General features: G+C 35.2%; 4 protein-coding genes and 1 long non-coding RNA gene across 7 annotated transcripts in view; 1 reads left to right on the plus strand and 4 right to left on the minus strand.

The window, feature by feature from the left end:
* Nucleotides 1–11,060, minus strand: part of LOC136820438 (solute carrier family 35 member D2-like protein) — a 13,447-nt gene extending 2,387 nt beyond the window's left edge. For both annotated transcript variants that reach the window (XM_067076621.1, XM_067076622.1), the window contains exons 1-11: nucleotides 10,790–11,060; nucleotides 9,781–9,915; nucleotides 8,929–8,962; nucleotides 7,874–7,960; nucleotides 7,023–7,090; nucleotides 6,412–6,483; nucleotides 5,195–5,263; nucleotides 3,020–3,090; nucleotides 1,542–1,666; nucleotides 907–974; nucleotides 259–337 (exon numbers count right to left, since the gene is read on the minus strand). In XM_067076621.1, the coding sequence (XP_066932722.1) occupies nucleotides 259–337; nucleotides 907–974; nucleotides 1,542–1,666; nucleotides 3,020–3,090; nucleotides 5,195–5,263; nucleotides 6,412–6,483; nucleotides 7,023–7,090; nucleotides 7,874–7,960; nucleotides 8,929–8,962; nucleotides 9,781–9,881 (774 nt within the window). In that variant the 5' untranslated portion in view covers nucleotides 9,882–9,915; nucleotides 10,790–11,060. The remainder of the gene's footprint in view (nucleotides 1–258; nucleotides 338–906; nucleotides 975–1,541; nucleotides 1,667–3,019; nucleotides 3,091–5,194; nucleotides 5,264–6,411; nucleotides 6,484–7,022; nucleotides 7,091–7,873; nucleotides 7,961–8,928; nucleotides 8,963–9,780; nucleotides 9,916–10,789) is intronic.
* A 1,277-nt stretch (nucleotides 11,061–12,337) lies between these two features.
* LOC136820412 (uncharacterized) lies at nucleotides 12,338–17,803 on the minus strand. Of its 2 annotated transcripts, none has more exons than XM_067076596.1 (5): nucleotides 17,619–17,803; nucleotides 16,938–17,050; nucleotides 16,070–16,252; nucleotides 14,110–14,229; nucleotides 12,338–13,554 (listed from the first exon to the last, which is right to left on the minus strand). In XM_067076596.1, exons 2-5 carry the CDS (start codon nucleotides 16,950–16,952, stop codon nucleotides 12,688–12,690), a joined length of 1,185 nt encoding a protein of 394 aa, XP_066932697.1. In that variant the 5' UTR covers nucleotides 16,953–17,050; nucleotides 17,619–17,803; the 3' UTR covers nucleotides 12,338–12,687. The 2 variants fall into 2 exon arrangements, with proteins under 2 accessions (XP_066932697.1, XP_066932696.1); XM_067076595.1 differs by having other exon boundaries at nucleotides 16,938–17,363.
* A 2,363-nt stretch (nucleotides 17,804–20,166) lies between these two features.
* On the minus strand, nucleotides 20,167–22,263 carry LOC136820418 (uncharacterized). The gene is made up of 2 exons (XM_067076602.1): nucleotides 21,915–22,263; nucleotides 20,167–21,516 (listed from the first exon to the last, which is right to left on the minus strand). The coding sequence occupies exons 1-2, from the start codon at nucleotides 22,191–22,193 to the stop codon at nucleotides 20,254–20,256; spliced, it is 1,542 nt and encodes a 513-aa protein (XP_066932703.1). The 5' UTR covers nucleotides 22,194–22,263; the 3' UTR covers nucleotides 20,167–20,253.
* Nucleotides 22,264–24,074: 1,811 nt separating this feature from the next.
* On the minus strand, nucleotides 24,075–27,170 carry LOC136820414 (uncharacterized). Its single transcript, XM_067076597.1, has 2 exons — nucleotides 26,760–27,170; nucleotides 24,075–25,872 (listed from the first exon to the last, which is right to left on the minus strand). Exons 1-2 carry the CDS (start codon nucleotides 27,099–27,101, stop codon nucleotides 24,298–24,300), a joined length of 1,917 nt encoding a protein of 638 aa, XP_066932698.1. The 5' UTR covers nucleotides 27,102–27,170; the 3' UTR covers nucleotides 24,075–24,297.
* A 3,527-nt stretch (nucleotides 27,171–30,697) lies between these two features.
* LOC136820431 (uncharacterized) lies at nucleotides 30,698–54,334 on the plus strand. Its single transcript, XR_010848580.1, has 2 exons — nucleotides 30,698–30,972; nucleotides 53,454–54,334. It is a non-coding gene; the product is annotated as an uncharacterized lncRNA (long non-coding RNA).
* Nucleotides 54,335–64,625: the final 10,291 nt, after the last annotated feature.

Below are 64,625 nucleotides of genomic sequence, written 5' to 3' on the forward strand. Positions count from 1 at the left end.
CGGGGGGTAAATTTGGGTTGTCTGGGGGGTCTGTTTATGTTTCTTTTCTTTAAAGTTGATGTAAAGTATGTAAACAATCGTAAACAATGTGTACTTAGCTCGAGGCTTATCAATATCAAGTGATGCTTGTCCGGAGGGGTAAAACCCGTTGTCCGGGAGGCCTAAAATCACTTTGTCCGGGGGTAAATCACTGAAAATTGTCATATTTTCCATGCCCCCCCCCCATATTCAAATTTTTTCTGGAAAAGCCCAATGTACCTTTAAACATCCAACAATAGTTGTAGTTAATGCGGAGTTAGCTTGCGTGCATAGTACTGTTGCATAGTTCAACACGAACCTGTGACGACGAAGTGCAAAAAAAAAGAAAAAGTCAATAAACATTACTATTTTCCTTAAAAAAATCCAGTCCAACAAAAAGACATATTTGGGGAAGCCAGTTGGTCATTTCAGATGTTTTTGGCCGTTTTAGGGCTACTTCAAAGGGCTCTTTTTATCTAAGAAAGATACGTAAAAACCTAAACATAAATTTGAAATAAGCAAGTTTTAAATTAAGACAGTAAAAAAATTCTTCACTTTTTATCTTCTAAAAATATTTTATCCTTTAGATTATTCTTCTTTGAAATATCTTTCCAATAGCTTTTTAATACATCATTAATCCATGCTGAGAAAATGTCAAAAAAATAAAGTGTCCACATACATTTGAGAAAGACTTTAATACCTGATATGCACCATTGCAATGTCTTCCATTCCACCCAATAGCTGATTGGTTGAAAGTGGCGTATTGACTGATTTTACGTCACTTAGAAACAATCAACTATTGGGTCCGTGATGTAATGTCGGAAGACATTGCAGTGGTGCATATCATGAATAGGGTTTAAATAGAAATCCTGAAACACGCTCTCTTACCCCATGGTGCATGACATGAACAATTGAACAAGGAACGTCGGGTTATTCCAACCATCAAAATTACGCAACTTGAAAAAATTAAACACGAATAATCCATATATTTATGTGAGTTTTGGAAATTTTTATTCAAAATGTAACACAGCCCCGGTGTAACTTTTTTTCTCAGTGGGGATAAGAATTTCTATTGAAATCCCAATTCTATATTTCCAAGGTTAAAAAAGTGCAGTGGGAATGGTTTGGGAGCGCTATTTAGGTTTTTTTAAGTAATTAAATGGCAGGCGCGACTGTTCGCTGAATGTTCGTGCGACTACGGTCGAACAGATCCAGACATGTCCCTGGTCAGAATTGTAAATAAAAAGATCAGGCAATCTCATCATATATTACACGTTTTTTTATAAGAACAAACTATATAAGAACATAAGGCTTTGATGGCCAATATGTTATGAACAAATTAAGAATTTTTAAAGGCTTTGCAGACTCTAAAATGGTCATATTTCTTAAGAAAATGGACAATAATAATCACAAAATGGTGAAAATAAGAACATGTAAGAACATTTTTAGGCATAAAGCTCAAAAAGTTAAGAACATCCTAAGGCTTTAAAAAAATTGTATAATGGGTGAATTCAACCTGATACCTTAGCAACTTCACCGTTCAGTCCAGCCATTGTAAGAGCTACAGGGAGCATGAACAAACTGTTATAAAACAGTAAGCCGTATTTTCCAAGTTCTTTAGAGTTCAACTTCTTCTTAACGTAAACCCCTGTGTAGAAAAATAAAATAAAATGGGCAAGTCATCAAGGCAGAAATTATAATCTGTCAATCAAAACAAAAGTCATCTTTTAAAAGAACAAAACATTGCTTGCGAAAACGATAGTAACACACGGACAGACAAACAAACAAAGTGACATACAGACTACGTTCCATTAAAAAAACCACACAAGGGGGAGGACGAACTATTTCAAGTCAAAAATAATCATTGAAAATATGGGGATACTCCCTGGAAAATGGCAAAGTTGGGAAAATTATCCTTGGAAAAAATAATTCGTTTCATACCTGTAAATGAGGGTGGAAGAACTAGATTTAGTCTTTTACCCCCTGGAAATTTTAGAATAACTTTTTAACCTCTTGGAAAAAAAAAAATACCCCCTAAAAATTTTTCCCGAATTACCCTGGATTACCCTCTGGAAATGTTCGTCCGCCCCCCCCCCCTGTATGGATAAAAAATGGAATGACCCAATGAGGTTTGCGTTTGACTGAAGAAAATGAGTTTTTAAAGTTGATTTTAGATCATGTTCGCACGTGACGGTTCTGTTTCGCTCCGAAACGAAATGAAGCCATTCTATTGATTTCATTCATGGCGTTCTAAATCTACAAGCCGAAAAATCCGAGGGGCCTATTTTTGAAGTCGTTGCATTGTGACGTAAAGAGAAGAGAGAAAAAAAAGTTTTAGAACGCCATGGTATCATTCAATTTTTACGTCAATTTTAACCAAATGAAGCGGAGCGAAACGGAACAGTCACGTGCGAACATAGTCTCATACTCAAAATTTCATGCCATGCAGGATAGCCTGGGGTTAAATCGAGTTCACATGTTTTTAAATATGAGACTCGAGTCTTGAAGTCAAATTATTTTTACTATCTCGTAGAAAGAAAATTTTAGATAATGTAACCATTTCTAAACAACAGCCCCACGTTTTTTATAAGAACAAACTACATAAGAACATAAAAAGCTTCGATAGCCTAAATATTAAGTTAAGAACATTTTAAGGCTTTGGGGACTTTAAAACACCCAATTTCTTAGACCATGTTCGCACGTGACGCTTCCATTTCGCTCCGAAACGAAATGAAGCTATTCTATTGGTTACATTCAAGTTTTACATCGCTTCTAACCATTTACTGGTTTCATTCCATTTCGGAGCGAAACAGAACCGTCACGTGAGAGAACATGGTCTTAGGAATTTGAATAAGAAGGAATTGGAATAATTTTTTAGTTTTTCTATTTGGATTCCCAGCTGGCACAAAACGTTGTTTTAACGTTTTCCTAACGTTCACAACGTCCATATAACGTTAGATAAACGTTGAAACAACGTTGTGTGCCAGCTGGATTAGCATACCATTCGCAGCAGTCATAACATTATTCCCCATGATCAATGCGTAACCATACCAATCGAATACCAAATCCGAACTAAAAACAAATCAATCATTTTGAAATATTGACGAAGACTGAGAGAATACATTATCGAGGTAAAAAGTCGGCGACCGTAGCATTAAGGTAGAGCATCCAGCTACGGTGCGCAAAGTTTTGGGTTCGGTCCCCAGCCGGGTCATACTAAAGATTTCCAAAATGGTACTTCGTACCCCTCTGCTTGATGCTCAGCAACTAAAGAGAGGGATCAAGGGTAAGTGGAGAAATGCCCACCCCTACCGGCGGGTAGAGAGCTATACGAAAAGGGAGCCTTCGGGTCGCCCTCGACTGCGGTCGCAAACTTACTACTACTTAAAAAGTCGGGGGAAAGTGACGAAGTTTTTTCCCCGACGGAAATATTACCCAACTTCATATTTCCGGCCATATAGTTTGCAGAAGCTTTAAGCTGTACTGTGAAAAAGTTTCTTCAGAGAAATACTCCTACAATGCGGAGTGGATGGGTTGGAGGATAGGGTTTGTAAAATATTTCTGAGGGGAGGGTAAATTAACAATTTCAAAATGCAATATTTCATATTGTACCGTACAAATACAAGACCGCGTTCAAAAAAGAGGTCTAGTAAGCAAGAGATCATATTCTGTACAATTTTATGATTAGAAAGGTTTTCTCTTCGCTTCCAATAAACCCATTGTCAAAAATTTCATGCCCGGTAGATAACTCCTAAAAATTGTTATATCCACCGCTGCACAAGTTCCGTAATTGGCGAGTGAAAAGGAAACACAAATAATTTTCTGTAAAATAAGACATCAAGTTAAAGTAATTGATGATAATAGACATTTTCATAAATTACTTAACGGACATCACTTGCCCCGTATTCAAACAATTAACATGGTGATTATGTCTCCTGAGACATTAAATGATTTTTTTATGAATAGGAAGTAAATTTAATAAAATCCACTGGGGAGTTAATCACCATGGCAATAATTTCAAAACGAGGCAAGTGATGTTCGTAACGTAATTTATGAAAAGGTATAATTTTCTGTAAAATAAGACATCAAGTTAAGGACATGTTTTTTTTCGACTGTACCAAAATGCCGATTTTCAACCAACCCGGTTCAAATCGGCACTAACAGAGACAGCTGAACCCTTTCTTATCGTTATTCAAAAATAAGAAAATAGATTAGTAGCTCTGTCCGATACTTTTTGTCCGATCTTAATAGCTTTTATGGAACTTAAGATATCGCTTGTTGAATCCGGAGTATTTCAGGATGAAAAAAATCATAGTCTATTTCGGATTTATAAAGTCGGCTCTATATTTGGCCTTTGTCGTGTCCAATTTATATACGAAACTTATATCAGGGTGTAGCTAAAGGATTGATTTTTCACATCGACCTCTTTTTTTTGGAAAAAACCGGGGGGAAATGGGATCAAATTGATCATTTTTGAAATCTAGGTGCTAATTCTAATCGTATATATTTTCCTGACAAGTCTATCTATCGGGGAAGTGATTTGAGATTTTTGTTTAGTTGATAAGAAAGGAACGAACTAAAGAAAACGGGAATTGTTAAAATGAGTGAAAAATGATTAAAAAAGTCCTTTGTTTGTTTTGATCATAAATCACTCCGGCCTGTAAAAAATTACTCCTCAGGCTATTTTATGATTTTAGGCTACCTCAGGAATGCATAGAAACCTCCTCAGGACCGAATAATGAGTCATGGAGTGAGATATGATCCAAAACACTCCATGATTAATTAATCCTGAAATACTCCGAATTTTGAAATTTCAAATGGTTCATTTTAAAGCCCTTCCCAAATTTCAATACATATCAAAATTTTGGGAAAATTAATCATGCGAATGACGAAATAATTAAAATAAAGTGATTTTCACGATTTTCGAAAACCTGATTTTGGTACAGTCAAAAAAAAACATGTCCTTAAGTAATTGATGATAATAGACATTTTCATAAATTACTTAACGAACATCACTTGCCTCGTATTCAAACCATTAACATGGTGATTATGTCTCTTGAGACATATGAATATTAATATTAATAAAATCCGCTGGGAGTTAATCACCATGGCAATAATTTCAAAACGAGGCAAGTGATGTTTGTAACGCAATTTATGAAAAGGTCTATTGCTATACCTTGCAGCTATCAGAGCACCAAAGATCATGGTGTAGACGGATGACTGCACTCGACAACTTGCAGATTTCCTGTGAAGAGAAAATAGAAGAAATAGAGAAAATATAAATCAAATAAAACCGTATTACCTTCCCATCAATTGAATAGTTTAAAGGTTTTATTTTTATATAAGTGTTTCCGTTTCACATCAGACACATATTTCATATCAGGGCAGTGCTTGCCTATTGTTATGTTATGCTGATATAAGCGAAAATGTTTTTCTTTTCCTCTTTCTGGTCAATCTTGTTCCACATCCGTGTCAATCAAATGTGAAAAAGCTTTTAAATTAAGATTGATGAGTAAGCAAACGATGTCACTCTTATTTAAAAACAAAACCTTTAAGCTGACGACCACAAACTAAGTTTATGATTTTTGCCTGTTGTTGATCTTTTTTTACTCGGTTTATTGTATTAACTTCAATTATCGTCATCAATTCTCTGGTGGAAGTATACAGTCAACTCTCTCTAATTCGATCTTCCAGGAACGAAGACTTTTCTTCGAATTGGAGAATTACGGGTAGTATTTTACACAACTTTCCAGCTAAGAGGACCAACGTTCGAATTACAGAAAGATTCTAGTTCGAACGAGGGAGATTCCACTGTAAATTCAATTCCAAAAAGCAGCAGTATCCTACAAGAAAACTTTAAGTATTTGCTTGGTACAAAAGGCCCCCCAGCTGACCTTCAATTCACGTGATCACGCAATTTGTTTCTCAAATCTACGCATTCACGCAATGTTTTTTCTCTATTTTTATTCACGCAAAGCTTTCCGATTCACGCATTCACGTAGCGAGCACGTCACGAAAAACCGACATTTTTCATTCCGTTTCTTGGTGAGTTCCACTATAATTTTGATGATTTTTGAAAAATAGAAGCCTTTCAAGTGCTTTGACGCAAATTCGATTTTTTCGCTACTGCAGTAGCTTCGAAAATTAAAAGTGACTTCAAAAAATCGAATGTTTGGAGGCCAAAATCTGAGCTCAAAACATTCGAAAAAGTCGCAAAGTGGAATAGACGTTGATTGCGTACAAAAAACACGGGTGACGTCTAGTATAGGTTAGCATTCACGCAATTTTCTTTAAATTTCCACGCATTTACGTAAATGAAAAAACCCATTCACGCAAACCACTGGGGACCGTACAAGAACAGTACGTGAAAGACTTAGAATAATAATTTTATACCTCAGTAAAACATATTCAGCCAACATGGTGAAAAGGATCGAAAATCTTCTCAAAACTGTAAACATTGGTAGACTGAAATAAAAAACGTAAAATGCAACGTGACTCAAAAACTCGGACATTTAGTGACCCTTTAGGACACAAAATTAATATTAGTGATTTACCAGCGAACATTTTTACAGGATTTTCCAGAATTGCTGCAAAGCGGATGAACTATCCGACCACAAAAGTGTACAGTGAGACATGCAAAATATATAAACTAGCCGTTCCGGCCATAACTTTTTGATTTTTTTTGATTTTTTTTCAGATTTGTTCTTTTCTATAAAAAGATTTTGCTTTGTTTTGAAAAGGATTCGAATGTCGTTTTAATTATCAAATAAGGTCGTCAATTACATTCGAAAACATAAAACAAAAGAAAAGAGAGAAAAAAAAAAGAAAAACATATAGGCGGGCAAGTCAAGGCAGAAATTATAATCTGTCAATCAAAACAAAAGTCATCTTTTAAAAGAACAAAACATTGCTTGCGAAAACGATAGTAACACACGGACAGACAAACAAACAAAGTGACATACAGACTACGGCTATTAATTTATAGCTGATGACAGTTTACATACTTCAAAGTTTTTGTACTTCCAAGCCCACATACCAAGTTCAGGAAGAATATCAGTGGTAACGGGAAAATCTGTGAGAATAAAAACAGCAGTTTAAGGCTAGAGTGGTTAAGTTTAATAATCTTCCCAAAAACAAAAGGACCACCTGAACAAACGCCCCACTTTAAAGAAAACATATTCAAATTAACGCCCTCTTCGATTAAACGCCTCCCCTCTAGGAGAAGCGTTCATTTTAAACAAGAAGTCGTAAGGAATTTCAATGAAGGAATGTTTAAACAAATGTTGATAATATTGTATTCTTTTAGGATTCCATAAACGAATTATCCAAAGTAATACATTTTTTTTATAAAAACAATTTTATGAGAACAATGAGGCTCAAAATCACCAAAAAATTAGGAACAATTTAAGAACAATGCTGAGCCCAAAATTACTCTAATTCAAGCAAATTAGGGGTCAAAGTGTCAAAAAAATAAGAACAATTTAAGAGCAATGCTGATAGGGGTCAAAGTAGTAAAAATTGGGTATAACGCCTAAACTACCTCAATTACACCCTATAAATAAGAACAAAATAAGAACAATTTGAGTAAATCCATAAATGTACGGTAAAATCCATAGAAAACATTCTGGTAACGTTTATAGATAGATAGAGAGAGTCGATATTTTACGTGGATAGGCCAGTAATTTAGGACTTTTAGACAGTCTTTCCATTGTTTTCACGGGGTCCACGGCCAGCCGGCTCGGCTATCTATGAATTGAACGGAACATTGGAAGGAGCGGGGATTCGAACAGCGAATCCCTGGTTTGAGACGCTGACGCCTTTGACAACTTGACCATCGCTCCATGTATATGATTACCTTTCTTAAAGTGTCTCGCTGGAATGAAGGGAATGTGATGATACCACTTGCCCTTGCTGTTCCCAACACTAGTAACGATGCTATCATCTGAAATGGTTCGAAAAACAAAAGGTTAATACACGGGTTTCGAATTAAATTTTTGCTTAGCTTTAGCTTTGATCCCATGTAAATTTGCACGAAAAATATCAAGTAAACAGAACGAAAATTGGCCGTGTATCAAGCAATTTTAGCTCATTTTTCCATTTTGACAGACTTTATGGGTCATTATGAAAACAAAAAACATTAAAATAAAAAGTCAATCGTTTAATCATATTTCTTTTATTGAATTTAAAATAGAAAAACATCTTTTGAATGAACACCTGGCTTTCAAAAGAGAAGAAAGGAAATCTATCAACCTTTTATAAGGCATTTCCCCTTATCGCTCCTTTTATTTACTTGATTTTTTCTCTCGCGCCAGATTTAATTCGAAACCCTTGTTCGTTTTCTTCGCTCAAACTACTACAAGTAGTACTACTACGCTTTTCTATAAGAACAAACTATATAAGAACATAAGGACAAGTTAAGAACATTCTAAGGCTTTGTGAACTCAAAAATACCCTATTTCTTAGGGAAATGGTCAAAAAGTAATCACAAAATGGTCAAAATAAGAACATGTTAAGAACATTTTTAGGCTTAAAACTCAAAAAGTTAAGAACATCCAAAGGCTTCAAAATTTTTGGATGTTCTTATTAAAAAACGTGTAGTATAAAACTTTGTAATCATTAAGTTCGAGCACTCTTATTGGTCATTGCTTACTAAAAGCACAGTGAAAAATAATGATAATTGATGCGCTTGGTCGACTTCATAATAAAGTGTATCACAAAAACAAAATATTCGAAACATAATATATGGGACGAGATGGAGTTTTTACAAGCTCTTATTTGATTTGGTTGATCGTTTAACCAGTAATAAAACAATTTTTATTACTTTTTCTAAAGAACGCGTCATTTTTATTACTTCAAATGACCAATCATTAAAGTATCTTAGAAAAACTCCATCTCATCTGTAATATATACCTGGCCGATTCCAAGAGCTTGATAAGAAGGGAATCTACAAGAAGAAAGAGAGAATTCAACATGCAAAAATTTCCCAATTTAATCATGAAGAAAGCCAATTAACATACTTATCCGCAGTATAGCTATGGGTGGAAGAAAAAAAAACGTTCCACTGCTGTTAAAGATATTACCGAGTTTATAGTGAGGTTCAGTATACCGGGATAATCACGACGACGGACGAAAAATGTAATAGGCTGGTGGAAATACGAAATTTGATTGGTTGAAACTTACTAGCCTGTTAAATTTTCGTTCGTCGTCGTGATTTTACCGATTTACTTAACCTCACTCATGTATGTGTGTTTTCCTGCGACGGAGACGGTAATGTTCTAATTTGACTAGATAATGACCAACTGAGGACGACGGTAAATCAGCACTTTTACCGTCCTCGATTTTGCGGGTCAGAACTGCGTGCGGGTTATTCCAAATCGCGTCAGTCACTTTACCGTCCCCAAAAGTGCAAATACATAAACTCGTTATTGATTTTAGGACAGGTACCTCTTGGCTATCCCAACTTTTACTTCCAAAATATCCTCTTTTATAAAGAGAAGTTACCCCTTACCCCTTAATTCTCTTAAATATGTTTTAGTACAACAAAATCATTACTTTGAAACAAACTCAGGGATTTTTCTAAGCACTTTTTTTATGTCCGTATACCGGCCAAAATACTCAATCTAAAATATTTTCTAGCAAAATTAAACTTGTGTTGTTTACGTAATAGTTATCACACAGTACCGAGTACAATATAGGATATATTTTTCGAGTTCAAATTTTTCGTCATATTTTCCGAACGAACGAACGAACGTAAAAACTTACTTGTGCGTTGTCAATACCATTTTATTAACAAACACGATCAATAATGATGATGTTGCATAAAATAACGCAGTCGAAACTTTACGAACTGGACTGACCATCATAGTGTGTATTTTGCAGACCAGAAATGGTATTCTTCTAGAAAAACAGAAAAAATATAATGAAAGGAATTATTTAAGTGAAGTTTGGATTCATACTCAATCTCTGAGTAACCATCAAATCATCAATCGATTTGATAAAAAGTAGAATTCCCTGCAAAATTTTAAACATCACAAATGACTTTTTAAGCTGCTTTTGATACGAAGAGTAACATGAGACTTGTTTTATTAAGACTAGGAATAATATAGCCTATATGTCACTGAACCCCTCCGAAATCGAATTACCCAGCTGGCACACAACATTAATACAATAATGACCGGTTAGTGAGGGCCCGAAAAAACCGGTCATTATTGTATTTGTCAATCGTTTCCTTCAGCTTCGATTGATTTTTAGCGCTTTATCCAGGAAAAATAGCGAAATAAAGGGAAAAAACAAGCGAAAAGAGATATTGTTATAATTTCTCACGTTAGAAATAAAAAATGTAAGAAATAATGTCAACGCATTGTTCATTTTCCTTTGAAAAAGTGACGTCACAATGAAGTTTCCTAACGACGGGCAACTCTGGACAATGTAGGCCCGTCGTCATGCGAAAAGAACCAATTACATTGCGCAAAAAGCCGAGTAGCCCGCTTCGAAAAAGTAACTGGTTAACAATGTTTCAACGTTCATCTAACGTTAAATGGACGTTGTGAACGTTAGATAAACGTCGAATAAACGTTGTGTGCCAACTGGGATCCAATCAAATAACCTCCAGTTCTTGTTTCATTTTCTGTTTAGTGGCCCTTTATCCTACAGGAAATTTCAATTTTCGTGAATTTTTGTCCCTTACAGAGACTCAATTTGCTTTTTAAGATTAAGAATATACACGTATACACGTCACTCGGATTTGAAGGGTTAAGGTGGTCATACTTACATAATATACTTTTAAGTTCTGAACAACTGGACAAAAGTTGTTTGATGGGCACAACACCAACTTGAATTTGATCAAAAAATGCAAAAAAAGATCTTTAAGTCAAAAAATAATTCTTCCCTTTACATTCGTCAATATACATTTTCGAGTGAAAGATTTGAAGATCTGTTTCGCCATGCATGTGAAGTTTTACAACTGTTTTCTTTTCTTGATAATGTAACTTTGTTTAGTATTGTTAAATATTTATTATTTTTTCATTTCTTTAAACAACACTAAAAAAAAGATAAACATTTTATTAATGAATTTTTTGAATCATGTGCAGTATATGTATTGAGATTAAATTTCAAGTTCAAATCTTCTTTTGTTAGGCTACTAGGTATAAAATAACATGTTACCCTTGTGAGCAAACTGATTCTTTAGTAGATCTGGAACTCCCTCTGTTAAAAACTACTATATAAAAACCTAAGTTACCTCTATGCTACAGGTTGCACTTGTGAACTGAATAATCTATAGTATTACTGGAAACCCTTCCCGACCCAGGGGGGGGGGGCACTCGATTTCTAAACGACGGCATGTGCCGCCAAAAAATGGCTTTGGAAATCTGACCCTTACAGTGCCTTTTACCGAACGTATCTGACCCTTACAATGAAGTTTGGTTTCATATCTTATTTTGCTGAAGCCAGCTAAAAATGAGACTAGGATGTCGACAAAATGTGTAAAACAAATCAAAATGGGTGAGATTCAAAATTATAGGGATACATTACATTTTTACTGTTAGTAAAGTGCAATTCAGCAGTCCCCAAACACACTCTTATAGATGCTAATCAAAAATAGTGTGACATTGTAAAAAATGCTCAAAATCAACTTTTTGGAATAACTCTTCATATTTTTTGAGTCAGCCATAGAGATTTCACAGGGTAATAGACCTCAACGTGGAGATATGATTAAAAAAAATTTTGCTATTTGAGTCAAAATTGCGGCTGCAGTTCAAATCTTCAAAAATTCTAGTTTTTTTTTAAGTGTAAGCCACACGATATTGAAAAGTGATCTCTGAATGGGACCTTCTAGACTTGAAAGAAGAAAGGCTGAATTTTCCAAAAAGTGTTTATAAATGTACATACTTTTGCGTTGTTAAATGTACTTTTTTGTGGCTTTTTTGTCGGCCACATATTTTACTCACACTTCATGCTTTAATATATTTAAGTTGAGTAAGCCACAAAATTTTGTTCTATTTGCAACAGGTAGATAAATTATTCAGCTTAACCATGGATGTATTTTGACATGTAAGCCACATGATGGCCTCATTCTATGAGCAAAATAGTGGATGACATAAAAAATGTCACAAAACAGGGGTTAATTTTTGATTAGCATCTATAGTGTGTTCAGCTAAAGAGAGACCCTTGTAGTGCACTCTATCAAAAGTACACCCTTACAGTGCATTTCAAGCCTCGAAAAACCTTCCCTTAAAGGCGGCACATGCCATGGGTCGGACCATATGAGTACCCCCCCCCCCCACACCGGGGCTCCCGACAAATGTAAAACTATATAATATGAACATAACTTCAATATAAATGGTGTCTGTAGTACTAAAAATATCAATCAATTTACAAATAAAGAATTCTAAAATCGAAAATGTTTAAAAATTTTGAAAAATAAAATTTTATATTCTCTCTTCGAATACATCTTTGAGAAAGAGACAATACTGAAATAAAAATTTCATTGGACCCCGGGCTATTACTATGGTGACACAGTAGCTAAAGCAGATCAAGTAAGTAAGTTTGCGCCACTCATTTCCCTAGGTTTCTCCACTTACCCTTGATCCGTCTCTTTAGTTGCTGAGCATCTGGCCGGGGATCGAACCCACAATCTTGCGGACCGTAGCTGGATGCTCTACCTTCATGCTAAGGTCGCTTAAGCAGACCAAAACATGACAATAACTCCATTATTTGATCATCAGGCATATAGCAGTCAGTTCTGGTCAAATATTTCCAGATATCTTTTACTAAATGACCATGCTGGCTAACGAGAGCTGAATAATCTTTAGAATTGATTTTCAAGAAAGTATCTTTAATAGACGAAAGATAACCCAAAACGGTTTCCGCAGCTCTGAGTTCCTTTTCAATATTGGATGGAATGAAATCTCCAATATTACCAACGATTTCTTCAAGTTTTGTTTTGATTTGATCCCTAATCGTGTCAGACATGCCTTCAATGATGTTAACTTTCTCATTAAAGTAATAAGGAACAAAACCACACTCAAAGGCACTTAAAAGCCATGAAAATAAAATTTGCAATGGTAACATTAATGAATCTTCATCAAAAACATCCCAAACAGAATCTTCAGGTGGAAATTCCTCAGCAATCCAAAACATTGCAGTCTTGGCAATGAAAGAACTGATTTCTTCTGTATCAATTGGTTTGACCCATTTCACAAACATAATTTTAAAAACCATGTACACAAAGTTCTGTTCTGGGCTTCGCATTTTGACCAATTTTCTTTCAATATGTGAAAAAGCAAAACGCATTTCAGTAGAGTTCTCATCGTGTTTATTCCTCCTTGATGGCTTAGGTATAACACGGATACCGGAGCTTAACAGCTTTTCACATTCAAAATCATTAGGCCAATTTTTCGATCTTTCAAACCAAGATTTTACGATCTCGGGCCGCCAACTTAACTTGAGTAGTACAACAAGGTCTAAAGACACTTTCAGCATGTTACGACCGTGAGACTTAACAAAATAAGCCGATTTGACTGATGACTTGGTTACCTTAAAAATAAAACCATAGTTTCCTCAAATGTCTCAGCCATAGATTTATAAGCCCGAAGGGCTAGATGTCGGGCTTTAAGCCATCGCAGGCAAAATTTAATATCGGAAAAAATATTGTTGCTATTGTTTTCGAAAATCCGCGAAGTTTCTGATTGGTCAAGCGCTGAAATTATATTTTAATGTCACGTGACTTAGGTAGGATTTCTTACCTAACCACGGCACACTTTCCAGCAAAAGCTTGACATCTAGCCTATCGGGCTTTATAAATCTATGGTGTCAGCCGAATCAGGAGATCTCCTATGTGATCAGTTTTAATAAATTGGGGTTTGATGCCATGGGCTCTTCCAGAAAATGTCCGTATATGGGGGTGGAGGATATATTGTCTGGGGGTAGTGAAAAATCATCAAAATTTGCCTTGTCCGGAGGGTAAATTTGCTCTGTCCAGGGGTAAAACCCATTCCCTATACACACTATGAATCAAACTGAATTAAACAAAGACAACAAAGAGTACAATATATTTCGGGATTATTCTATGTAATTTACACTGTAATTTACCTCTTTCCCAGCTTGTTTGATCTCGACATCACTGACATTGACTCCGAAAACTGAAGCAGCTAACAGCAGCAAACCACCCCTGTCTCCATATTCTGCTTCCCCTTTGACCAACGATTTAATCTTTAAAAGATTTTGAAAAGATTTCAATTTACTCATTGTTCCCAGAAAAGTTAAATATATACACAGTGGTGAAAGCAAAGTTTTCATCACAGACGGAAATGAACTTTAAACAACAGCTCTGGTCAGATTCTCCATGTTTTGTAGAATTTTGTTGAATTTGGAGACGGAAAAGCTTCTTTTTGTACCTCCGTCAGACGGTATTTCGTCTTAGACGGAAAAATTTGAACCCTGTTTACATTTTTACAAAGATGCACGTCTCTATGCTGACAAAGCAGAATTAACTATAGAATCTGTCGAAATTTGTGCTCGCACGGTACTAAAAAAAATTATTTTTTCTTTTTACTTTTCTTAAATAGAATCGTCCGCGAAATTAAGTCCGAAAATTAATCCCATACAAGGACCATAGTGAATTTTTCATATTTGCCATTTAAAAAATATAAAATTCTGCCTGATGTAGCCAAAAAAACTATGACATGTTATACATTTTCTGTTAGGCCAACTATTCCTGAGTCTGAAAATTAAAAAATCACAATGAAAAATTTTGATGAAGAAGAAATGAATGACTTTTGCGAGGAAGAGTATTTCAACTTTGAAGACTTTATTTTCGGCGAAGAAAAAACATCTTTAAAAGATTTTTGCGTTAGAAGGTGTATCTTTAACCAAACCAAAAATAGATTTTCGGAAAATTTTTGTAAAAGCTTCTTCGTCTCAAAATCTTGAAAATAGTGGTTCCTGACCAATTTTTTCATCCCAATTTTCCGTACAAAAAGAGTCATAAATTTTGATACATCAAAATTTTCCGAAAAATTTAAAATAGTTCATTTCTTTGCGGACAATTCAAAAAAGATCGAAAGAAAAACGTTAATTACCCATTGAAACTTAGCATTTTTTGTATAAGAGGGCAATATTACATATGATTAACGTCTTTTAAAGTTCATAACGTCATTTTTGTAATTAAATTCTTAATCACTCTTGATAAAATAATTTTCCAAACAACTTGTAAAAGCAATTCTTTGTTAAAAGTTCCAAGGAACCTAAAACAAAAATTTATCTTCAAATCCCTTAACAATTTTTTTGACTATTGTCAGAGCCTATAAGTATTCAAAGAAAGGAGGGAGTTTCTAAACGTCGACCAGAAATGACGACCACGACCGGCGACCACGACCAGCGACCAGATAAATTTGGGTCATCGAGTTTTTTCCTATTCTCCACCGTAGAGTGTCTTTCCTAACCATTTGAATATATCATATTGAAGAGTAAAAGCTCACACCTGTCTCATCTATTAAGCCACGTGCCAAATACGTAAAACAATCATTTCCACGCTCTTGGAGCTTGTTTATGGTGTCAATTTCTATCCTTTTGTTTTATCAGCATCAAACTAATTAGTGGCACAAACTTTTTTGAAATGGGTTTGAGAAGCTTTGTATTTCATCATCAGATTGTTATTTCTGTCGAAATAAGTCATTTTGTCAGCATAAAGACAATAGAATAATTGATTAGATTCATCATATCTCCAAAACTGGCCTTCCCAATTTTTTCCTACTGACAAGTTCTATCTATTCATACTAAAGGCATCTCATTCAGTATAATTAAAATATTCGGTGTAACAAAACTTACAGACATCATACTTAATGACCCTGTCAATATTTTTGTCAAATAGTGTCACTTTGTCAAGAAAATGACTGGTTACTTCAAAGGTCACTTTTTAGTATTCTGAGGACTTGATTTAAACATTCTCTACGGTAGAGAGAGCAGATAAACTCGATAATCCAAATTTATCTGGTCGCCATTTCTGGTCGTTACGTTATTTTATTGTTTTCACTCTCACTGATACACAAACCTGAAAAGGTTGAAAATACCCATCCGGTGATTTGAAAGTCTCAGCAAAACTGTCGATAAACTCTTCGTCAAAGTTCCAGCCACTGGTTTTGAACTCATGTAAAATATCACGAACAAGTTCAATCTTGACGTAACCTTGCTCGGGATTGATTTCATGCACTTTGTTTTGTAATGTCATGGGTATCTAAAAAAAAAGTCCAAAAGCATAGTGTGCGAGTGAGTTCCAGGTCCCACCTAAAAATTCAGCTCCCACCTTACCCTAAAATTATAATTCCCACCCTCAATCCAGACTCCCAGAACGGACGCTTTTTCTAACGTCAAAAGAAAGTGTGAAGTTTTTTATTAGTTTTTTTGCTGTTTAAGTCGATAAAAAGAAGGTAATCATCGCAATTTTTCATCAAAAAGATTCTCGAATAGATTCTGCATCATATTTTCCATCCTATACATCAACAGGAAATGAAAAAAATGAACTTTTTGCTTATGAGCAGACAAAGCAAAGAAAAATACCTGACATTACTCTACACAATAGACAGCTCCAGGCTTTTTGGCCTTACTCTTGGTCTATAGGCACTGCTATGGGGGGGGGGGGCACTAGTGACCCCCCCCCCCCACCGGGAATTCGCTTTTTTAGGATTAAACATAATAGAAATTTTAAACAAAAGAAGTTTATCAATAGAGATTTAAAATAAAAAAATGTTTACAACACAGCTGATTGGCTTAGGTTTCGAAACTCTCTATTGTTTCATCAAAACCTCAGTGCGCATGCGATATATCCGGAGAATTTCAATATTCAAAACAAGAGCAGTGCGCATATCCCGAAGAGTAGGAGTTTTACCCTTGAAACGAAGGAAGATAAGACGTAGCCTAACCTGGCATATTATCATTTCCACATCAAGTTCGATTTCTTGATTGACACCATCTTCAAAATCTTTACTCGCTTCAAATAACCGTGAAAGAGCAGCACCTTCGACCGAACTTCCAGCTAAAGAAATATCTTCCAAAGGGTTAGTATGAACTGTATAGATTTTAGTTACCGGCATTGTATATGCATACAATCTTAAACAGTCTGAAAGTGATTGGATGTATTCTTGGTCCAATTTATAAAATCTTTGAAGGTCTTTGTAGGTCGTTTCCATCTTCGATAACTTTTGACTTGGCGTAGACATCTTATTTTTATAAATTTTGTGAGTGTCTTTTATAATAATAATGTTTGAAGATTTCTGTAAAAGGTTTCGTCTTTGATAGCCTGTGACTTGACGTAAAGATGTTGTAGTATTTTATCTTTTGTTATCATTCTAGATATGAAAGATTAATGATTAAAGCGAATAAACCTGGAAGAATATGAAGAAAAACTGAACAAAAAATGATCCACGTCCACAGTGGCCCATAAAAAAATTCCTAAAATAAGCAATTCCTCCAGTTCAGCACTAGGTCAGAAAACCTCAATTTTGAACACAGTTGAAGCTTTTCATCGACAGTTTACACATTTTGTTGATATGTCCAAAATCAGTTTTCTGACCTAGAAGTGTTTAGCAAATCTTACTCTGTACCTCGAAATTTCCTTAACTCTGACAATATTGTGTTCTCCGTGTGTGTTCGAGTTATGGAGACTCCTCTGTATATTTATATTAGAAACAAAAGAATACTGAGATTCTATTAAATTCCATTTCATTCCATTGTATTCCTTTGTTTGGTGATATTTTCAATTCAGTTTTGTTTATTTATTTTTTCTTAATAATCTGAAAGAGAAAAACAATTAACAATTTAATTAAAAACAACATTCTAATATGAGACAACACCTTTTCTTTCAGATGCCCTTTTCCGTAAATTCAAAAATAATTTTATAAACAGCTTAATTTTTGACAAGACTACAACAAACAAGGGCTGCTCAAACCTCAGCCCATCCGTGAAAACTTTATATTTTTTCTGAACTATCAAGAAAAACAAGCTATATAACCTGAATGAATCTAAAAAACAAGCTCAATGCATATTGGACCTACCTAATGATAAATATAGAATGAAAATAGAGAAGGAAGTAAAATAAGAAACGTACGGGGAACGTACGGGGAACAGTTTGGTTATACTTAGTACCCGGCAGGTTGACCCCCCCCCCTAATAAGAAACGTGTAGGGACTGAAAAAAAAAAAAAATGGTCATCAAAATTCGTTTATTGGTAATTCTTGAGACTTTTTTCAGGCAAAGGTAGGCAAAATCCAAAAAAAAGATTTATAAAAGAAATGTATGATATTTTGAGTTGCAATGATTCATTGTATCAATAAGTTTGTTACAAACTATAAATATACAAACGTTTTTTTTTCTATAAGAACGAACTCTATAAGAACGTAAGGCTTCGATGGCCAAAATATTAAGAACAAGCCCGGGGGGGGCACTCAAGGTAAATGACCTACCAGACGTTCGGCCCTTAAGGGTAGGTTTTTCATAGCTCAGCTAGTGCACTGTAAGGGTAGGAAATTACAAAACTGCACTGAACTGCACTGTAAGGGTAGGAAATTGTGATAAAAGGCCAATTCTTTGGTAAAATTGGCAAAAAATTAGTCAATTTTGGAGGAAAAATTCCACATTTTCTCCGACCGATTGAAAAAGAATGTAATAGCACAACTAAGTAGTTGCGCCGGGCTGTAAAGAAACAGAAACTTGAAAATTTCATAAAAACTCAATAAAATTTATAAAATTTATATCCCATATCTTCCGAAGGACTTTTCTGTTTGCCTTAACATTTAAGAAACTTCTTAGCCTAAGGTTGAAGTACCACTGGTGTAAAAATGAACGTTATAGCATGAGTAGAAAAAAAGCTCAATTTTTGCAATCGCAAATTTAACCACTAAAAATCGCGAATTTTTCAACCAAAAATACATTCAAATAATATAGCGCTTTTGATTCTCTAAAACAAGCAAAAAAAATTTCCATAATTATATTTGACTATCAAAAGTTACAGGCATTCTTGTTTCCACTGCCAATTATATCTGGACAGACTTTAGTTTGAGTAAAGAAAGTGATTTAATAAAATAAACTTAAATCGTTTTCTTTACTCAAACTAGTATAAAGCTCTGTTATCATTAACATTGACCACTATATTGGTTTTGGCTTGTACGCAAAGCATAATAATCGAAAATCAAATCAATCAAAATCAAAAATCTCAAGTACCAATGCTAAAAATAAAAAATTAAAAATTTCTTGTTTCATACGAATAACATTATTTGTGAAAATGAAGCAAGTTTAGCACACACACTCAGCTCTCAATTTAACACCAGGAAAATTAATTTTGATATCCTGGAACCAGGAAGGATCAAAAGAAACTCCAGGATTTCTTTCCAAATGAGCAGCCATATCTTCAGGAAAAAGAGCAATAGTGTGGTCGTGTTACAAAATTACAGGCTGTTTGTAGGAAAAAAATAAGATCTAGCTGAAACTTTCTCCAGACCTTCTCTATAGGATGCTTATACCTTAGGAAAAATTCCCCTAAAATCCCACTGGTGGAACATCCCTTTTTTGGGACATTTCTATTTTCCCCAGGCAAAATCCTAAGGCCGAAATTTTTTGAATATTTCAAACTTATTTCCAGACAATATCATGTATACCATTCGAAAGCTCTCGAAAAACTATATAGAAGACTTTTAAACGGTTATAGCTGATTTCCTTACCTAACTCGAGATATTTCATGCGCAAGTTCCACTTTTCGCCACACTTTGGTCAAAATTGACCATAAATAGCATCTTCTGCGTGAATTATCTTGAGTTAGGTAATGAAATCGGCTATACCCGTTTAAAAGTCGTCTATATAGTTTTTCGAGAGCTTTCGAATGGTATACTTGATAATGTCTGAAAATGAGTTTGAAATTTTCTAAAAATTTCGCCCTTAGGGTTTTGCCTGGGAAAAAAAGAAATTTCCCAAAAAAGGGATGTTCCACCAGTGGGATTTTAGGGGAATTTTTCCTGAGGCATAACCATCCTATAGAGAAGGTCTGGAGAAAGTTTCAGCTAGATCTTATTGTTTTCCCGTAAATTATGCTAAACGACCCCACTACAAGCGTGAAGTCTGCACACACACTCAGAGTGTAATGTTTTTGACATTTATTTTTACGGCTTCAAGAGCAAAAATACACCACCACCCTGTAAGGGATTGTTGTTCGATGCTCAAATGATAACAAACGTCCAAAGTAAAGTTTTATTGATGAAATTTCTTGAAAAATTCTTTTACTTCATATTCAATTTCTTGAGTTGTGGAGCAGTTTTCATTTTCAACAACAACATTTACATTTTCATTAAAACTTTCTTTATCATTTTCTTCTGTTGCAGCAGTATATCTTTCATATTTTCTAGGATTTTCATTGAAATGTTTAAGGGCGTCCAAACACAATTCGGGTGGAAGATGTTGTAAAAGACTTATGTAGTCTTTGTTTTTTATCATTGTAAATATTTGACCAAAATTGTCTACCTTGATCGTAACATCTTTGCAGAGTTCAAGTTCTTGATGCATGTCTGATAGTAAGAACTGTCTCATATCATTCAAAATTTCCTCCATTTTGGTGATAACTAACTCCTTGGTCATTCCTGATACTCCAGCAATGATATTGATCTTCACATTAAAATAATATGGAACGAAACCACTCTCAAAGGTACTCAACAACCATGAAAATAAAATTTGCAATGGTAAAAGTAAGGAATCTTCATCAAAAACATCCCAAACAGAATCTCCAGGTGGAAATTCCTCAGCAATCCAAAACATTGCAGTCTTGGCAATGAAAGAACTGATTTCTTCTGTATCAATTGGCTTGATCCATTTCACAAACATGATTTTAAAAACCATGTAAACAAAATTTTGATTCTGACTGCGTAATTTAACAAGTTCGCGCTCTGTTTGAGAGAAAGCATAACGCATTTCAGTGGTATCCAGATGTAGCTTGTTTTTCTTTGACGGTTTGGGAATAACATAACTTCCAGATTTCATGAGTTGCTCACAAATAGCGTATGATGGCCAGTTTTTTGGTCTCCTCAACCAGTCCTTGGCAATTTGAGACTGCCAGGCCAATTTCACAATAATGACAGTATCAAAAGAAATTTTGAGCTTTGGTTCCTCTTTTACCTTAACAAGGATTTCGGACGCGACAGAGGATTTGGTGACTTCGCAAGCGAGATTCTCAACTTTAATATCACATTTCGGAACACCAAACATTGCACCAAAAAGCAAAGGGTATTCGTTGTCGACATCTTGAAATGCTACTTTCTGTTGAGCAATTTGTTTCGCTCTAAATGGCTTTAAAAATCCACCGAGTGAAATTAATTCTCCATAATATTCTTCAAAATCTTCTTTGTCAACATTCCAGCCAATTGATATGCTATCATTGATTAGATCTTTTGTAAACTCAATTTGAACAAAGCCCTGTTCAGAATCGATTTCTTTTACCAAATGCTTCTTATCCTCTGGTATCTAAACAAAAATTTGCAAAATAAACATAGTTAACTAATTTTCAAAGGTTTATTTATAAAATTATTTTCCAAAAATTCTAAGTGCCACATCTACCCTTCATATTATTAAAATATTGAAAATAGTGCTAGTAATTTAGTTGTATTTATAATTTTCAATATATTGTGAACACTTGGAATGAATCCTTATAAAGAACTAAAAAATACTTTAAAATAATGTTATTTATGGTAATTTGTTTGCTTTTTATAATATATGGAAGAAAATGCCCATTCATGCATTCACGCAAACCGCTAGGAGGGAAGATGGAAGATTGAAATAGAAAGAATTAATAAATGAAAGCAAGTAGTGAAATTAGACATTTAAAGAGCTTTTAAAATAATTAAAAATATGCAAGTTTATACCTGAAAGAGACAATATTCGATATCCACTTCAATTTCTTGATTCAAACCACTTGGAAACTCATCATTCTTTTGAAAAACTCTTGCCAAAGTTGCACCCTCTATAGCACTGCCAGCAAGCTGAATATTCTTCTTTGCATTTGGATGATTCTTTGTGGCAGTTCCATTCCATAAAAATTTTTGAAGGCCAGCATGTAATGCTTTTCGAAAACGTTCATCTAATTCAAAAAGCTCTTGAAAAGTAGAAAAAGTTGTTTCTTTTTCAAAATTTGCAGCTGCCATTCTTAGTTTTAATCTGAATTAAAGGACTTATCATACAGCTATTTATATCAAAGGTTTTGTTTTTACATAAGTGTTTTCGTTTCATTTCAGACACATATTTCATATCAGACAGTCTTGCTATTGTTATATTGTGATGATGTAAGCAAAAAATGTTTTTCTTTTCCTCTTTCTGACAAATCTTGCTCCACATACGTGTCAATCCAATGCGAAAAAGCTTGTGAATTAGAATTGATGAGTAAGCAAATGATATCACTCTTATTTAAAAACAAAACCTTTAATGTCAAAAAATCAAAGAAAAACAGTCTGATAAGGAAATCTTTTATTATGATTTTTGTTATCAAAAACTGAGTGATAAACATCGAACAGTAGAATATTCACTATTTACTTAACATTAAGGGAACTTCCCTTTTCAACATTGTGGGGAATTCCCTAAGCTATGAAAATTTACTTATCTCAATTATCTATGATTGTTGAGCCTTATTAAAATACTATTTGTCTTTTCATCCATTAAATAGTCCTTGAGTTTAAGATGTCCAAATAACTAATAGTGTTCAATGTCTTGATAAAGAGGGAAAACAGAGGAAATAAGTAATTATTCAACACGTTTTTTTCTTGCTTACAAATGTGTTTTTCTATTAAGATTCTAAGAATTTAGAGGGGAAATTTAAGCCCATTTTGTCATCTTAAATTTCCCCACTGAACTGCACTGAATTCTAAGAATCTGAATAGAAAAACACACTGTCAGAAAGAAAAAAACGTGTTGAGTAATTACACATGTCACTCTTGTTTAATCAATGAGTGCAAAGGACAAATACACCTTGTTTTTTTTAAGAAACTAGTTTTACCAAGCAGCCTCAATGTTTCTTAAGAAATCGGCCTTTTGAGCCTTAAATGTTTCTTACATGTTTCTAAACTTTTTGACATAATCAGCCTATTTTTCATGCAAAGAAAAAAAACATTTGTTTTGATTGGTTCTTAAAAAACCGAATTAAAAAATGTTATTTTCTCATTCTCAGCCTCAGCTTGTTTCTTAGATGTTTTTTAGTCTTTAGGCATTTTGAGCCTCGTGTTTCTTAAAATCGTGTTTCTTGAAAAAAACAAAATGTGTAGACAATATATTGTTATTACTTTTCATAAAAATAACTCTTTCAAACAAGAAATTAGAAAGGCAACCAGTCCTGTATTTTTATAATCTGATGTATACAGGACGTGTCAGGGCTGTGATGCAGATTTCTGCCTCCAAAAATTTACAGTAGGAAATTCGAATTTAGCGCTGTCATCATTTAATAAAGTTAAAATAACTAAAGAAAGTTGCGTCTTTTCTAAGAAAGTGAAATAATAACAGAATTTGATTGGCTGTGTTTTTAACTGTCGTTTGGAGCTTGGAAATTCAAACTTACAGCCCAAACCATGTTATTCATCATTAGTATATAAAAGAAGAAATCATAGCATATATATTTCCAGACTACCTTAAGGAAACTAATTTTTGAAGGAACTAATTTTTGCGGATTTAGGCTCAGACCGTAAAATTAAGTTCCCGTAAAATTTTTCAAATGTGAAAAACAAAGGTTGAATAATTCACAGTACGGCTCTAATTTTCTTTCAAGTGAGAAATCTGCAAAATTAAGTTCCCGTAAATATTAAATATTAAATCTTGAACTGCGAACCGCAAAAATTAGTTCCCGCAAAAAATAGTTCCCTTAAGGTAACAAGAAAATGTGAGATACAAAAAACTAAAGCAGTATAACAAAAACAGTTTTTAAATAGTAAGCGGGGGGGGGGCAGAAGGCGCTAATTAATTTTCTCAAAATTTTCCATCCAGGCCATTCTTATTCTACCCCCCCCCCCCAATTTATTTATGTTTTTGAAAGTAAGCCTCCTCTTCAAAAATTTTTCACCGAGGATATTTTTATTCCACCCCCCCCTCACTTATCAAGTTTTGAGAATTTTTCCATCCATCCTGCTTATTGGAAACCCCCCCGTTGATTAGGTACCCAAGAGTATATAGAACCTTTTTAAATGTCAACATTTTGTAAATGGTATGGAAAAGCATTGTTTTCCTATATTGCAGTTTTTTATATTGTATTGTGAAAGCAAAGAGACTTTATCGTCTGAATCTACGTTTTAATCGTTTGAGTTCATGTTCAACTTTTTTCCCACTTCTCTGGACTTCACTAACCACGCTTTCTTTAACATGGTTAACCTCGTGTTCAACTTTTTTCCCACTTCTCTGGACTTCACTCACCACGCTTTCTTTAACACGGTCAACCTCATTTTCAACTTTCTTTGAACTGCGGTCAATTTCTTTCTCAGCTCGCTCTGTGAACCTGTCAAGTTCTTTTTCGACTTTCTTTAAGCTGCGGTCAATTTCTTTCTCAGCTCGCTCTGTGAGCCTGTCAAGTTCATTTTCAACTGTCTTTGAACCGCGGTCAATTTCTTTCTCAGCTCGCTCTGTGAACCTGTCAAGTTCTTTTTCAACTTTCTTTAAGCTGCGGTCAATTTCTTTCTCAGCCCGCTCTATGAGCCTATCAAGTTCTTTCTCAATTTTCTCATGGATGACATCCCAGCCAATTTCAGCAAAATAAAAAGCAATAATATCCAAAATCAATTCTTTTGGTAGTATCTTCAACGCTTCTTTATAATTCTTGTCCTTTATCAATGTTAAAATTTTGTTCATCTTTTCTGCCCAAATGAAGATATCTTTAGCAACAGCAAGCTCTCGGTCAATATCTGAGGGTATAAATTGTTGTAAATCCCCCAAAACTTCTCCAATGTTTGTAATGATAAGTTGCTTTGTTTGATCTGACATCCCCTCAATAATATTGGACTTTTCATTGAAGTAGTACGGCATTGTATCTTTACTGAAGGCTTCAAGCAGCCAAGAAAATAGTTTCTTCAAGGGAGTTACCAAGCACTCACTATCCACAACATCCCACATAGAATTTTCAGGTGGAAATTCCTCAGCAATCCAAAACATTGCAGTTTTGGCAATGAAAGAACTGATTTCTTCTGTATCAATTGGCTTGATCCATTTCACAAACATGATTTTAAAAACCATGTACACAAAATTTTGATTCTGACTGCGTAATTTAACAAGTTTGCGCTCTGTTTGAGAATATGCATAGCGCATTTCAGTAGTGTTTGGGTCAAACTTATTTTTTCTTGATGGTTTGGCAATGACAACACTACTAGAACCCAAAATTTGTTGACAGACAGCATGCGATGGCCAGTTTTTAGGTCTATTCAACCAATCGTTGCCTATTTGAGAATGCCATGATAGCCCAACAACCACAACAGTATCAAAAGAAATTTTAAGTTTTCTTTCACCCTTCACTTCTAAAACGTATTCTGAGGAAACAGAAGATTTTGTGATCTCATTAGCAATTGGCTTGAGGTCCACATTTCTCTTCTTAACATTATAAACCGCAGCAGCCATCAAACGGAGTCCTTGTTTCTCATCACGATAAGCTACTTTCTTCTTAGCAATTGATTTGATTTTGAACGGTAGAAAATAGCCTTCTGGAGATTTCACCTCTTTGTAAACTTCATCAAATTCATATTGGTCAAGATTCCAACCAATGCTTTTAATGTCATCAAACAGATCTTCTTGAAGCTTCATTTTTATGTATCCTTGATCTGCCTCAATATCTTGGATAAGATCTTGCTTTGATTCTGGTAACTAGAAACAAACACATAGTATATTAAGTTTTTTTATTTTTTAAGAATATGAAACGTCAAAACAAAAAGAATCAAAATGGTCCTTAAATAAAAATGAATTCAAAATGTTTATTTCAAACTAAACTTGACGAAAATCCTGACATTAATCTAATTAATTTACATTTAGTTTGTATAAAAAACCCAGTAGCCCTTCGTTGCTTTTTATTGTTAAAAACAATAGTTTTATTTCAATCATAGTACGAAAAGGGGTCTGACCCCCCTCTTGGCATCCACCCTAACCTTTAAAAATGTCAATTACCTAAGATTTTAAGATAGCTAACAAATGTATATATGTGAATTATCTTTAGAGAGAGAGCGAGCGAAATAATAAACTTCTTTCATCTTTTTGACTCAAACTACTCAACAGAAAACTACATTTCATAAAAAACAAAATTTCGTAACAGTGCTTGAAAATAATCTACATCCTCCGCCTTTTTCATGCAAATTTCTGATCCCCCTCCTTCTTCATTTTTTCAGAAGGTGTCACCCCCTAAAGAAAGAGAGGGAGGAACTATGTTAATACATTCCATTGCATTATAAAATGGAGATGGAATCTTTTCTAAATTGAAAAAAATAGTAAAAAGGTAAAAATAAGAAGATTTGCATCAATATAGTCAATATTTTACGTAGAGAGCCCAGGAATCTAGGACTTTTAGACTGTCTTGTGATTGTTTTCACAAGGTCAATGGCCAGCTGAATGGGCTATATATGAACTGAACAACACATTGGAAGGAGCAGGGATTCAAACTGTAAGCCTATGGTGTGTAATGCTTACACTTTTAACCACATGGTCATTTCTCCTTGAAATGAAGTGAAGTAAAGTTTATTGAAAAAGATGTGTTAGTATACCTTGAGATACATGAACTCAATGTCCACTTCTATCTCTTGGTTCAAACCACTTGGAAACTCATCATTCTTTTGAAAAACTCTTGCCAAAGATGCACCCTCTATAGCACTGCCAGCAAGCTGGATATTTTTCTTTGCATTTGGGTGTTTCCTTGTGACACTTCCATTCCATAAAAATTTTTGAAGGCCAGCATGAAGAGTTTCACGAAATCTCTCATCTAAATTAAAGAATTCTTGCAGCAAAGCAAATTTTTTATCATTTGTAGAACTTGACACAGCCATCTTGTTTCTTACTTCACCAGCCAATGCCATAAAACATATAGCAGACAAAACCTTTATAAGCATCCTTTTTATGAAAAATCTTGTTAATTGATCATACTACTAGAACAAAAATAATAATACAAAAACTTGTTTTGATTAAAAACATTTATTTTAAATAAAATCATAGTTGTTAAGAGGGGAATTACAAAGGTTATTCCCCTATTATTAATCCTCAATTTAGTAATAATATAGTATATATAGTCCAGGGAAAGTTTGCTAAAAGTGAATACAATTGTGCATTTTTGACTAGAAAGCATGAAATTTGGTACAGTGGTACCTTAGGGGGTAAGAAACATTTTAAGCCTCTACCCACTTCCGAAACAATTGTTTGTGTATTTTACAGACCAGAATGCCTCCCAGGCAAGAAACATGTCATATGATATATCATCGTTGGAAAGGTTTTCCCACTGATTCTAAAAAAACATCACAACATATATCTGCATGGACTGGGTCCGAGTTATAGGCTACGGAAGTAATTTGCAGACTAGTCTGCATGCCCAAATTTTTTTTTTTTTGTTCCAAAACATGTCATATCATATACCGTTGGAAAGGTTTTTTTATACTGATTCTAAAAATCATCATGATCTGCATCTCAAAATGGACTGGGTCTGGGTCCGTGAAATAAGCCATAGGAGTAATTTATGAAACCTATGTATGGTGGCTCATGAGTATCATTATACAAAAGAAAAAGGGAAGTGTAAATTAAATTCTACCTTGAAAATGCATTTACAAAAGCATTTGCAAAATTAGCTAATGATACTAAAGGGGCCAATGATAATTTTCTGAATACAAAAAATGTACTTCAATTTTCAATTCAATTTTACACGGGGGGGGAGGTACTTTGGCAAAATGCCCTTAGGGTCTCTTTTTCAAACCCTTGGAAGTCCTTCAAAGGGGTACAAAAATCATTAAAAAGCAAATTGAGTCTCCATAAAAGGGTTCCAAAATTACCAAAATCAAAATTTGGCTCGCTCAAAAGGTTAAATTCTTACAGTTTAGTCCGAAATTTGAAAATTTTGGCTGAAATTTTGGGCAAGTCTCTCTAAGGGTGGTAAAAACATCAAAACATGGACAAAATCTTTGAAATTCAGTCTCTAAGGTCGATTTTCAAACCCCTGGTATTTTACAAATATATATACAATTTCTAAAAGCATTTGCAATCAACTATGATATTTTAAATGGTCCAATGAAAACTTATCTCGCTATTCTTATTTTGTTTACAAATCGATGATACTGATGGTCCAGCGGGTGGCCAATGGCATTGAAATATTATTCTAGCCGTTTAGGCATATTCCAAGATGACGAGTATTTAAAACGTCAAAATCTAACCACGTGCTTTCCAAGTGCTTAATCGAAGTTTGCGCCGTGTACCATGGTTTCAGCCCACTTTTCAGGTGCCCCCATTGAAGCATGTTGCCCCCATTGAAGCATGCTGCCCCTAATGAGTTAGGTCCCCTTGAGAAATTGCTTTCAGTTAGGTACCCCCATTCAGCCGATAATTTTTTTGAACTGACACTTTTTGTTCTTTTGTATACCAGAAGATTGTAATCAGTTATGAGTGTGAGTGTTAAACGGTTAAACAGAGCCAAAAACACAACTAGATATCATGTTTGCTTACTCTTATCCTTCAGTTTTATCTTCTCTATGCTAGCAGGAGAAGCGCACTCGCATGAGAAAAGCTTTGTTTTTATACCTACTATAAAGATGGCGGCTATAAATAAAAACAATCACATTTAAAAATGTAGCAAACGATGACGTGATGCCGGGAAACAAAAGAAACAAGAGAATCGGATGGGGAAACTGGGTGCTGCAGTAAAAAAACTGAATAATTTGAAAATTTTGAAATATTCAATTCGGAAAATATACACAGCCCCAAGAGCCTCCATCAAAACAGCTAGGTACCCCCCATGAATAGGTAACCCCAAAGATTTGCAAAATATTACCCCTAACCTGGAATAGGTGCCCTTTAGATTTCTGGGGGGGCTGAAACCATAACTGTACAATGCAGACCAGAAAACACAGCAACATATTATATTACATTACCGTCAACTGCTCTAACTTGGGACTATCTGACAAAACATGGGATGGCAATTCAGCCACCATTTCACCAAACCTCAAAAGTCATTTGATTTGAGTTAATGAACTGCGTATTAAAAAATTCACAATTTCTTTTTCGCACCGAGTAGGCTTTTAAATTGAAATATGAGAAAAATCCGTAGTGGAACACACGCAAATGTTTGACAGAAAGTAGTATGATTGATAAACTTGGTGGAGTTATCAAAACAAATTTGTTTTCAAAGAGATTTAACAGTAAGTGAAAATACAGGCCAGATATCAACCAGTCCCATGTTTCGACCAATCGTCCCAAGTTAGAGCAGTAAGACGGTATATTAATTACAAGCTTATATTATCAATAATACACTGTTATTGCTATATGCATGTTACCGTCAACTGCTCTAACTTGGGACGATTGGTCGAAACATGGGATTGTTGCATATCTGGTCTGTATTTTCACTTACTGTAAAATTGAAAAAGAAATTGTGTATATATTTTTTAAGACGCCGTTCATTAAGTCAAATCAAATGACTTTGGAGGTTCGGTGAAATGGTGGCCGAATTGTCGTCCCATGTTTTGTCATATAGTCCCAAGTTAGAGCAGTTGACGGTATATATAATGTTGTATGTAAGTATAATACATATTACAATTCCCATCGCCTGAAAACTAGCTTTCTCAAGAAAATGATAGTTACAGCTATTTTCGTTCAAAAGATTCATAAACCTTTTTGCCTTTCCATCCACCATCTTGAATTGTATGCAAAAATAGAGGAACGAAAAAGTCGTGGTTGGATTTAGTTGGAAAATATGCAAAACATATGCAAGTTTACACAGTCACAAAGATTAAAAAGACAAAAAAGCATCTTATAAAGAAATATTATAATCATTAACAATAAAAGATGGAATTTCTTAATCCAAAAAGAAATATTTACAGAACAACAAAAGCCTTTTAGAAATTTGTTCTTAAAGACATTGCATATTCTGTTTTCATGCCATTAAAGAATTCCACCAAGACAGAGTACACACATCAAACTTTCAAAACACGCAAATTGAAAGCAGTAATAATGACGTCACACATTCAGCGGGTTCAAATCAATGTTTTGATTTGATCGTCTGACGGTTCTATTCCCAGGAGAATAATTTACTATCAGCCGAATAAGGAATATTTCTGTCCTTCGCGGGTGATTTTTCAGCTTGAGTTTATGTCTAATGTTATGGTTTTTTGAAGTGCTTGTTCTAAGAGATGAGCGAATTTGATTATTTCTAGTTTTCAACCCTTACCAAAATATTGACTAGAAAAGTATACTTTCAGTATATAGAAAGTATACTGCATTCATACTTTTGCTCAAATTGAAGGATTAAAGTATACTTTAAGTATACTTATCAAAATCAAAGCATCACTCAAATTAACAAAATTTGTACTGCATTTATACGGCAAGCAGAAAGTATAAGAAAAGTATACTTTTTTCATACTTTAATGTACTTGTTTTTGAAAAAAAAGATAAAAAGAAAAATAATTGGGTGCATAAATCAAAAAGTATACTTTAAGTATACTTCCCCTGGAGAGGGAAAGTTCTTATTTGTTTTGAAATCATTTTTCCTTTGTTAATTTTCATGCATGAAAGATTTTTCTAAAAAGAAGTAAATTTCATAAAAACTTTGAAACACATGAAAAAATTCTCTCATATAACATCAGAACATTAATGTGTGTGGTGTTGTGAGAGAACTTTGTTTTACCATTTTTTGAACAGTTGAAATTTTAAACATTTATAAATTTGAAGATGAAGTGTTTGCTAACAATTAGCAAAGGTTTAATGGATGATGTACGCGACCTTGCTTATGTAAGTATATAGATTACCTGTATATTATTCAAAACTAATGGACCACTAATGGTGCACTATGTGAATGTAATGAATCTTGTTTGTGATTATACTAGTCTGTGACAGCATGATGAGTCAAGGTAGTTTAAGTTAAACCTGATGTGAGTGGATACGGATTTTCTTTATCTGCTTAAGAGCTTTTAAGATTATTTACTTTCAATGTTACTGACAGTTACTTTACTTTCAATGTTACCAGATTAATAGGAGTTTGGTTTTAAAATTTCTTCAAATTCATAAGCTTTATAGGCATGAACTTTTTAAATTTCATCATTGAAGAATGTGTTTTAAGTGGCCATGTGGTTAATACTAGCAATTTGTATAAAAGTATACTTTATTTATACTTTTTTGCAGTATATTTGAAGTATATTTCCATGCAGTATACTTAAAGTATATGGAATATTGTTCCAAAAATTTAGTACTTTAAGTATACTTTCTATAACATCAAAATATATACTGAAAGTATACTTTTAGTACCTCTGAAAGTATACTTGCAGTACAATATAGAATATACTTAAAGTATACTGAGTTTTGGTAAGGGAAATGAAGCAAATTTAATCTTTCTTCTACAAGATTACACTTTAATATAATGCCAATTATGCATGTAAGTTTTACATTAATACTTTCTTTTTGCATATGTTTTGCATACTTTCTAAGGTAATTTCACCACGGCAATTCAGCCACCATAATTTTTGCATACAATTCCATATGGCGGATGGAAAGGCGAAAAAGTCTATTAGACATTACTTAGTACCATAAGTTGGTCTAATCTCGACATACGTCTTCCAATCTCGACACCGGATCTGTAAAATAATCAAAACAAACCTTGAATGAAATTCTTGGTATCATTCTTATCGAACAAGTTCATCCATCAAACTAGTAGTTCAGTAAACATTGCAATCCTTTCAATTAAAAAAACAGCCAAATTATAAGCAGTTTTACACAACACACGAAACGCATGCAAACTTCCTCGTAACTTTCTTGTGTCCATCATTAAAATTTTACAACTTTATTACGCTTCAAGTCACGTGATAAAAATAATTCGCGTGCTTAGTCGATCTGGTTTCCATTTCCTTATTAATTATTGCAAGCACACACTCTAGGCGCTAGGAGGCCACGTTAAACTTCTAGGCGCCACACCTAGCACACCCGGTCCCTTTTCAAATTCATAACCATAAGGAAACCGGGTTCTATTAAATATTTTCGGTTCACTGTAAAAAGGTCTACTAAAAAATTCCTCGCGTGCAAAATGTTGTTGTGATTTGGGCATCTTCGTTGAAAGCATGCTAATTAGTTTTTTTATAGTGATTACTACATCGTTAAAGTGTTCTTTTCAAATATTATAAGTAAGAATAGTTCACATTTCTCATATTATATTAACAATCTGTGACATGATAGGGAGAGAGTACAATTTAGTGATTGATTGATAATTTTGGTATGTATTTGTTTATGTTTGATTTTTTATTTCGAAGACCAGCCTACAGCTATGTTGAGATTAGAAGACTATGTCGATATTAGACGATCCTACGGTATTAGAAATAAGTGATGTGAAGGCACACAAAATGGCAGGGGAAATGGCTGGGAAATAAAAGGGGTTAATCTTTATGGCGGGCTTCTTTTTGTGCTATGGTTTTAGGTCATTTTTTTTTTTTGGTTTTTCTTTAAAGAAGATATATCATAGTAATTGGTTATCGAAGTAATCAATTGGCCTATCGAAGTTGTCAAAGTTATCGAAAGTAATCAATAACAATCAAAGTATATACTCAAACGGTTATCGAGTCTTCAAAGGGTTGTTAAGAAAGTGATTGAATACTCACATTCGATTGTTAATCGATAAGTGGTTGTTCCATATTACACTCATATTACTTCGATCATTATATTCATTATATCGATATTTACATACATTACTTCGGTAATAATCTGGCGGATCAAAATGAGAAAGTTTTAAAGCCAATAATGAGGGGCAAATTTTCAAAATTTCCTGCCGGGTGACACTAAACACAAGGGATTCACTAAAATAACCGATCACAACGAAAAAGCTTATTTCAACGCACGTTACTGCTTTAAATAATACAATTATAGACCTTTTTTCAAAGAGGCCAGCCACCCTGTTGAATAATTATGTAGTCCAGCAGAAAAACAATGATAAAACCATGCATAATTATTACAATATGCTTGATACAGTACACTATCATTGTTTTTATGGCTGGACTACATAATTATTCAACAGGACGTCCTTTTTGAAAAAAGGTCTATGCCAATAATGGAGGTATTTCCACTAACTGAAATACACTAGCTAAAAAGGTCTTTATTTCAGGCAAAGTTTAAGCTCTTTGTATCTTTATTCAACTGGATTAATACAAATTAAAAGCGAAGGAATTAAAACTTTTTAACTGTCAAACCTTCTTCTTCTTGTGGATGTGTGACAGTGTGATATAACTGACCAAGTGCACCAACTGACCCACGGATTCCCTCCGACCATCACTGTAATAATAATAAATCTCTTTTATCACCTATAAGATAAGGTACATGGTTAGGGAAAAATAAAAAGCTAAAAGTATATACAGCGTTAAAAAAAAGGAAACAAAGTTCAGAACAAGGTCAGACACAAATTATCATGACGAGAAAGGGACGGGATAGGGAAAATGGCAGGGGAGGGGTGTCATGAAGATGTGGCTGTCCTTGATCGTTGAACGTGTTCCTCTAGGATATGTTTTAGAGCAAGCCGATATTCCATCACATGCCAGTTCTTTATAAGGAGCTTGCATAGGTCAACCTCGCTTGAGTTTTCATAAATATATTTCCTATCAATGTTGTGTTTTTTATCCAGGATTACTTGAGCGAGGTCAAGGCTGCTCATATGAATAGTGTTTGCTGCCCTCGCGAGAAAGCTATAGTCAATATTGTCAGTGCAGCTGAGTGTGTTATACATATATGAAGAGGTGTTGGAGTTCACCAATGTTTGTCGTAGAAGTTTAACTTTTCTGTCCTCTATGAGGACAGAGACATCCGGGATATTGTAAATTTTGTGCAGATGATTTTTGCTGTTTTTTCGAAATATTAAACAGAGATTTTAAACAGGACCTCGCTTGTCTGTTTAAGCAGTCTAGTTCAGTTTTAGTTAAGTCAATAAGTTCCAAACCATATAGTAATTTTGGCAAAACGATTGATTGAAAGATTTTGACAATAGCATCCGGGTGACAGTGCCTTACGCCAGAGGTTATAAGAGAGGTGGCTACCGACCATAACTCCGAGATTCGGGAATCTTTGTGTCCACTAAGAGAGAGTCTGTTGTTCTTTGTGCACCAGTGGAATCCAAGATGGGTGAGTTTTTGTTGAGGATTGATTTCTGTAGATTCAAGTTGTATCGTTGGATTAGCAATACTACTCCGGCCGGAGATTACAAATTGTGTTTTTGATTTCGATGGGTTGAACTTCAATCCATGCTCTCGTCCATATTTTTCGCATAAACTAACCATTGATTGTAGGTGTTTGAGAGATGGGCTGAGAAGGATTATGTCGTCCGCGTAGGCAATGACTGCTGTGTGTAGTCCGTTAGGTAGTGAGCAGCCAATGTTTAATTGTTTAACTTTTACAAGAAGACCTTCAGTGTATAAGTTGTACAGGTAGGGTGAGAGGATCCCACCCTGGCGTACACCTTGAGTCAATGTGAAGGCTTTGGAGCGAAAAGAACCATAGCTGACGATTGCTGAACTGTTCAGATAAAATTGAATCAAAAAGTTTAAAACTTGGTTGGGTAACTCTGAATCAAGAAGTTTGGTGAAAAGTATTTGCCAGTTGCAACAGTCAAAGGCTTTCTCTATGTCCAGGCTACAAACGTATACCGGTGTACTGTTGTTATTATAATATCGTATTGTATCTTGGATGACGAGCTCAGCATGAATCGATGATGATGCTTTAGTGAAGCCGTATTGAGAAACATTGTGGTCTGTGAGTTGAGGGCATTTCTCAATAATGATAAGTTCAAGTATTTTTGTGATGATCGGGAGAAGACTTATTCCACGGTAGTTATTCGCGTCGTTCAAAGACTTTTTGTGTGATTTCACCAGCGGTATAAGTATTGACGTACTCAGTGATGCAGGAATGTCTTTGGAGCGAAATATTTCGTTTATTAGTTTGGTGAGGTATTCATTGAATGTCTCACTTGATGCGTATTTGTAATGTTCTGGTAACAACTGGAAAGGGTCACGAGATTTACCTGTTTTAAGTTTTTCTATTACTGATGAAACGTCATGCTGGGTAACGTAAAATTCGTCGGAATCGAGATCTTTTTGAAGTTCATGTAGCATATTAACAAGTTCTTCATTCGATGTGGTGTTATCAATGTTGTCGATTCTTGGTGTATTAAGGAGCTTATCAAAGTGGTCACCGAATTCTTTAGCAATGTCGATTTTGGTAGATTTGCCATTGATTGTGTATAATTTCTGTTGCTTTTTCTTAATTAGATTAATTTGAGCCCAGTATGAAGATGGGTTTAAGTTCTTGAGCTTTTCCACATTAATATAGTGTTCAACTGTTTCTTGGTGCTTCGCGCGTTTAACGAGTGTTCTGAATATCTTACGTGAGAATTTGTAACGGTTATAGGAGATGTCTGAATCGTTTCTAGGGAAGTTGTTTTCTCGCCAAATGTTAAAGTGTAATTGTAAATTTTTCTTGGCTTCAGTTAGTTCGTTGTTCCACCAGCGTTTAGCTGGAAATTCGAAGAAGTCTTGTTTAAAAGTTGTGTAGCAGTCAGATGCCGATGAGTGTAGGATATTCTGTAGGTTATCAAGCATGGTTTCAGTGTCGATTACATTGTTGATTTTAGTGATGTTTTCTGAAACTTTTTCCTTGTATAGTTTTACAAATTCACTATTTCTCCACATATGAGTTGGTATATAGTCATTGGTCAGAGTTTCTGTTTCAAGTTCAGTGGTATGATTGTTTGTTGAAGGTGGGGATTGTAACGTCAATTTAACAGCTAGGTGGTCGCCTGTATTCAAGGCATCTGGTTCGGGGATGTGTGAGTCAACAAGTAGATCTAGTAACGATTGTGATATAAGGACATGGTCTATATATGACTTGTTGGGAAGTGAAATATGGTGGTATGTGTAGTTTGGACCATGACCGTGAGTGATGTCTATTGGAACAAGGTTATTATCGGCAATAAATCCGGATAGGTAAGGTGAAAGAGCATTGGGTGGTGTAGTCCTTTGTGTGATAGGTTCATTCGGGCAGCTTTGAAAGTCACCAAGGATAATCGATTCAGATGTAGCGGAAAATTGGTTCAAAATACCAGTGATAGATGATAGTTGGCTTTTATATGTTTCTATATAGTCTGATTTGTTTATCGATTGAAGGTATACTCCTGTGATAACTAATGGTTGATTATTTAGTGAAGTCTGTATTGTTGTCATGTAGTCCTCTTGGAAAATTGTAACTGAATTTTGAAATTTCTTTTTGCGTAAGAATAGCATTGTTCCACCGAAAGGTCTACCGGTGTTCTGTTTGTTAGCTGGCTGAAAGCAAATATAGAAGTCCTTTTTGTAATTGTGGATGAGGTGTGCTTCGCTTTGAGTAAGCCATGTCTCTGAGAGATGAATGCAGTCATGATCAGTAATAATGTTGTTTACATATAGATAGTTTGATTTAAATCCATAACAGTTCAGAGCAATAAATTTTACGTTGTTGTTATTATTACTATGCCCAGCCATTGCGTGAATAATAATGAGAATTATGTCCTTTGTCTAATTTGTAATGTGGTTTGCTGTGAGATTGACTTTGTTGTTTCTGGTCTGAATAGTGGTTCTGTTGGTCTGAATGGTGGTTCTGTTGGTGATTCGTTTGGTAGTGCTGTTCATCGTAGTCGATTTGGTAGTAGTAATCATCTTGCTGTCGAGGTTTGTATCTGGTTTGACGGGATAGAGACTTATTTCGAAATGGTTTAACAACGAGTCCTTTTGCCCAACGATTAGGTTCGAATGCCTTGTCTTTGTCAACAGATGGTATATCAATTTTGAATGATCGGTTGTATTTGTTGACTTTGTTTGGTGTAACGTATATAGCTGGTAAACCGACTTCCTCCTCTACGTAACTTTTGACATGTGCGATCTCTAAAGTGGGGTCAAATCCTCCAACGAACAAAGAGTACGGTCTGGTAGCACCGGTTATATTACCTCTGACTTGGGGTTTGTCACCGTATACAACAGTCTTACTCGTAACTTTAGCTTTCTCGGAGGTGGAGTCGTCCGTGTTAGTTGGATGGTTATCATACGTTGGATGGTTAACGTACGCTGGTTTTGAAGCAGATCTAGTAGGTTGAATTTGTGCATTTTTGCGTTTGAAAGTAGTGCCAGTGCCAAGGGGAGTTTCATTGTTGATGATTGAAGAGTCGAAAGGAATTTCATTAAGGATACTACTGCTAAGGATGTCGTTGTTGGACGCTTGACGTTCTACATGGGGGTTGTAGGATCCTCCAGATTTCCTTGGTTGAATATTGTTTTCACTGTTCATAAACTTATCAAGTTTCATCTCAACACTAACAAGATGTCTCCTCAGATCAGCATTGTCAACACGCAACTTTGCGTTGTCTTCTCATCATCATCATCATCCTTCGACCGTTAGGTCGGAAATACCGAGTATCTCTCTCTCCACAGCTCACGGTCTGACATAACTGTTTTCAGTTCTTCTAACTCGAGCCCTGTTTCCCGCCTCAAATTGTCGAGGAAAGTTCGCTTCCTTGAGCGTCTAGGACCAGTAGGGCACCACAATAAGATATCTGAAATGATTTCAGATTTTGCTCTGAAACAATGGCCGGAGAAAGTTAACCTCCTGGAAAAAAGAACAGAAGAGATTCTAGGAAGACCTTGGTAGATTTGGGCGAGGTTGGGATGATCTCTCCAATCAAGATTTTGAACCCTTTTTAGGAGATTGGTATAACACCCATCAAGACTTTTCTCCATAGATTTTGTCATGGTCCAGGTTTCAGAACCATAAAGAAGAATGGGCTCCACAAGACACTTGAAAATTTTCAGCTTGAGGTTATTGTCAAGATCACATTGCCAGATTTTGTTGAGCTTGTTACAAGCTTTCCACGCAAGTGCTTTCCTGGTTTTAAAGTCGCTATCAGAACTGTTGATAAGAGAGCCTAAGTAGTTGAAATCGATTACTTTTTTAATGTCAACACCTTTCAAAGAAAATAAGGGAGAAAGTTTTCAGAGGAGCAAAGATATTCTGTTTTTTTCTCGTTACAGTAAAGACCGACCTGACTTGCTGCAGTTTCTAAAGAATGGAGTAGAATTTCGAGATTTTGAATACTTTCTGCAACAAGTGCGAGGTCATCAGCAAAATCCAGATCAGTCACAAACAAGCCAGGATCGCGTGTGCCCTGGGGCGTTTTAATTTGAATTCCCTTTTTGTTAAAAGTATCAACAGAAATTCTTAAAACATAATCCAAAACAACTATAAAAAGAAAAGGAGCAAGAGTGTCTCCTTGAAGAACTCCTGCTTGAATATTAAAAATATCTGTATCCCCATCAGGTGATACAACCTTTGCTTTGGAAGAAGTATACAATGCTTGAATAGCATTTATAATTTTCTCAGGGATACCATAGAGACCTAGAATTTGAAACATTTTTTCTCGACTGATCGAGTCGAAGGCCTTTTTGAAATCAACAAAACATATAAAAGCATCTTTATTGAGTTTCCTCATTTCTTCCAGAATTCGTCTGATAGATAAAATTTGAGAGAGTGTGCTCCTGCCCTTCCGGAAACCGTTTTGGTTTCTCCTAAGGAGGGGGTCAAGAATAGGAACAATACGGTTAAATAAAAGTTTGTTATAAATTTTTGCGGCAATTGGCATCAAGGTGATACCTCTGTAGTTTGAGGCTAAGGTCAGATCACCTTTTTTGGGAACTGGAATGATACCCCCTGTTAACCATGCAGAAGGTGGCACAAAATCGTTAAATGTATGGTTACAAAACTCTAGAAGGAGGTCAAGAAAAATAGGGTCTTTCCATAAAACTGTGGGTATATTGTCTAGACCGGAAGATTTATCGATAGAAAAAGATTTTAAAGCTATTTTAAGTTCATCTTTAGTAAAAGACTCTGTTGAAATGTGTAAGAGATCAAAAACTTGGTTCAGAGGAAGTTGGTCAGGTCCGAGAAGTGGGGGATTTCCAAGCAGTGACTTAAAATGAGCAAGCCAATTCTCCTTTCTTTTCTCTGGAGATCCTCCTTTGAGCTGGATCGATGGATGATCTTTGCGCCCTGACAGTTCATTGATTGTCTTCCAAGCAGCTGAGTGTTGATTGGAAAAATGAAGATGTGAAATAGAGTCAATTTTACCTTGAATAAAAGATGCTTCAGCTGTTAAATAAGCTTCATCTAAATATTTTTGGGCGTCAGCAAGGCGTTTTGAGGTTCTTCTGGTTGCGCGAGATAGGTGCCTTGCTTTGACTTTATCGTATTCATTGCGTGCTGCGATGACAAGATCATTTTCAGACAGATGTGTTCTTTTGGTTTTAACTTTTTTGGGCAAAAGAGAGAGACAGACATGTTCATTTGCGTCGACCAAAGTTTGGTATTTCTCTTCAATATTGTGATCGGGACGAGAGAGGAGGTCAAATCTATTTTTCACTTCAACCGCATAAATAGAGCGAAGATTAGAACTTGTATAAACTTGTTGCCAATCAATAGATTTCAGAGGGTTGGGTTTACACTTTTTAGAAGATCTCAAACTTAGACAAATGTGTGCAGAAACGACTCTGTGGTCTGAGCCAACAGAAGAAAAAGAAAAATATGATTGAGCATTTCTGACACTGTTTTTCCATTTATTTCGGACAAGGACATAGTCTATTTGGGATTTAGTTCCAGAGGGATGTTGGAAAGTCCAGAGCTTATTAGTATTTTTCATAAAAAGTGTATTTGTAGCAACAAGCTGATGTTGTAACATAAAATCAAAGAGTTTATTACCATTTCTATTTGTCGATTTATGGTATGAAAATTTTACATTATCATTCCCTAACTGGGCATTAAAGTCGCCAGCTAATATAAGAAAGTTATGTGCAGGAATAGAAAGGATAGTTTGAGAAAGAATGGAATAGAAACTATCGACATCAACCTGTTCAGAGACATTAGTTGGACTGTAACAAGCTACAAAGGTTGTTTTAGGGTTGCTATTAAATTCGGCAACAATAATTCGATTTGAAATTTTACGGAGAGATAAAAGATTTTCTGCTGCTCTAGAAGAGAGTAGCATACCAATACCCCCGATTGTTGTTCCCTGGGAATTTTTCCATGCTGAGGCGGTTACAAGCTTGTTTTTACCAAGATTTGAGTGGAGGAACTCAATGTCTTTGTGTAGAAATCTATGCTCTTGAATACTGAGCACATCAATTTGGAATTTGGAAAAACACGAAAGAAGCTCTTGTTTTCTACTAACAAGAGATAGAGAGCGCACGTTGAAAGTGCTAAAAATGGCTGGATGTTTGCAAACTAGTAGTCTTTGTGTTTTAGGTTTTGTTACAGACTCAATCCTATCACCGTCAACTCTCTCTGGTGAGTTTGGAGAAGACGGTTCATTGGTTTCGCGGGAAACAAGGTTTAAGTTTGAAACTGAGAAAGCAGGGGCTTTAACCCTGGTGCTGTTTAAAGAGTTATTCATGGTATTTCTTTCGATAGCTAAATGTTTCTAATGCTCCGCGCCACTGGATACATCATAGGGAGAATGACAGTAAATACTGTCTAAAGAGGTCAACCACCCCATGAGGCAAAAATAAAACACTGCAAGAAGCCAACCTATGCAGAGTGTGCAGTACCCAACTAACTTGGGCAAAATCCCTTTGGCCTGGAGGCCAAACGGACAGATAGGAGAACCATACTAACGGTTTCTTGTTAAATGCTTCTACCACTGTTCACTTTACCTGCAACAAAGTGAGATTTAATGGTTTTCTCCAGGTTTTACAGTAATCCTTCTGTTTTGTGGAACGAAATTAAATGTTAAAACTTGATAAAATACAGTATTTGTGTGATAAAAAGTGAATTCGCAGTTATATGGTTAAAAAATAAGTTTGTATGTACAGGTTGAAAAATACGGTTACTATTCACAGTCAAAAGTCTTAGTCAAATGAGGAGCGTACGGACAATTTTCAACACCAAAGTGATTAACATTGCCTCTATGATTCTTTATAAATAATTGTTAGATAAATATACTACTGTGGACGATTTTCAACACTGAAGTGATTAACATCGCTGTAAGATGATCAATGATGGTATTTGAAATACAAGCGTATGATGGTAAATAACTATTCAATAAATGTCATAAAAATACAGCGATTTTCAACACTAAAGTGATTAACATCGTCTTGGATGAAAAAAATATATACTTGTTTTATCTAAGAATTAATATAGCAGAAAGAAGAAAGGCAAGTGTTGACGTAAACTTGATGGAAAAAAAAGGGCACACTATTAATCTGACTGAACTTTTGAAGATTGGCTCTGCAGGGCAAGGGCGCCAGACTTCCAGAAGGAAGTCATCCTTGGGGAAGACTTAAGTAGTCAACCCGCATACCCATGTTGTCTTCTAAGAGTTCTTGCATTTTCTGGATAAGTAAGGTTATGTTTGGTTCAAGCAGCGGAGATGCTATTTTTGTTGTGTGCGATTGTTGCTTATCAGATGGTCTGAAAAGAGAGTTGGCAAGCCTCAACACAATATGTCCTTCATGGATTGAGAGACCCAACTCGTAAATGTCATTTGCAGCGTACAGTGGGTTTGTGCGATTTTTCAGGTGTTTAGATACATTTTTGTCTGTGATGAAAAAACCGTTTTCTGTTAGTGTGTCTTGGTCGAATACGTTCAAGAATTGTTGAAAGACCTGTTCTCTAAGTGTTTTGAGAAAAGGAATTTGAAGCTGTTTTGAAAGTTCGTTTGTAACTGTGTCCTTCGGCAAATTGTAGATATTGTCCAGGTTTGTAAGAAATGAGGTTGAGTCTCCTTGAGTTTCTTTAATTTCCATCACAATTAGTGGAAAATTAAAGGTGTTGTTGTTGTTTTCTGATGTTGAAGATGCGCCATCTTGAACACGCGCGTCTTCGTCCGCCATCTTGTAATGTTTAATGTGTACTTTCGTACTGTGTACTTTCGATTTCTTCTGACATTTTAAGGCCCTTGACATTTTTACACGCTTCAAAGGCTTCAGTAAAGCTCCGTCTACACGATAACCTTACCGGGGCTTCATTATCATACCTACCGGTGAGCGTGACGGGGTATCACCGTACATTGTGATAAATAACGAGATTGCTCACGAGAATTTTTAACCGGGCGAGCAAACCCGCACTTGTCAATCATTCTTTAGACCTGTCAATCATTTTTTAGCTGCTTTTCTTTTCACTTGTGGTTCTGAAAAAAAGTGATAATAATTAAAAAAGACGAAAGTCGATTTTTATGCATTTTTTCTAGTTTAAAGTTTTGGAATACTGGATTTCAAGAGAAAGGAAAGTCATGACTCTTGAATCTTAACTCTCCACCCACTAATAACCAACCTAATCTTTGAAATACTGTACTTGAGTCAAACTGCACTGAGGTGACACCACTTTTTTGTTTCTTAAAAATATAACGGGAATTTTCATAAATATCAATAAGACCTCATAAAACCAGAAAAAGTTTGGTCAATGCTGACAAAATAACTCCAACGCACCGTATAGGATTCGAACTCTCGAAAATGACTTTCACACATCTATCAGCTCACCGCCTTATCCACTCGGCCACCCAAGTCGTCTAAAAGGCGATTAATGATGAAACATATAATATCTTTATTTGCCATGACCTGTATAATTTTATTTACCCTGTCAAGGTATTAACTTCTTAAACAAATGATTTTAGATCATTTCCAACATGCGGAAGCCGATCACCGATTCTTAGGGGATTTACAAGACTCTTTAGTGGGACTGCTACAAACGGGATGTAAACCCTGCTAGTGCCTGTAAAACTAGAATTTCCATCTGGGGGTTAAGACACTCTCCAATCTCCTTAAAGTTTCAAAAGACTGAGGAGAGGAGCTTTTTCTTGCATACAGTACCCATATACAGCAGACAGAATTCACAGAGCATACACGCGCGGGCGATTAAACACGATCTCGCGGAATGCGGGTCAAAAAATTCTCGTGAGCAATCTCGTTATTTATAAAAAAGTATCACCGTATCACAGCTCGAATTAATATTTTCTCTGCTAGAAAAAAGAGAAATTCCTACGAAATCTTATACGAAAGCATCCAACGAGGACCTTTTTTTAAATATCTGTTTCCCAGACATAGCCTTCCTGGAAAATTTGATCTGTTGGCCGAATATTTCACTTATTCCTAGAAATGAAGATCTGTTTCTCCGCAAAACCTAAATTTTTAATCTCAAAGTATCTTTCCTAGAAAATTTGATCTGTTTCCACAATTTTCGGAATTAAAATTTTGATCTGTTTTCCCAAAAAATATATCTGTTCCCCTCTCCTGGAAATTTTCATCTGTTTCCCTTTCTTTTTGTTATTGATATCTGTTTCCCCCATAAAGTTCAATCTGTTTCCAATGCAATATCATCTTTTTTGGAAACAGATATCTGTTTCCCAATTTATTATGTCATCTCCTAGAAATATTGATCTGTTTCTCTCTGATGACGTCATCAGCTGGAGCGGGGAAACAGATAGTTTTAAGGAAAAGGTCTCTCCTAGAAAATCGGATCTGTTTCCCCATTTTTCAAAAAAAGCTCTCTCCTGGAAAAGGGAAACAGATATTTCGGGGAAATGGGCTCGTTGGCTGCTTCTGTCTTATAACCCACAAACGATTTGGAAGCGCTCTAAATTAGGTTGGGAGGGTAGAGTTTCAACGCTAGACTTAGCTTAGGATCTGGAGGATCTGGAGATGATCCAATCCAAAAGTTCAAAAATGGAAAAATAGTCCAACAGGGCTCAGAATATAGCCTGGAAGTCTATAAGCCCCAATTAGCCCAAAAGTAACTTTCTCGCCCGAACTCCAAATTTCGAAAAACGAGGAAATAAGCTAAATTCTCAATATATTTTCACCAAGATTGCGGCCTCTGGTACCCAGGGTATTAATCATCCTTTTTTTATCACCCACTTTTTGATATGTCTCTTACTCAATTTTGAGGGGTGCGAATTCCGAATTTGAATGTTACCAAGCTTGAAAACTCGCAGTTTTTGCGTAATTTGCGATTTTTTGCGTTTTAAGTCAAAATTGTAAGCCCTGAAAATTCATGATTTTTGGGGGCTCTTCAAAATCAAAAAAGACTTATACTACGTGATGGAGCTCTTCAAACTGAGCAAAATAAAATAAACCACTTTGTCACCCCCTGAATATTACATTGTGTAAGAAATTTCCCCAAATTTCTTTTCAGAAAAATCAGTCAATCTACTTTACATTTTGTTGAATATTGCAAATTTGTAATTATATTTCCTAGTCAAAGTATATATCTTTGAAATCGACAAGCCCTAAGCTTTCCAAATATGTAAAAATAACGTTTATACGACCTATCTATCTATCTATAAAAAGTTGAATTTTTTCTTCTTCATTTTTCTTCTTCTTTTTTTTCAAATTTCACGGAAAAAACTAACAGTATATTAATAAGCTCCTTCCTTTATAAGATTGAAGCATTGATTGAGAAGGAGCAATGCAAAATTTAGTGCACACTATCGTAAAAAGACTTTACTTTAACGACGTTTGAACGTCGTATTTATGCAGTTTTGACATTAGAAGAAATATCTTAAAATTACAAAAACGTTGTCTCTGATGAACCGTTATTTATTAATAAATATTGTAAACTTGATATATAATACAAGGAAATACTTTTCAAAAAAATATTTTCAAATCAGATAATTCTCAAAAGCTGGCGTGAATAAGGTCTATTTCACTAATCAATCAACAATCAGTGAACATCATTTCCTCTTCCCTCCTTTACACTGGAAAAAATAATTGATTCCCTAGCCTAGGAATTGTTGATTTTCAGATTGTGGATTTTTATTTGATCACATTAGTTTGGAAATTGGAACATCCCTAAGTAGTCACAAGCTCGAAAAATTTTATTTCAATAACTAGGGAGCTTTGCACCTTCCCTAGCTAGGGATTGGTTAGGGAAAAATCCAGATTTCCAGATCTGGAAATATTCATTTCCATAGGGAATCAGAAATTTTTCCTGTGTTACTCGTTCTGACGTCCTGTTAATTCAATTTTTGGGCATGAAAGATAAATCATAAAAGTACGAAGCGTTGTTTTTCATAGTACTTTATTGCAAACTCGGCAATACACGCAAAATTCCTTAAAACCTATGAAACTCATTTCATTGTGATACTAGGAAGAATGGGAATGGTTCGAAAAATTTCTGCGTTCATACAAACAAAAACTTTGCACTGCGTGTTTTTTTTTGTTTTTTTTTATAAGGAAATATTTGTTAAAACGTTAATTTTTCTCCTCCTTCTCCTTCTCCAAGTCTTAACGCCGGTTTTGGTTAATTTCGTGAGTTTGTACATGAGTCTCTTTTTAAATCAAGCTCCGGCCGTCTCCCCTGTAGATCTTTTTCTTGTGAAGTTGATCTTCAAATTAGTTCTCAAGGTTGGCTTGGCCCAAATTTGTTCATCTATGGCTCAAATTTTAGGCAATTTTTCATAGTTTTTGAGAATGTTAATTTCATTAAAAAGCGCCGGGTTATTTTTCATGAATCCCTTTAGAAGTTTTGCGGTGCATTTTTTTGCTTGAAAGTCAGGTAAACGATATAGCGCTTGCGCCTCATTAATCTTTGATACGCGCATTTCGGCGGGACGCTAGTGTGACTAACTGAATGAGAGATACAATCTCTTGGTCTTGGAAAAACAGGACATTTTATCAACTTTCACAACAAACTAACTTCAATTTTGCTTGTATATTTACATAAATGGTACGAAGACAAGTGACTGTGGCAATTCGATCTGCCTAGCCAGGGTGCAGTATGCAGTGCTGACGAGTCCTAATAAGGACGAAATGCATATGCTGCTCTGCCACCCAAATCTCCTGAAAGAAGATAGTTGGACAGAAATTCTTTGAATTTCTTCACATATATATTCTTTTTTGAGACCATGCAGTGTTGAGGCTTTCCTCCCTCTTGGTTCTCTTCAAAGCTTGACTCCCTTTGTCCACTTCTTCTTTCAGTCTGCGCCACAATTAGTTTTATGGCGTGAGATGCTAGGCAATTCGATCTGCCTAGCCAGGGTGCAGTATGCAGTGCTGACGAGTCCTAATAAGGACGAAATGCATATGCTGCTCTGCCACCCAAATCTCCTGAAAGAAGATAGTTGGACAGAAATTCTTTGAATTTCTTCACATATATATAAAAATGAGATTTTTTTCTTTTTTTTTTGCATTCTGTCGGAAATTATGAAATAGTTTCCCTGTTTTGAAGGATTTTTACTTTTTGGCACGTACAGTGTTTCAAAAAACTCCAAAAGTTACTTTAGATTTTTACATTTTTTACAATATTTTATATATGAAAGTATTATGCAAAATATTTCATCTCATTTTGAAAATATATAAAATTTCCTTTGGTTTTCTTACTGTGAAATATTCTCCTTTTTGTCATTCTTTCATTTTAGATATTTAACCTTTTAAGCTATATAATATTTCTGGAAATCAGGGCTTAAAATAATAATTATATAATTATTAAATTATGCACTATCAGGTCTTTTGATGTGTTCAACAACACTCTACTTGGCGGTGCGACGTCGGGTGACCGCTAGTATAATACTAAAATCCATTTAAAGTCGACCTAACGAAAATTAAAGTTCCAGCCAATTTGGTTACTGCATTGTTGTTCTCAGTCGGGTTCAGCTTGGATATATTCCGGGATCCGTAGCTTTGAACCTACAGTCATCTTATGAATAATCCTGTAAATACTGGCAATTACATAAATGGAATTTTGAAGTTCTTAGGGACTTGTGTTGCCTGATGTTATCTGAGATTTAAAGCACTTTGAAATCTTTTGAGGACATCAATTATTATTTTAACATTTGTAAAGGAAATATTTATCCGCATTTTTGTGGCTCTTGTTTGTTTTTTGTTTTTGCTGATAAAACAAAATGGGGTCAATATCACTTCAAATCGTTCCCTAATCTTTTACGTCTGAATGCCTGATTATCTTTTGAATCAATCCGTTAATTTGGAATGCCGAACTGTAATTTTTTTCAACTTTAATTAAACGAAACAATGAGAAAAATCATTTGCTGATAACATTTCTGTCTTCGAAAGTTGTGTTTTTAAATCAGATTTGGCACAAAAACGACCTTAACTCTATAAGAAAGAAAAGTACGTAATTTTCATACGAATTGATTAAAATTTGCATACCTTCTCTTTCTCCGTCCTAGACTCAAACCATTCACACTGAGTTCCTCAAATCGTTAACAATTTCGAACATACATATTCAAAGTTTTAAATATAAAGCCTTTTTCTTTAAATCTGACAAGAACCTCAACTTTGATCTTTCTTTTCCATTTGCTTTTGCAAATACATCTTTGAAGTAAAAGCAAGAAAGGGATTTTTTCGAGATTTCCTGGCTAGCATAGCAGGGACCATTGATTTTAAAGCCAGAATGGCTAGAAAGGAATCTTGGACCTTTCTCAAGCAAGAAAATGTTAAACTTTTAAAATTTTGGCCGCTTTTAGAATTAATTGAATCTAACGCTTTCTTTGTTTTCGCACAGTATATTTTTTGAAATCTGGAGATTTTATATTTAATCCGTCTTAATTGTGAAAACCACGCGGTTACGCATTTCAGAATGAAAATGAATGGCTCCGTTTCCCATCAAAAATTATTTCTCTAGCTTAACATCAATTGCAGACGTAAAACTCCATGGTTAAAGCACTCCCTCTTCAGCATAGTACAAAGAATTTCCCCTCTTCCTTATTTTTTGATTTTCTACAATCATTGACCTTTGTTTTTTTTGCATTTTCCTGTCTACCTTATCTGTTGATCTATTTTATCTCTTTTTATTTTTGTCATTGAATATTTTGACTTTGAATTTCTTTATCATTGAAGTGTCAATCATTTCATTGCATTGCTTGAAACCATATGTATGAGCGTAGAACATAGGTACTCTTAGGTGCCAAATAAACGGGGGGGGGGATTCGAATAAACGGGGGGCTGGAAATTTTTTTCAAATTAAATAAACGGGGGGCCTAATTACCGGGGGGTTGGAAAATTGACCTTAAAAAACCCTAAAAAGGGACAAAATAGACTAAATTTAGGCTTTTTAGAGTAAAACAAGGAACTTTCCTTTTGGTAGCTGGGAATTTTTTCAAAAATTAATAAATGGGGGGGGTCCTAATAAGGTCCGGGGGGTTTGGAAAAAAATCGAAAAATTAATTTGATTTTATTCCAAACACGACGACAAAATAGCAATCGATGCCACGTTGCTTGATGCTCAGCAACTAAAAAGACGGTTCCAGTGTAAATGGAGAAATCCAGGGTGATGAGTGGCAACCTGTTTTTCCTTTGGGTACTCTAAGTTCCCGAATAAACGTCTTCTCTCGCTTATTAAATTTCCAAGTTTTTACCTTTCTTATTAGGACCCACCGTTTATTTATTTATGATACCCCCTTCTCACAGACCTGGTGAGATATTTTCAGCCAGTGGGGGTAAAAATAACGAACCATACTCGATAGGGATTGATATTCCCATGAAGGTATAACGTTTTTAATGTTTTTTACGGGCTGGGGATTTGAATTCCATTGTTTTAGAGCCAGAAAATTCAGTGGGGATGGAAAAAAAGCACACCATTTTGCATTGTGAGGATAAAAAGTAGAGTATAATTTTTCCACTGGGGACGATATCTGGCCAGTTTTTCCTTTGGGAAGAGGTCCCAGTGGGTCTGTGAGAAGTGGGTGTTTTTTGAAAATATTTTCAGCTATCACAAGCTGAATTGCTCTAAATAGCCTGGTTTTATATGTCTAGCAAGCTAGACGACTAATTCAGACATATTAGAAATAAAGCAAAAAAGTAAATTTTAGTCGTCTAGAAACCTTTGTGCACTAACTCCAAACAAAAAGAAAGTGTCAATATCGCAATTAAAATTTTTTCCCGCTCAAAAAAAACTCTTGAAAATAAAATGTGTGTGGATTTGTGTGTTAGAAGTTTTTCATTTGGGTTGATTTTATTTTGAGAGTTTGTTGTTGCTTGATAAATTGTTTTCTCGCTACGCAAGTTTCTGCGTAGCTAGGCCCGGTATCTATAAGGCTGAAACACCGGATTCTTCCAGTTGTTTGTACAAACTAAATCCCGTATCATTATTTGTGTTTATTATTAGTATTACATGCATTATAAACGACTCCAGTCTAGGTTTTAGTTTATAATTACCTTATTTTAGGTTTTCGGAGGTAAAATTTCGGACCGCCTTTTATATTGAACTAGAGAACCGTACCTTGAGTATCAGAGGTCAGTGCCGTAGCAACTGGGGGGGGGGGCAAGGGGGGGGCTATGCCCCCCCCAATAATTTTTTCAAAAATGGTTATTTTGCAAAATGCAAAGTTTTTCTTTTTAATTTGTCATAATTGTCACAATACACCGTTTAGGAGTCTCGCCATTTCACGGTACTCCATTGCAGAGGCCCGGTAAAAATGGTAGGTAAAAATGCGCACTTTAGTACTGTGAAAGGTTAGAGGAATGTAAACATTGTGAATTTTTGTCTCTCCTTTAAAGAGAATGATTTAGATATTTGAACATGATATCAATGATAATTTTATAAGTCTCTCCTGAAAATTTCACAAAAATTCATCAAGAGGAAAAGAAGTTATGATTAAAAGGAGTTCTTTACCAACCGTTTTTCTGCTATGTTTCCTTATGAGAACCAGATGTTTACCTACCGTTTTTTTACGGAGGAGAGTGAATTTTCCGTGATCGCTAAAATCAAAACAATGGAAAATTGGATTGACGCGTGCGCAGTCGACACTCCTAAACGGTGTATTGAGTGCATTTTCAAGCAATCTAGAGCTCAAATTTTCAAAATTCCCCCCTCGGGCCAAACCATGGTTGGCCCTCGCGGTGTCACTAAACTTCAGCCCCCCCAATATGAAAATGCTTCCTACGGCACTGGAGGTTGAGCTTTCAAAGAATATATCAACCTCTGAAGATCAGCAATATAAATTTTATTTTATTTAAATTGTGTCAATCTAATCCCCGATCTAATCACTGAAGAAAGAATCAAGGATAAAGAACAAATATTACCATATTAATGTCTAGTAGACTGTTTCAATATACAAGTGTAATTGAAATGAGTTTCTTTCAAAATAAATCTTCTATATGTTACCCAAATGTATAACTGTAATTACTAAACTATTAATTATGGTAATGTTGCTTCAATGTAATGAAAATAATAGACAAATCTTTATTTTATGATTCTCTATCACTGACTTTTTTTAAAAAACATTGATGACATTTTTTAGTTGTGTTTTCAACGACGGGAAAAAAATATCAACTTTGAACTTAATCCAAGAGCTTGGATTGTCGTCATGGTTACTTTTCTCTGCGTCAATTGCGCGCTGAATAGAATCTGGATCGATCGACACAGGTCGATGTATGATTTCGGCCTGGGTATTTTCCTGTTTTCTTTAAGGCCCTCTTACACGGAGCAATAATGAATTAAGATAAGATTTAAAATAATCACGAAACGATAATCTTATCTTATTGTGTCGTGTATCAAAGTTTAAAATAGTAAAATCATTATCTTGATGACGTCGAACTCCCATTGTTCCGATTATTGTAGAGAAGTCGATTATAATCAAACTAGTTTGATTATAATCGACGAGCTTACGTTATTCAAAACAAAAGAAAGGAAGAAAAATCTATTGATTTGGCTTTGTAAACAAAAATATTCCATTCATCTGATGATCATTCAGCTAGTGTGTTTTGTGTTGTATTTTTTTTGTGAAATTATTAAAAAGTGATAGAAGACATAAGTTCATTTCTCGAACTTGGCTAGCTACGGTTATACGCGTTGTTTCCTCTATTTTGTTGCAATTCGAGGAAAGCCAAGTCAGCTAAATTTTGCTCACGCCATGCTCCTTCAGTTACTTAACCGGTTTCTTCGTTGACTTCGTCGATAAAGTCCTCTGGTGTATAAGAGCCGGTTGAGAGTTCCATAAGCATATTATGAATAAGAAGTGAAGCTAGTGTGATCGTTACAGCCTTGTCAGGATCAAGTGGGATTTTGTTCAAAAGGATTCGAAATCTACTTGCCAAAATGGCCCAAAATGCCAAGTGCATTTTCAGTAACTCTCCTGAAACGATGGAAACGATAGTTGAACGGGAGTTGAACACACGACTTCTAAGTGTAAGGCCTTGTTGACTGTAAGGTTTGAGACAGTGAATACCCAAAGGAAAAGCTTCATCTCCAACAAATACATAGGGAACAGGTACTGATTTATGATTGATGTAATTGGGATCGTTAGAACTTGGCAGTAATCTTGGCTCGGGAATACCTAGATTACCGCTTTCTAATGCCTTGTAGAAGGAACAATTTCGATAAAAGCCCCCGTCACTAATACGCCCTTGACAGCCAACTTTTTCTCTTTTCTTCACTTTTCTTTTCAAAAGTTCAGCACTACAAACGATCGCAAGAGCTGCACAAGTAGCAGCACAAACCTTCTCCTGCTCATCTATTATTGTAAAGCAGGACTATTGCTCTGTGTATCAAATCAAAAATATTTAGAAAATATAATACAGAAAGATATTGATTATTGTTATCTTTACGTGTATGAAAATGTAAAAATAATAAATTCTTATCTTATCTTAATTCATTATTGCTCCGTGTAAGAGGGCCTTTATCTGCTATCTGTTTTTATCCCTATCTCTAACTTTCAAGGCGACATTAAATCTAATCTTTGAATATCACCAGACCTCTTTGCTCAATATAGGAAGATTATATCGTACAAGTTTGGAGCATCACTGTTTTTTCTCTGAACTCAACATTGAACTCTGAGGGCCGGACGGACTAATTCTTATGAAATTTTCACTTCAAAATAGTGCCACTTTGAAATTAAAAAAAAAATCAAATACCACAGTTATAGCTCTACTTCGATCTTGTTTTGACCTCTATTATTGACTTTGCCTATTTTCCTGTTTTCTTTTATGCTATCTGTTTTAATATATTACTCTAACTTGCCAATCAAGGAAGATGGATACTAAAAAAAGAATGTTATCTTGGATCGACATTTCGACAGTTCAGATGATTTGATCTTCGTAAAATACTAATGATCACTTAATATTTTGCAATGATTTTCCTTAATTGAGAAATGTTTCGACCTTGTGCCAAATCCTCTGATCTTCTAGACGTATGTTTTGTGTATTTTCTTGAGCCAAGTATTTTGCTGATTCCAGTACATGTTTTTTATAAGAAAGTGTCTGCCCCTTCCCCGAGCCAATTTTTTTGGAAAAACTCAGAAATTTTGTAAAAATGCGATTAAAAAGCTTCAAATATTGGAAGCTTTGGAATGAGGCTAGCCAGGAAAAGCCTTTTTTACTTTACCACTTTCAAACTTAATTGACGACTTGAAAAATATTTTAGACTGGCGTATATGCTTTATGTTATACTTAAAAAAATCTGCAAATCAGAGCCTTCATATACTTATACAAGTTTTTCTTTATAAAAACAAACTACCTTATCGGGGAAAACTTCGTCGGGGAAAAGTGACGAAATTTTGGACAAGTGATGAATATTTTCCCCGACGAAAATTTTCCCCGGCCTTAATGCGTTTACCAACTACCAGCAAGTGACGAATTTTTCCCCGACGAAAATTTTCCCCGACGAAGTTTTCCCCAATAAGGTATACAAGAACAAGCTTTGATGATCAAAATGTCGAGAGCAAATTAAGAACACTTTAAGGCTTTGCTGCTGACTCTAGAACATCGACTTTCACAGGAAAATAAGAACATGTTAAGAACATTTTTAGGCTTAAAACATCTTAAAGGCCTTAATCTTTAAAGATCAAAAAGCTAAGAACATCCCCAGGGCCTAAAAAAATTTGGATGTTCCTATAAAAAAATAAACATGTAAGCTTTATGCTTATAAAAAATATTTACATCATTTGTTTTCAATGATTGCATATTTATTGACGCCAGTCAATTTTGAGTTGTGAAAAGGTAACCATTCCCAACCACACATATCAATAAACTAAAAGGCCTTTCCAAATTTTCAATGAAACTTCATTTCGAATGACTTTCAAATCATGGACCAATTTTGAATTCAAATATATTAAAAAGATGAACTACTCTTCTTGCCCAAGAGGAACAGCTGGGAAATTGATAACCTGGCGTCCGGATGCCCCAAGACGTTTTGGTCGCCCTTGTGTTTCTCTCAAGTCGATCATTGATGAGCAAACTGAGCAGCCGCCAGCAGATTTTTTTGAAATATCTGTTCTTTTTTTCCAGGAGAGTAAATTTCATGGATAAATCTAGGAGAGACTTTCCTCAAAACACCAAGGTAAAATCCAGGTGTCGCCTTTAAAGACATCTGTTCTTAAAATGAATCGGATGAATCAAGAAGGAAGCGTGATTTCCGATGTTTGGAAAATAAGCGGAAATCAAGTATCTTACCGATTACGGACGAAAGTTACGGCATGCGAAATATTGAGCATGCGCTATAAAAAGGCTAAGGTTAGTCAACGTGTCATCTCGCATCAAACGTAAGGTCGTGTACTCAAACTTATAAGCTATTTTTATTAACGATTTTTCTTTATCTTTATTCACGCTAAACTTCGAGTACAAGGAACGATGGCAATTATCAACCAGCCAAAGACAATGGACGTGCAGATTTATTACTTATCATTAACAACCCATGGTTTTTTGTCCTACCAAAAGATCAGTCAGATTGGCGAACAAGGCTGACCCCTATAGCTCGAGGGAGGTAGGTTTTTAGTCCAGGGGAAGAGGCTCATTAGTTCAGGGGTCCTCTAAGTTATTTATAATTATTCAGAAGAATCAAAGAACGGATCGACAAACCAATAAAGTTATTAAAGAACCGTCACTCATCAAGTCAAAGATACATTGGAGATTATCGTAATTGTACTAAGAGAACTGAACTGAAATACTGAGATGATACAAGATTCGTGAACGAAAATCGAATAATCTCATGATTGATGTGTGTTGTACAGTACCAAGAGGAATATCAATATGAATATATCTATGTACGACTATTTATTATTGTCAATAACTTATTATATAATTATCATTACTTTGTCATTTTATTACTTATACTTGACTTATATTTACCGACCTTGCGTTACGAAGATAGTCCAAATGTCTCCAGAAAATGTGTCAACTATGTATTGTTTGAATCCTTTTTTTTTGATACTGATAAGGAGTAAAAGTTAAGATGAGACTTGCGAGAGAGTATAATACAATATAATATGTCTTTCGACTGATACAGATCTAAGATATTATCTTTCACAAGCTGTCTTAGATTTAATACGAATTTAATGATCGCCTTTTCAAGCAAAAAATCAAGATTAATCAGTTTAATTGGATAAAACTTTTTTTATAGGAACACAAAATTTTCACAGCTGTTTTTACGACTGTTCTTATTTTTCGAAATTTTCAAGCTAAAATATTTATAAAATATATTCAACAGCTTAATTTCTTTACTTAAAGTTTTAAGAATCTTAAATCAATACTTGCGTCTTTAGTAACTTTTTGAGATCTGAGGTCACATAGTCCCCGCATAGTCCTTAATATTTACTGAGTTGCATTCTTATAAAAAACCTGTATATATCTTATATAAGTCGGTGAAAAAATAGCTTAAAGACAGAAAGAAGAAGACTGCTTAAAGAACACTTTAAAACTGATTGAATTTCCAGCCTAAAGGTGAGCTCTTTGATTTATTTTCTTACATTCCTCAATATATGGCAGAATTGTTTTCTAAATATTTGCCGTACGATAGCTAAACTTTCCATTGCCACTTTACAACGGGAACAGACAAAAAGACTCTAGGTAGGTACAAAAGTAGCTTCGAACTTTTAGGCGGTCAGATTAAAGACCTGTGTGCTTTTTGTCAGTATGATTTGAAACGGTGGAAAGATGCTGAAGTACGTCAGAGATGTTTGTAATTGGGGCAATAGCTTTGAGTATTGACTTCTGTCAAAAGGAAAGGACCGATATTTATTTTATTTGTTTCATACAGTATCTAGGGTAAGACTCGACTTTAATTGAAAAGAATGATTGGAAAACATATTGGTTAGTTATCCTTTGCAAGATATGAAGAAAGTACTTTAGGCGTACAAACTTTCGCAAGCAGAAAATTTTTCGATTTTCGCGAATATTTGCCCTTTTTGCGAAAGTAAATGTCTTTAAAAATTCTAGGAAGGGCCATTCGCAAAAGTTTATGCTCTCGAAAAATTCTTGACAAAATAGAAAATCTGTAAAACTTTATTAGAAAAAATTTTGCTCACCATTTTGAATGAGTTTTGCTTTTTTGGGTAGGTCATCATAATTTCGATTTTACAGTTTTATATAAAACTAAAATTCAAGTCAAGCCTTATCCTCTATAAAAGAAAAAAAGAATCAACTATAAACCTTTGACCGTAAGCTCACAACTTTGACTTTTTTTGGCCCCCCCCCCCCCCCGTTATACTTTAAAAGAATATTTATATGATAAAATTGGCCAAAAAATTAAGAATATGCTAAGGATATCAACATCATGGAATTTGGCAACAAAACCTGAGAATTCCATTTATAGAATATTTTTAACTTTAAATTACCTATTATCCCCCGGTTCACTGTTAAATCTAGCTTGAAAACTTTAGAATATAACTGTAAGAATATATTTCAATATTTTAGGAATATGAGAAAAAAATCTTATAAAATACACGTTTTTTTAATAGAAGAACATACAAATTTTTTGAAGCTATTTTATGTTCTTAAGTTTTTAAGTTTTAAGCCTCAGAATGTTCTTAACATGTTCTTACTTTCACCATTTAGTCAGTATTTTTTCCATTTTTCGAAGAAAATAAGTGTTTTATGGTCCACAATGCCTTCTCAAATGTTTTTAACTTGTTCTTAATATTTCTGCCACGGAAGAGTTATGTTCTTATATAGTTTGTTCTTATTATACAAAAAGCGTGTGGCCACTGATACGCAGAATTCTATAGATGTGCTTCTTAAAGGAAACTTATCCATTAAAGGATTAGCAGAAACATTCATGTTTTACTGAGCACAAGTCGAAATGACTTCTCTATTCATCCCTTTTTCTAATTGAAAGGAACATCCAACCCTTAAGCTATCAATCATCTTTATGTTCATGTTTTTAGGGTGAAAAATGAAGATGATGAAACTTCTTGTTTTATTGTTTTGCATGGTGGTTGTTGTTCACTTCGATTGTGTTGAATCATGCAACACGCAATTGGTGACGGAAGGGCTATCTGCCGATGATGAAGCTTTGGCCGGCCGCGAGATTTTTGACATAACGCAATGCAAATTGGTAAACGAATTAGGTTATCCGGTTAAAAGTGCGAATTTCGGGGTATGTGGTACGAATTCTGATTGTATTACATCACAAGGTAGCAACAACGATATCCCATGTTATAATTACTGTATATTCACGCTTGCTTCATGCTATGGAATATGTGAACAAGTAGATGAATGCTCCGGATCACAAGCAGGACCATACAAATGCGTGTGTTACAAAGCGGACGAAAGCAATAGATCATCAACACAACCACCAAGTGGTAAATGAGAACAAAAAATACATTTAATTTATATCATCGTAAATATCTTAAACCCTTACTATGATTTAGTTATATAACTTAGCGGTAAATCAACCAGTGAAATCAATCTGAAGCTAAAAACATTTCATCCAACCAGCTTTTATTTGTATGCAAATTATTTTTATTAGGACCCAATTTATAAGAACGTTTAGTCTGAACTTTGGAATGTTAATGTTAATGTTAATGTATATATTCTTTAAAGTCGAGAAATGTGTACAAATCTGTACTAGCTTTAAAGCTAATAGAGTTCGACTGCCTATTTTACAAAATGAATCATTCATCATCATCTGTTAATGCCCAATCGCTGACGATTTCTTCTGTAGAGTATCTTGGTTTGTAATTTGAAAATATTTTTGTTTGGTTTTGTAATTTTTTTACGAGGCGTAGTTTTGTTCTTGGGCTTCCTCTTACGCACCAGTTGAATCCTTTATTGTTATTGTTTTTGTTGAGTTTCTTTGCTTGTTCGTGCATCTCCTTGATCTTTATCCGTTCGTTGATTGTGAAATCTTCCGTTATACTTACCTGAAAGAAACAAGTTTCTTTTAGCATGTGTAAATTCTTCATGATAAGATCTTTGTCATGTTGACTTTGCAGGGTGACTTTCAGAGGACGGCCATTTTTTGTTTTTCTGTTTCCTAATCTGTGGTGAGTAACATTGATTTCTGGAACATTGATGTCATCTAGGAGTTCTCGGAACCGAAATATGTCATATTTTTTCCCATTTTCTTCTTCTTCCTTATCTGGGCCTGAATATTCGAGAAACCCATGAACGATCATATTCAGCTTTCTAGATTCTATGTCTCTCTTTTCACTTTCTTCCTTTCGTTTTTGTTCTTCGGCAGATTTTAAGTCTTCTTTTTGCTTCTTGGTAATCTCGGCGTATGTTTTCTTTGATGTTTCCTTCATTATTTCTGCTGTGTGCTTTATTTCCTCCTTTATCATGCTTCTTGTCTTTTCCTCCATCTCTTGTAGTTTTCCTGCCAGAAAGGTTTTGAGGTCATTTTTGATGGAATCACGGGTTTTTGTGTTGGTGTTGACCTCATTGTTCAGTTTTTGTATGACGTCGTCTTTCTTTTTAAGTTCATTTTGCATCATATGTTGAGTGTTTTTCCCCACTTTATTTCTTAGGTTTTTCGTTATTCGTACGCAGTTTGAACATAAGTAATGATCGTTGTAGGATGTCACGAATATTTGTAATTGATACAGGGGTAACTGTGTGCACTCATAATGAACTGATCTTTTACATTTTTTGCATGTTAAGCGATCCATGTCTTCGTCTTCAGTACATCTTGACGGCGTGCAAGCTTGAGGTGGTGAGGCTGCTTCGAAAGGCTGATCTTTATCCATTTTGATGTTATTTTCATGAATTTTGATGTTTTTATTTGTTTTCAGCCATTTTTTCGAAGAGCGTTGCAGAAGCGTCTGATCTAGTTGACGTCAAATAAAAACTGGAACAAAATAAGAACACCGTAAGAAGATTGCCAGTCCACCTTGATTTTTACACGTTTCTTATAATAACATTTTGATAGATTATATTATGACTTAAGAACATCTCATTCATCTATATTATAATACACTTATATTGGAACCCTCCCATTGGGCTCTTCCAGGAAGTTTTTGTACATTTTGTCGACGAGGGTAGTGAAAAATACGCAAAATCTGTCTTGTTTTGGGGTAAACTGGCTCTAATTAGGAGTGATTCGAATAATGCTGATGCTTGTCCGGGGGTGAGATGTGGGGGTAAATTTTCAAAAAATGTTATATCCTCCACCCCCTCCCCCCTATATTCAATTTTTTTTTCTGGAAGAACCCATTTTGCATGAAGCATTCCCGCTGGCGATTTTTAAGCAGCCGGCAATTCCTTTTTGTGCCTTTTTTCCTAATTGGTCAATCTTTAGCTATAAAAGAAAAGCCATGAAAATGTAATTTATCCTTTTTTTCTAATCTTCTTTTTTGAACATTTTTTAAGAGCGTTTTGAAATTGAACACTCATTATTTGTCTGTTTCATTATCATTTTCATTTAAGATTTGACATTAGCTCCAATTCTATGGTACCGTTGAATTTTTTTCGAAAACGTATTCATCGAAACATTTACATTATTTTAGATCTACGAGAAAGAATCACGAACCGACATATGAGGTTTGGGATAGCTCAAATTGTTGAGAAATATCACGCTTTTTCTAATAATGTCAATAAAACCTAGTAGCCATAATATGTATTTTGTAATAAAAATACAAATCTAGTTTAAATGCAAATCTAGTTTAACTGCTTTTCATTAGAAATATATCATGTAGATACACATTTGGATATTTTCTGCTCGGTCAAATATTTTGAATGGGATATTGCCACAGTTGTACACCTTTTCGACCTCAGCCGCTAATTGCCACGCGGGCATTCTTTGTCCACTTGATCCTACTAAAACCGCCCCAGTCCTTTTTTCGCTCCTATAAACAATAGAAAAACATGTCAAAAAAGGATTGAATCGAGTTTAGGGGGATAATTAAATAACTAAGTAGCACGTGCCTGACCACGCGATTACGGTCGAAAAGGTATTCTCAACTTCAGTTGAGCTAGAATCTCAGAATGTTTGTGAGTTTGTGAGTTTGTCCACAAACTTTGGGGCAGCGTAGAGAGCGGAATAATTGGTTCAAGGAGCTGAAATTTGGCACACGCCCTCCTTATGTTAAAACTTAGGGGTAGGTTTTTCATTTTTTGGAATTTCGCTTTTTTTCGCGAGTTATCCCCATTTTACCGGGATTTTGCGCTTATTTAACGTCATAAAAGTCAAAATAATTGACGTCAAAGAAAATTTTTTTAAATATTTTTTTAAATGCTAAAAACTGTAGCGTGCTAAAGCACTGGGCTCAACTTCAGTATACGTGTGAAAGTGAAAGGCCCAATTGTAAACACTTTTTAAAAAAGGGCAATGGGTACTAGGGATAAGAGAAGGCCGATTGTAAACCCGTGGTGAATGGTGATTGGAATAAGAGAAGGCTAAGTCGTAAACCCATAGGGTGATGAGTAATCAGGACTAGGGGAGGCTTAAAATTGTAATCCAAAAGTAATGGTTACTCGGAATAAGGCAGGGCTAAATTGTAAACTTAGGTTGATAATCCTATGTGGCGATCGTTCACAGGAAAGGGAAGGCTCGATTGTAAACCCAGATAGACGGATACTTAGCAGGATTAGAGAAGGCTCAGTCGTAGGCAATTTCAGGAATAAACAAAAATCGGAATGAAATATCTAAATTGCAAAAATTCAAGTAGAGAAATTTAAGGCATTGACACTTGAAAAGTTAAAAAATGATATTTGACGTCAATAAATTCATTTACGTCAATGAATCTAAAAAAAATAAAAAACATAATTGACGTCAATTATTTTGACTTTTATGACGTTAAATAAGCGCAAAATCCCGGTAAAATGGGGATAACTCGCGAAAAAAAGCGAAATTTCAAAAAATGAAATTACTACCCCTAAGTTTTAACATAAGGAGGGCGTGTGCCAAATCTCAGCTCATTAGACCAATTATTCCGCTCTCTACGCTGCCCCAAAGTTTGTGGACAAACTCACAAACTCACAAACTCACAAACTCACAAACAAACATTCTGAGATTCTAGCTCAACTGAAGTTGAGAATACAAAAACTGTAACGTGCTAAAGCACTGGGCTCAACTTCAGTGTACGTGTGAAAGTGGAAGGCCCAATTGTAAACACTTTTTTAAAACAGGGCGATGGGCTCTCATGATAATAGAAGGCTAGAAGGCCGTTGCAAACCCAGGGTGATAGGCGCTAGTGATTAAGGAAGGTCCAATTATTGTAAACCCAGGGTGACGGTTACTCGGGATAAGATAAACTTCGTTGTAAACCCAGGGTGATAAGCGTTCGAGATTAAGGAAGGTCAAATTGTAAACCCAGGGTAATGGTTACTCGGGATAAGAGAAAGCTCAATTGTAAACCCAGGGTGATAGGCGTAAATCAGTTGTAAACCCAGAGTGATGGGCACTCAGAATTAGGGAAAGCTTGCTTGTAAGCCCAGAGTAATGAATACTCGGGATAAGGTTGCTAAATTGCAAACGCGGGGTGAAAAAAGCCTTCTTTGATGGGCACTCAGGAAAGGGAAGGTTCAATTATAAAACCCAGAGCGATGAGTACTCAGAAGGATTAGAGAAAGCTCAGTCGTAGGTAAATCTAGAATAAAGAATTTTTTTCCGTGTGTAGAGCAGCAACCTTTTATTTTGGCACCTAGATAAATTGACGTCAAATATTCTCAACTTCAGTTGAGCTAGAATCTCAGAATGTTTGTTTGTGAGTTTGTTCTAAGCAGCAAAGTTTCAAAACAAATAAACTACGCAGCTGACAAATCAAACTTAGGTAAAAAAAATTAAAATTGTATGAAAAATTAAATTGTGCTTATATTAGATAGCCTAGGGTAAATGTTGTTTAAAAGCATTCATTGATCTTGACAATGTACGTCACGAAATCAAAATCAAAGTGAATCAAATCAAACACCAACCAAATAAATTGAAAATCAAATTCATCCCTCAAAGTTGTTTCAACGCTCTTATGTTAACGACAAATTTCATTAGTTCCATTTATACTGAGACGAAAAAATCGTCTGAGACGAGTAGTTTGTAAAATGTGATATGTGGAGGAGATCCTATTTATTGAAACATGAATGGAAAGTACACTCCTCCATAATGTTCATTTTCTAAATTGCTTGTCTCAGACGAATTAATCGTCTCAGTATAAATAGAACTATTCTGATTAAATAATTTGAGTAAGTGACAAGAGAAAATGGTGCGGCATAGCTGAAGTAGAAACAAGTCCCTAGGGACGAGTAAAATAGTTATGATCATAATTGCCTATTATAAAAAAGTGTAAAGTCTAGATTTTTGGTGACGTCAAGGCAGAGGAGTTTTCTCTTAGGAACTAAGGATGAATCCTTACAACTTTTTCTTTTTTCTCTTAGCCCATAAAGAAAACTATGTTCTTGAGTGGTCTGCTTCATCTACATGGTGTCCAGGAAAAAAACCTCGGTCTGGAGGCCTTTTGTTTCATTCGATTGTTTCTTACTTGAACTTGCGTTGAGAAATTAGTTTGTTTTGCTCACTTTTTGATCATGTGACTGTTAATAAACCAATCCCAAGAGGAGTACTTGGTAACGTGATCAAAAACTGAACAAATTAATTTTCATCTTTTGATAATAACAAAGGAAAATTGAACAAAAAGTTAAAACAATAAGCTTCCAGACCAGTGTTTTTTATAAGGACTATGCTTTATCTGATGTGATCCTGTAACAAGCAGAGACAAAGTTGGTGCTTTTTCGAATCTCGAATCTCGAATCCCCGGTAGCCCAGCTAGCACACAACGTTGTTTCTACGTTCATTTAATGTTCATAACGTCCGTATAAATTTAGACATGATTGGTGAAACAATGTTGTGCGCCAGCCGGTAGCGGTAATATCACCGCTCTAGGGAGACGTCCAATTGTTTTTGAAAATGAATTTATGTGACTATTTTTTACTATTGCATTATGATACTATTTTGGGTATAGACAAAACGCTGAACGGCGGAACGACGGAATGCCGGAACCGGAATAGCTGTTCCGGCCGGAATAGCTATTCCGCGGAATAATGATTTTTTTTTTATATTTTGTATTCCGCGGAATATGATTATATATTTTTTTCCATCTGGGCCAAGTCAAGCTAACGAAGGTATGACATCGCTGAAAAATTTCAGTAAAACACGGCTAGAAGTTGGTCCAGTGGTTGAAAGCGTTGGTTTCACGCACTAGGGATCCCCAGATCGAAGCGGATCAAAGTCACCTTTTTATCCAGGTTTTGATGTTTCATGTTTTTTTGGGTGCAGATTCCGAAAAAATAGGTCTGAAGTCCTGAAAAGTTGACGGATGGGCGCTAAGAGACCGTAAAGGACCCGTACGGGACGGTGAATAACCCATTCCCCTAGCGCCGGACTGGTTTGGTCTCACGACTTGAAACTTTCTGGAGACGTCAAGCATATCGAAGGGGGGGAGCATGCCAAATTTCATCACTCCACTGTGACCGGTCGCCGGGCTACGTGCCGCGCAAGGTACGCTACAGGACGTCCCCGTACAGACGATTGCCGGGTCGTACGGCGTTTTTAGCCGGTCAAATTTTTCGTAAGGTATAATTAATCTAGTTCTATCTTAGTTATATCTAAGGGAAACACTCAAACATAAAATCCCAAACAACACCCCGGGAAAGGTGTATTAGAATGACTTCACAAGCGAGTGCACGAGTGCATTCCTTTATATACGAAAAACAGCCAATGAGGTAGCCGATTGCTGATTATAGGTGATTATGGGTGATTATGGATGATTATGTACATAGATATACCCTCAGGGGTGATAAAAGAGAAAGATTATTATTATAATAAAAAATCATATTCCGCGGAATAGCTAATACAAAAAATAAAAAAAAATAAAAAAAATCATATTCCGCGGAATAGCTATTCCGGCCGGAACACCTATTCCGGTTCCGGCATTCCGGCATTCCGCCGTTCTGCGTTTTGTCTCCACCCTACTATTTTTATTGCCATTTGTTACTAATTTATGAAAAATTGGTGTTTCTTGTTTATCCCTGCTACATGTTGTTTTTTTGACGTCAATTAGATAAGACGCTTTTGCAACGCTCTTCGGAAAAATGGCTGAAAACAAAGAAAAACATCAAAATTCATGAAAATAACATCAAAATGGATAAAGATCAGCCTTTTGAAGCAGCCTCACCACCTCAAGCTTGCACGCCGTCAAGATGTACTGAAGACAAAGACCTGGATCGCTTAGAATGCAAAAAATGTAAAAGATCAGTTCATTATGTGTGCGCACAGCTACCTTCGTATCAACTACAAATATTCGTGACATCCTATAATGATCATTGCTTATGTTCAAACTGCGTCCGAATTAACGAAGAACCTTGTAAAGTGGAAAAAAACACTCAGCATATGATGCAAAATGAACTTAAAAAGAAAGAATACGTCATACAAAAACTGAACAACGAGGTTAACACCAACACCAATACCCGTGATTCCATCAAAAATGATCTCAAAACTTTTCTGGCAGGAAAACTACAAGAAATGGAGGAAAAGACAAGAGATATGATAAAGGAGAAAATTAAGCACACAACAGAAATAATGACGGAAACATCAAAGAAAACATACGCCGAAGACTTTAGACGATGTTATCGTCCGTTACAATGATAGTAAAGGCGGGAAAATATGGCGGTATGATGATGGTGTTATAGTGGTATACGGAAAGAAAATCGGCTGTAGAGTTTCGAAGAAACTGGCAACTCTACCGTCTGTAAACTCTTTTCGGTAAAAAAACCCGTCCGCGAATTTTCCTCGGCTTTGGGCTTTTTTCTTAGATAGTGATCTGTCTTAGACTATAGCATAGTCTACGAAGACTTAAGATATGCCGAAAAAAAACACAAGAGGAAGAAAGTGAAAAAAGAGACATAGACTCTAGAAAACTGAATATCATCGTTTACGGGTTTCTCGAATATTCAGGCCCAGATAAGGAAGAAGAAGAAAATGGAGTAAAATATGACATATTTCGGTTCCGAGAACTCCTGGAGGACATCAATGTTCCAGAAATTAAAAAAAAGCATGTACCTTCAAATAATCTTAAAAAGCTCTACAGTAATCAAAGACATGCATTACGCATTATGTTAAGTCAGAGAATCCTCTAGGCTTCTGCTTATCTTTTTTTTTTTTTTTTCGTAGTAGTATTTGCATTGATAAAGAGATATAAAAATTGTACACGGTAATGTTGCTAAAAATAGAGATAAGGGAAAAAAATTCCTAAA

The sequence above is a fragment of the Clytia hemisphaerica genome, unplaced genomic scaffold (genome assembly GCF_902728285.1).
Source record: "Clytia hemisphaerica strain Z4C2 unplaced genomic scaffold, Clytia hemisphaerica genome assembly, whole genome shotgun sequence".
NCBI lineage: Eukaryota > Metazoa > Cnidaria > Hydrozoa > Leptothecata > Clytiidae > Clytia > Clytia hemisphaerica.

Bases quoted from the DNA above. Each gene is read 5' to 3' on its own strand.
- LOC136820412 (XM_067076595.1), bottom strand. From the start codon at position 17,234: ATGTCTACGCCAAGTCAAAAGTTATCGAAGATGGAAACGACCTACAAA. The intron at 16,253-16,937 runs GTTAGGCTACGT...CTTTTTTTTTAG, and splicing joins TGGAAATGATAATATGCCAG to ATACCCATGACATTACAAAA. The intron at 13,555-14,109 runs GTAAATTACAGT...TTTATTTTTAAG, and splicing joins TCAAACAAGCTGGGAAAGAG to GTAACCAAGTCATCAGTCAA.
- LOC136820418 (XM_067076602.1), bottom strand. From the start codon at position 22,193: ATGGCAGCTGCAAATTTTGAAAAAGAAACAACTTTTTCTACTTTTCAA. The intron at 21,517-21,914 runs GTATAAACTTGC...ATTTTTGTTTAG, and splicing joins TCGAATATTGTCTCTTTCAG to ATACCAGAGGATAAGAAGCA.
- LOC136820414 (XM_067076597.1), bottom strand. From the start codon at position 27,101: ATGCTTATAAAGGTTTTGTCTGCTATATGTTTTATGGCATTGGCTGGT. The intron at 25,873-26,759 runs GTATACTAACAC...GTTTGTTTCTAG, and splicing joins TTGAGTTCATGTATCTCAAG to TTACCAGAATCAAAGCAAGA.